The sequence below is a fragment of the Pleurodeles waltl genome, chromosome 4_1 (assembly GCF_031143425.1).
Source record: "Pleurodeles waltl isolate 20211129_DDA chromosome 4_1, aPleWal1.hap1.20221129, whole genome shotgun sequence".
Lineage (NCBI taxonomy): Eukaryota > Metazoa > Chordata > Amphibia > Caudata > Salamandridae > Pleurodeles > Pleurodeles waltl.
The window spans coordinates 558,380,287-558,452,375 of NC_090442.1; positions in this window are offsets into that span (position 1 = coordinate 558,380,287).

The window sequence follows — 72,089 nt, forward strand, 5'->3', positions numbered from 1 at the left end:
GCACTTGATAACGAAGGAGAAGCATGTGAAAGAACCCTGGAAGCCCACATTATTGTCATGTTTTGCATATTCTGGTGGGAGATGAATCACACTTAAAGATTTAACACCCGACATTGGTCCACCACTGCCCCTTTCCCTTTAAAACAAACCAGTAATTAGCAAATTATATTGTCTAGAATGGTTCTCCAGCTTCTCTTGTTTATTATGAAATATTGCAATCTCCTTATGAATCTGAGTTGTTTTTTGTTAAGTAGTAAATTAGGGGTGGGTGAAGAATTCCACTCCGCTGGCCAAGTTTGCAGAGCTTTCCCCACTCAGTGCTCCGCGTGAGTTCCGAAAAGCTCTGCAAAGTGACGCGAAGCAGAGTTTTTTCTCTTGCACGTGCATGCCAATGTTAAGGTGGGGGTAGGCCACGACTGCTCGCAATGAGAAACCTGCTGAATGCTTTAAGGAAGATGCTGCTTGAGTAGAAAAAATACTCAAGCGGCAGAAAGAAGTTACTGCTCTTTGCCATTTGCACTGACTTTACATCACAGGAGAAACTCCTGGTGCTGAAAATCAGCATGGGCAGTGTGGCTTACCCAAATTCCGCATAGTGTGGCAGAGTTTTTTCAGCACTTTGTGGAGTTTCATGTAGCAGAACTCCCCGAATTCTGCCCAGGCCTACCAAAAATGTGGTCATTTATCCCTCTATCTTAGCCAGATGATCTTTAATTTTGTCAAGGTTTTTAATAATGGCATTAAATGGCTGAAGAGGCCTTGGTCAAATTTAGGAAGCATGAGACTCCAGCGTGTTTAGTTGGGCAGGAGCTGGGCTCTGTAATTGTGGTACTTGTGCTGATGCCTTATCTTTTGGAAGTAAGTCCTATATGTGAAATACTCAAAATATGGCCTGAGGGCTGCATGCAGCCCTTCAGACCTCTACATGCAGCCCCAGGTCAACAGTAGCATTGGACTGCGGTTTACTGGTTGTATGAAGTATGTATGCATACCTGAACAACCCACTCTTAAGAAAGACCGCATCCTTACCATGCATGACTTTACCACGCATGCCTTTACAACGAATTCTGTTGTAAAAGCATGTCTGGCAAAGGAAGATGCAAGGTAAATTTCCCCCTGCCCTCAGTCCTAGCACCACGCACTAGCCCTTAAAAGCGCCCCTTTTCCCTCTTGCCCTATGCCCTAAACACCCCAAGCTCTGAAACTGATCCCACTCTGCCCCTGAAACTACCCTGACCCCCTCCTAATGCCTAAAAACTTACCCCCTACATAATACGACCATGCCCCCAGCCCACCCGACCTGAGCCCTAAACTGTCCAAGCCCTGCAAACTGTCCTTTCCCTCACCCTGAACCCTAAAACCCTACCCCAACTCTTACAACTATCCCAATCCCCCAGAACTGAGCCTTAAAACCCTCCCCTACCCAAAAGAACTAACCAGACCACCCTCTCAAAAAAATAACCCCACCTCCCACCTGCCCTGCGTCCTAAAACTGTCCCCACCCCCCAAAGGTACCCCTCAAAGGTACCCCCCAATCCCAGCCCCTAAAAACTTGGTCCTGGGGAGTGATGGGCCACAGTCTCTCAAGTGGGCATCTTTCCCACTAGTTCTGGAGGGGCCAACGTGCCCTGTGCTTGGTTCTGGGAAGTGATGGGACACAGTCTCTCGAGTGGGTGTCTTTCCCACTGGTCCTGGAGGGGGCAACATGCCCTGTGCTTGGTCCTGGGGAGTGATGGGCCACAGTCACTCGAGTGGGTGTCTTGCCCACTGGTTCTGGTGGTGGCAGGCCGCACAGCAGCCCATGGAGGCTGGATCATATGGCGTCCGCCGGCGGTGATGGCTGCACTCTGGTGGTGGTTGTGGGAGGCTCCTGCTCAGCCCCTGCACTCTCTAATGGCTACACAACCACTGCTGGCAGAGTGACAGCTGCTGGGGCAGGCTCCTTTCCGTTCTTGCTGGCTGGTGCAGGTTCCTTACCCTTTTTGCTGGCTGGTGAGGGCTCCTTCCCCTTCAGTATTTGTGGCCTGGAATCCTTTTCACCACGAGTAGGTGCTGCTCAAACTGGGGCCATGGACTGTTTGGCTGAGGTGCTTTGCTGGGTCCTTGATACCCTGGTCATACTTGGAAAGGAAAAGCTTTTAGGGACATTGGGGCGGGAAGAGGGAGAATTAATGGGAGTGGAGGATGAGGGAGTGGTTGTTGGAGATGTTTGCTGGATTTGGGTGCAGGTGCATGGGTGGTATGCTGTTGTGAGGTGGATGGCTGTTGGGTGTCTGAGTTCTTGCGTTTGTGTACTTTAGGAGGGGGGACGTACACGGTGGGAAAGGACACAGGGGACGTGTGCATGGATGTTGTGGAGGTGTCTGCCAGTGATGTGTGTGTTCTGCTTGGTGTGGTGATTATGCAGGTAGTGGATGGTGATGTAGTGCATGCAGGTTTGAGTGTGGATGTTAACTGGGTGGGAGGGGAGGAGAAGGGTGCGGCAGTGGAAATAGTGGATGTTGTTGTGTCTGCAACAGTGCCTCTGGGATAAAGTGTGGTGCTTGTGTTTGCCTGTGACACTCGTGGGTGTTGTCTTGTGTGCATGCTCGTCTGGCTGTATGCTTGGGATGGGTTGGGGTTGAGGAGAATGGGACTGGGAAGAGGAAGTTGGAGGGGGGGCAGTAGAAACAGGGACAATGGCTGCCATGAGAGAAGAGGCCAGAGCCTGAATCGATCTCTGTTGGGCTGCCAATCCACTCTGAATGCCCTCCAGGAATGCATTAGATTGCTGCATCTGGGCTGCCAGCCCCTGGATGCCATTCACAATGGTTGATTGCCCTACAGAGATGGATCTCAGGAGGTCAATAGCCTCCTCACTCAGGGCAGCAGGGCTCACTGGGGCAGGGCCTGAGGTGTCTGGGATGAAGGAGATGTGCACCCTCCTGGGTGAGCAGGCACGGGCAACTCGCTGAGGGGCTGCTGGGAGGGCGGTGCTGGTATGGGGGTAGAGGCTGTAGCTGGGGTGGTTACGGAAGTGTCTGCCACCACTAGGGAGCTCCCATCGGAGGAGGTATCTGAGTCTGTATTGTCCCCTCCAGTCTCTGCCGTGGTTCTCCCCTCACCCGCCGTCCCACTGGACGCAACGGTGGACTCTGCATCCTGGGTCCTGTGGAATGCAGCTCCCTCTGTCACCGGTGCCTCTGCTCCTTCACCAGATGATGCTAATGCACATAAGGACAGGATGACAAAACAAGAAAGGGGGGGAAGAGACAAAGGATACACTGGGTCAATGACTGCACCAACACCACCATTGACATACACAGCACCCTCACACACAGGGAGCAGGCCTACGCACTATGCATTGCATGAGGAGGAGCACACACCGCCAACTGCAGCACAACTGGGACCCACGCAGCCCTGACCAGTAGTGGATGCTAACAAGCTAGGTAGGCAGCATTCCCCTTCACACCCTTAGCCACCAGAAGACCTATGCTGCTATGTCTGGCCTGGCCTAGAGGCACCCACTGACACACACCCACCACCCGGATACCACCCTTCCAGCCCTTTTCTTCAATGATGGCCACTGTACTCACCCCCTTGCGGCTGCCCTCAAGTGCCCATCCAGCTCTGGATAGGCCACCGTCAGTATGCAGGCCATCAGGGGGGTCAGGATCTGACGGGCACCCCTTCCTCGTTGGGAGACCATCCCCAGCTGTACCTCCCAAGTCTTCCGTGCCCAGAGTCTCAGGTCCTCCCACCGTCTGTGACAGTGGGTGCTCCGCCTACCATAGACCCCAGGGTCTGCACCTCCTTGGCGATGGCAAGCCATATACCCTTCTTTCCATGGGCACTGACCTGCAGAGGCAATACAGACAGTAGAACACCATTAGACAAACAGTCCAGCCTGTAACACGAATAACCCACAATACCCGTTTCCATCACTATTGGCACACACATAGCCCAGCACTCAACGTGTACCCAGCCAAGAGGACATCCCTCCCCCTTACACAATGCCTTCACACACACCTCCATGCATTCATGCCACATGGATCATGCCCACTGTGTACTCACCTGTTGGTCTGGAGCAGCCCGTACTGGGGTAGGACCACATCCACCAGTCGCTCCAATTCCTTTGAAGTGAAGGCTGGGGCCCTTTCCCCATCACACGAGCCATGGTAGGTTCCAGACACAGGTCACAGCAGCACATCCAGTGTAGGTCCTCTCCTATGGAAGGTCAGGAAACAAGTGAGGAATCAGATAGAAAATGGCGGTCACGTCCGTGGCGGTACATACTGTCACTGCAGGCGTAGATCACCACTGGCCACTGTACCCCATAGTACCCCATATTAACCAATGAGGAATTGCACGGCGGTTCGTGACTGCCTACCGCCATGGCACACAACGTCAGCGGCATTACCTCATTTCCACCTGTCCCTCCACACAGGACAGGTGGACGCCATTTCAGGGGGGGGCAGGCCTATGCAATCATGCTGCGTCACAGAATAAATAGGCACATACGTGACAAATGACACTGTCCCATAACATGTTTACAGATTGCGAACTACCGTTGTGGCTCCATTGTTCAGTTTGTGACAGCCTCCTCACTCTTGTGTCCCTTAGATTCCTACTGCTGCGGATGAATAGGCGATGGTGACATACCACAGTGTACAGACCCCTGGTGGACTTGGCTACAATGAAGAACAGGCACATTATCCTCACCTATAGACTGGACAGGGCCACAATCACAGAGCTGTATGACCATTTGGAACGTGAGCGGATATCTGCTATCCGTCATCCCACTGGAATCCCCCCTCTTGTGCAAGTACTATCAGTTTTCCATTTCCTGGCAACTGGTTCTTTCCAAGGCTTGGCAGCAGGGATGTCACAGCCAATTTTCTCAATAGTGCTGACAAGAGTGTTGTCTGCCCTGATAAAACACATGTGCAGCTACATTGCATTCCCCCAGGTTTAGGATTTGGCCACTGTGAAGGCCGAGCTTTATGCAATGGGATATATCCCCAATATAATTGGGGCGATTGACGGAACACATATTACATTTGTCCACCCCCCTGTCAGAATGAACAGGTGTTCAGGAATCGTAAGAGTTTCCACTCTATGAGTGTGCAGATGGTGTGCTTGGCGGACAAGTATATCTCCCACGTCAATGCTAAGTACCCTGGGTCGGGGCATGATGCCTTTGTCCTGAGGAATAGCAGCATCCCAAATGTGATGGTCCAACTACAGAGGCACAGGATGTGGCTAATAGGTGAGCCCTGGTTCCCACCCAGTATATGTTGTTGTATGCCTATGGTGTTGGCCATATAGGATAGTGTGTGGCTAAATGTTGTCCCTCAATATTTACAGGTGACTCTGGTTACCCATACCTACCTTGGCTGCTAACCCCTGTGAGGAATGTCAGGACAAGGGCAGAAGAATGTTATAATGAGGCACATGGGTGAACCAGAAGGATCACTGAAAGGACCTTTGGCCTCCTGAAGGCCAGGTTCCGGTGCCTCCATCTGACAGGTGTATCCCTGTGCTATTCACCCAAGAAGGTCTGCCAGATAGTGGTGGCTTGCTGCATGTTGCACAACCTGGCCCTCAGACGCCATGTCCCTATTCTGCAGGAGGAGGAGACTGGAGATGCCCCTGTGGCAGCAGTGGTCCCTGTGGACAGTGAGGATGAGGAGGCAGAGGATGAGGATGTGGACAACAGAACATCTGTAATGCAGCAGTACTTCCAACGACACACAGGTGAGACAGTGCAACTTTACATTTCCAAGACTTTGGTTGTATTCTGTGTGGCATTGGCATGCTGGTATTTCTCACTTCTATGCCCACTTACTGTTAGCTCTGGCTATCCATTTTGTAGATGTTGGTGATTTGACAAATACTCCTGGTGTGATCACAACAGCCAGTTACAGGTGATTGATTCTATGCTGATTCTATGTGCAGTTCATTTGCAATGGTTGTACCTGTTTCCATCAATACATCATACATATTTGGAATACATGACATACTCAAAATTGATTTTTAGCCAAGGGTGTTTATTGTAGTACTAATAAAAAGAGGGGGAAGTGCAAAGGGATGGGGTGATGATAGAGAAAAGTCCAGGGTATTGTTTCAGTCTGTTCGTAGCACAGGAGCATTGTCCAAGGGGACATAGGAAGGGTAGCAATGGCAGTTCAAGGTGGACAGGGTGACTGAGTGGGACACAAGGGGGACAATCAGGAGAGTCTCATTTCCTGGCGGGGTCTTGGCAAGTGTCTCTGGCTTCTGTCTGGATCGCAGGGAACGTTTGCGGGGTGGTTCACCTTCTGCAGGGGGAGGGGTGCTGGTGGCCTGTGGCGGGGGCCTCCTACACTAGAGGCAGCGGAAGTGAAAGGCGGCTGTTCAGATGACTGGCTAGTGGCAGGGGCCTGCTGGTGTGACACTGTCTCCCTCATAATGTTGGTCATGTCTGCCAGCACCCCTACTATGGGGATCAGGGTGTTGTTGACAGCCTGCAAGTCCTCCCTGATCCCCTAGAACTATCCCTCCTGCAGCCGCCTGCTCTCCTGCACATTGTCTAGGATCTGGCACATCATGTCCTGGGAATGTTGACACGCTCCCAGGATCTCAGAGAGCACCTCCTGGAGAGTCGGTTCCCTGGTCCTGTGTTCCCCCTGGTGTACAGCAGTCCTCCCAGTGTCCCTGTTGGCCTGTGCCTCTGTCCCCTGAACCGTGTGCCACTGCCACTGACCCCAGGTCTGTGATTGTCTTGTGTGCAAGGTGTGGCCTGGGGTCCCTGTACAGGTGGCCACACACTGCTGATTGACGTGTCCTGAGGACAGCGGTTTGGGTACGTTGGGTGGGTGCTGTGGTGTTGTTTCCTGATGGGGAGTCTCTGTGGTGGTGTGTGACTGGGCTTGGGTAACCAGCTGTCCAGTGGTCCCTGATGGGCCAGGTAGATCGTCCAGATCCTGAAGAGTTACTGTCATCACTGTGGGCCTCTTCAGTTGGGGGACTGGATAGTGCTGGCACCTCCTCTCCGGTGACATTGGCTGGGGTACCTGTGGGGATGGAAATGATGTGTTATGGTTAATGTGTATGACATATTGTACATCCCTGGCTTCCCCTCTATGGTTGGAATTGCCCTGCCAGCTTTTAATTGTGTATGTTGGTGTGAGGTGGGATTGTTCGTTCTCTATGCTGTGCATGCTTTAGTGATGAGTGTCCATGCAGGGCTGTGAGGGGTGTCCATGCATTGGTACAGCATGCAGGGCTTTGCATTGGGATTAGAGTGATGTGATGGTGGAGTGTGTGGGATGTAGTGGAGTGATGGGAGTGAGGGTGCGGGTATGTGATGGCATGCAGGTAGGGGGGTGATAATTGTTGAAAGTTGACTTACCAGAGTCCAGTCCTCCTCCGACTCTGGCCAGGCCCTCAGGATGCAGTATTGCCAAGACTTGCTCCTCCCATGCTGTGAGTTGTGGGGGAGGAGGTAGGGGTCCACCGCCAGTCCTCTGGATAGCGAACTGGTATCTTGCTGCTATGGAATGTACCTTCCCCCGTAGGTCGTTCCACCTCTTCCTGATGTCGTCCCTTGTTCTGGGGTGCTGTCCCATGGCGTTGACCCTGTCCACGATTCTCTGCCATAGCTCCATCTTCCTGGCTATTGATATCTGCTGAACCTGTGCTCCAAATAACTGTGGCTCTACCCTGACAATTTCCTCCACCATGACCCTTAACTCCTCCTCAGTGAAACGGGGGTGCCTTTGTGGTGCCATGGGTGTTCTGTGATGTGTGTTGGGGTGTGTGAAGTGGGGTGCATGAGGTATGTATGGGTGTATGTAGTTGTGTCAGTGGTCTTGGTGTCAGTCTTGTGCCAATGATTTCTAATCGTAAAGGGTTGTGGGTAATGTGGGTGTGTGTTTTATAGTGGTGTGTGGGTGTGGTGTGTGCATGGGTGGCAGGTGTGTGTTGTTTGAATCATCCAATGTGGTGTTATTTTGTCTGTGGGTGTCCACTGTGAACGCAGTGGTATGTACCGCCAATGGTTTACCACCACTGAATGTCCACCGTGGTGATTCGTGGGTCATAATGTGGTGGCCGATGTTCTGTTGGCGTAAGGGTGTGGGTTTTTATACCTCCACTTTATCACTGACCTTTGGGCTGGCGGATTTGTGTCTGTGGCTGAATTCTGTTGGATTGGTGGGTGTGTGTCATAATATGGTGAACGGATATCCACCACTGCGACGGTAAGTTGGCGGCAGCCATTGTGGCGGTAAGTGGGATTTACCGCCAGGGTCATAATGAGGGCCAAAATCTCGCTGCATCATGGGTTATATTCAGCTATACTGTAAATTGCACCAACAACCAATTCCCCCTACCCGGCTTACGGCTTACACTTTTCGAACTCCGGCTGAAGCCACCAAATCACTAAGAGGTTGCTTTATAACTTTTTATTTTCTATATGTTTTTCATGGTACAAGTGAGAATTAATTCCCAGTCGCCTTCGCTCATCAGAGCAGCCGCTGAGTGGGCAAGGGCTCATGGATGTCATTTAAAGGTCACCAGGGGTCGCAGTTGCGACCCGTGGTTTGCCCTCTGGGACACCTGTCACGGCCTTTGGAACCCCTGGCCTTGAAGAGGGCAATAACCATGCCAGAAACCCAGTAGGAGTTGGTCCTTATGGATGTCAGTTAAACTCTACTCTGTTTTCTGTAACCGTTTTTATTACACTAATAATGTAAATGCTAGCAGGTGAATACATGTTTATGTGAGAGAGAGAGTATGTATGTAAATGTAAATGTGTGTATGTGTAAGAATACTTTTGTGTGAAATTGAAGATCAAAAGTCATGTGATGTCACTTCCGCCACCCTTAGCATTTTGATGAACTGACATTCATGCCACAGCTGTGCTTACAGATTCAGTTGTGGGTAGCCGGAGGGAGTCAAGTGTACTAAAATAAGGGCAGTTGGCCACACTAAAAAAATCATGTGTTGCAGGATGTGCATACTGTAGTATGGGGACAGGGCGCTCTGCAAGAACTGAAAGTGAGAGAATACTACAATGCTACTTTGGAGGCAATGTGTTCTCCATACCCATAAAGTAGAGATTTATAAAAGATAGATATTTATTTTCAGAAGTTCAAAGACATTTCTGAAACATTATACATTGTTGAAGAATGTATAATATATGAGTGACTCACTTATAAACAGTTTACGTCGCAGAATGATTGTAATTTGGCTTGATTCTGCTGCACTGCTGATGGCACTACTATAGTCTGGTAATCATCCATCTGGCGGATGAGTGAGGTGCTCTACTTTTATTCCTTAGCCACCTTAGGGAACTCTTGGCCTTCAGCCCCAGTGGCATGGCCTGCACGAGCTTCTACACTCCCAGGTGGTACACGCAAACCCATGGATGGTCGCCAGATAGACTCAGGAGTGCTGCTCTGGTACTCATGACCCCGTAAACTGCCTATGCAGCAGACTATGACCGAGACCAGTGTTCATGCCCTAGTATGGTATCTCCATTGTTGAACTTGCCCTGCCTCACAGTCCACTTCTAAATTTCAAAGCAGCCATCCCCCACTTTGACCACTGACTGAACGCTTGGGAGGATAACCTTACCATTCTCATGTGGCAATAATGCTGTTGTCCTGGGGCCTGGAACCTGGTCTGCCTTCTTTGTTTGAGCTGCCCTTCTCCTTGGAACATCAGCCATCTTAAGATCTGGTGAGAGCCTTGAAAAGCACTATCATTTACCTCTGGTACCCCTGCACAGCTGCCATCTCTGGGTCAGATGAGCTTCATTGACAATTGTGGCATCCATAACACAGTGTCAGCTGTCCTACCTGCACTTATGGAATCATCTTCTTTTGATGAGTTAAGGAGCTGAAGGATATCAAATCCACTCTGGGATCGCTTGAGTGATCATTTTTGCAAGCAAAGGTAAAGCTAAAATCTTTGAATTCTGAGCTGTCCTGTGCTACATATGACTTGATAGCATGGAGCAATGGCTCATTATGCTAGAACCACACCAGGTTACAGGATCAAACTGAGGATTTGAACTTATGCTGTAAATCTGTGCTCCTGCAAAAATGACTTACAGACCAGAGAGGACAGGAGCAGACAGAACAGGATCCAAATCTATAGTGTGCTGGAATAGGAGGATGGGGACAACCTTAGCCATTTTTTAGAATCCTTTCATCCTCATCTATTGGGCCTCACCTTTCGACCCCAGTTGGATATAGTGTGGACTCACAGAATACGTTGTAGGATGAATGCCCCATTCTCACAACCGAGGCTGATCATAGTATACTTTCTGTGATAGACCCATGTCCATCTCATTTTACAGATGGCCATGACTCATAACACTTATACATATCAAAATGCTCAGGTGGCTTTCTCTGCTGATTTTTCCCTAACCACAAATATCCTTTGGAAGACGTCCTTGGCACTTTGACCAGTGCTCAAGAAAAGAGGCATCCAATATGGGCTGCTCCATCCAGTGGTGCTGCTTCTGTTGTTCAATGGATACACAAGGGAATTCTACTATGGCCCCCAAGAGGCTGAAGACTATGTAGACATTATATGGACTACACCGAAGTGGGCAACTTCTACGTTTTCCAAGGATGTCCTCAACCATGCTATTGACAGGGACAGCGAACCTGCAGGACAGGAACATCAGAACGAACTGTGGCAGTCCATGTGTTTCTAAGGAAAAACAGATTCACTAGCATGGGAGAGAGACAAATCCCATTCACCTTTGAATCTATAATTGTGATGATGCAGATTGCCCTCAACAAGAGAAATGTATTACATATTTTGCAGGGTGGCTGGCACTCTTTTCTCTGAGAGTGCCCCACTGATTTCAAGTACTTGTACAAGTGGTCAATTCAGACTGCAGAGTCCAACATGACATGCTTCAATCTACTGTTTGCTTTAATGAATTTCTGACAGAGATGTTGCAGCCAGACCCCTGACAATATGGTCTTTAAAATTTCAATGGCATGATGAGCTATGTCTGGTGAAAGAAGATACTGTCCTACTTAAAGTCTAAAGAACCTAACATTATACTCATTCAGGAGACCCATCGTTCCCTGCCAGAATCTTCCAAGTTGCATAGGGACTGGGTGGGGCTCTCTTGGTGTCCAGAACTACTTTGGAACCAAACAGCATAGCAAGCGACTCAGCATTTTACAGCAAAAACTGGTGTGCTATTCTGTTGTATTGGAATTTGCCGGCCCAAGTCACCCCTTGTGGGCAGATCCACATGGCCTCTATATTCTCACCACACCTTATATTTACAACTATCTTCTCATAGTGGGCTCGATCTACACTCCTAACTTGGCAAAAACCTTCTTCTACACTTGCTTGCATACAACATTGGTGGATGTACTGGCCTCATTGATGTTTCTTGGGGGTGACTGGAACCTAAAAATGGACCAGTTTTGGACCTCTCATCCTCTCAACAGACCACTCATTTGTTGAACCCTGGCTGCTCCACCATCTGACTAACAGGGATTATAAAGTCCATTTCATGGTCTGACCCCTCAGACTCACATATCAAGTATTTCTTAGTGAAGTGGTCAACTCTCCTCAAGATACTCAACTGCAAAACTGGTGAAAGTGCAATCTCTGATCATGCTCTGACTTCATTTTGGCTGGACTTACAACTTGACTTCAAAATCAACAGATCCTGAAGTATGGACACTCAGTACTATCAGTAACCAGACAAAATGGGGAATTGCAAGAGCACCTCAAAGATTATATCGTTCTCAATGAACACTCCATCACCTTGCAGCAAACCCTTTTTGCTGCAGGTAAAGCCCATCTCTGAGGTCTTCTGGTGCAAGTACAAGCTTAGGCAAGACATAAAAATAATGCTATGCAGTGGCAAAAGGAGAGAGAAGTCAGTGAATTACATGATTGTAACAAATGATCCCTGACTGCCATCCACTTATAGATACTGACTTGCAGAAAATATAATCTAAATTTTCTTCATTCCAAATCTGCAGAAGAAAGAAAACGGCTTTGACAACAGCACTATGGACATGGTGTGAAAGCAGGATGGCTCCTTCTTTATCAATTTACACAACAGGCTTAGATGACCAGTTTGTGGCATACTATGCCCACCTCTACAACCAGAAGCTCCCTCTACCACTCTTACAGAGGATCAGTTTACAATCCTTGCTTCCTGTGAACAGCTGAATTGTAATATTATGAGTGGCAAAATTGCTGAGCCAATCAAAAGCATGCCTATAAGAAAGATACCAAGGCCTCCCACTCAAGTACTACAATATTACTGTGGAACACTCTAGCCCTCCACTTGGCAGAATGTTCTGGAAAGCACAGACAGAAGGTGGCATGAAACTGGAAATCCTTCACACTTATATGTGTGCTGCTGAAACCTGGAAAAGATCCCCTACATTGAATCAGTTACTTATCAATATCACCAATCAACAGTGATAAAATGTTCTCTAAAGTGTTGGCTAACAGGCTGGAAGAAGTAATGGCTTACTTGGTACACAAATAACAGTTGGCCTTTGTCTCTAGACACTCCTCACAGACTACCTCTGCACATTGCTCTACCTGTTATGGGTCTCCGGTCTCACATCAGACAAGAAAGTGTCCCACACCATCGATGCAGAAAAAGAATTTGACCAGGTGTAGAAAGGCTACCTCTTCCCTACATGACCCGCATGGGGATCGGACGAAACTTCATTGCAATGATTATGATCACTAATTCCCATGCCCAAGCATGTACCTTATGTTCTGCAACCCATCTCTTAATAAATTATGGTGCCGCTTCTCAATCTCACACACCTTAGATTAAGTATTTGTGCTAAGTGGGTAGCACTGTTACCTCTACTAACCTTTAAAGTATCTTCATGTTTGCAGTGTTCCGTTTGCTTGTAATCCCTAGGTTCGACTAAAAGGCCTCATATTTTTGTTCCACATGTTTGTACAAGTCTGGCTTCAATGATGACCTTTTTTTCTGTTATTGTAGACATATACTCTCCAATGAGGCACTTTCTAGAGTGATTCATAATTATCCATTTGCCTGCAGACAGGGACTTTCCAGTCGGATACTTTCCAGACTGATTCATGTGCCAACAATATGGAGACTTTCCAGAGTGAAACGTGCCTAGAAAGTACTATCTACCTATAAATACTCAATCAAACCCCAGTTGGGCACTTGGCTTTATTTCCCAAAAAAAGAACTATTATCCTTCCTCCCACACTCTGGATCATCGCACCCCCTACTTCCTGATCCAAGCTTCCTAGCCTGACCTGGTGACATTTGTGCTCTCACATACATCTCTGAGCAGCTCATCGGACTTCTCCAATCCCCGAATTACAGAAAAGACCTACCATGAGCGACAGCGGGGAATCCTCTTTACAACTGTAGCCATTCAGGAACTGGCCCATTGGTCATTCTGACATGTGAGGGTGTGACCTTCAATGAAAGGAAGGACAAAGCAAAAGAAGAGATAACAAGGTTAATGCATGATTCTTTGTTTCTCGTCTGCAACAATTCTACAAAAATAAAAAGACTTGAAGAGTTGTGAATAATCCAGGCATAAGACTCAATAAGACTCCAACGCTATCTGTTAGAAGTTCAATAGACAATTTATGAACTTTTAAAGAGAAAAGTGAATTCGAAATAAAGAACAGTCACATAACAAGAGTATATGACGTAATATGCTGCCAGGGAAACAACTGTGAGCTGTTATCTGAAGCTCACAAAAGGAGTGGGAGTTTCCATCTCTCAAGAACTAAAGGAGTACATATGTTCTGTGTTGTTATAGGACTCTCTGAGTGTATGTACTTTAATTGCTCCAATGCTAGTTGAACTATGTTAGCACATGCCAATGCAAACATAGTGTGTGTTCCTTCACTTAAGTTGACTCTCCTGCACACCCCGAAAGAGGAAGACACTTGGGTTATTCCAGAACAGGATAGCAAGCTAGACACCACTCAGAGGGCACAAGTCTTTGTTTCTTTTATTATTTTATCCTGACCCCCTCCCCTTCTAGGACAGCGCCATATGTGAGGTTATCATTCCTTGGCCGGATGTTGTGTTGGGAGAGAGTAGGGTCCAATACCGGACAACTTCTCTAGGTGAGTGGCCTGACATCAATGACTTAATGGCTCTACACCTCCCTGATGACCACCTTGGTTAGCAATGGTGTTCATTCCCACACTATCTCCACTCATTGCATAAAGTTCCAGGGATGTCCAGAGTCGCCTTGCTTTTCTTGTTAGCATTTGAGCCACTGGCCACCACGATTTGCAGCTGATCAGATATGGAGAATTCCTACTGTTGGTCATTTGAAACCTATGCTATACATGGATGACATCCTGGTTTACGGTCTCTTCTCCTGAATCTTTGGTGCAAGCTCTAATGACAGTCTTGGAAGAATTTCCTTTGAACAGGTTTCCTAGCTGAGGACAGGGTCAATAAGGATGTCATCCTTGTCTTGGTCATCATCAGGAGAGCCTCACTTTTGTCCCAGTTGACATTGTAACTGGCGAATGTTGAGAATTCTTTTTGCAATAACTAGTAAGCCTACTAAGGAGCAGTGTCTTTTCTGTGCAGCGCTCCTGCACCCCTACCGCTCATGGTCCACTTCTGTAAGTACTAGACATCTCCCATACTATTACCAGTAATTGAGACTGTGGTCAGTGGAATTACTTCATAGCTGATAACCTCACCAACCCTTGAGCATGATGATGCTGTGTTTTGGTATCTATTCTATTGTTGAATGGTTTAGCATTGTTTGTATTTTGATGAGTGTTTATATGTTTCTATGCTATTCAGCCCATTGTATGTACAAACGAGTACCAAGGACTGCTGTTATGAATGCCCTGCTTTATGCAAATACACAATCTTGTGTGATTTACAATATGTAATGCCTTTGAATATCTGATAAGATAAAAGAGATGTAGAGGTGTACTAGGATTCTAAAAAAGTGGGGTCACAATATGCGCACTGACTTTTTGCGACTTTTATCCTATGGTATATTGTGAACCGGCCAATGTGGTTAAAAAAGACCATATCACAGTTGGTCGCGATTTGATCTACTTCATGAATATTAATGAGGTAGCTTCCTTCACAAGGAGAATGACCTGCTGTGGCCAGCAGACCACCATGTATATTATTGCTTATAATAAAGCATTTTTGGATTAAATGCAGCCTATTTTCCTTAAGGAAAAGAATATGCGTTTTTTTTTTCTTTTAAAAAAAAAAAAAGGAACATTTGTAATCTTATTTTTTAAGAGTAGGCAGTGGTCCCAGGAACAACCACCTACTCCAAAAAGTGGTTTTAATCATTCACAAAGGTGAAGGAACACCTTGTGCACCACTTCCTATTTGGGAACAGGTTACCACTACCTTTCAGTAGTAAGTAAAATATTAGGGCCTGTAAAACATTAATACGTGCCATAAGGGATTACTATTTGGAAGGGACACCCTAAATACACCCCTTCCAAACTCAATCGCTAAATGGGTTTAGCAAATTTGAGAGTCACATTTTCCTTCTCGCTAACACTGATTTAATGAATCGGAGGGGTTGCAACCAGAAAATGAATTCATACATCTGGACCTTTGTTTCTTATTCACCTGAATACCAGCAACAAATTAAAGCTGGAGTTATATGAGCCAAGAACCCAGTCAAGCACACACAATGTTATAGTAATCATGTTCCAGCAACACCAAGATCCCAGTCATTTCAAGCTGATGCATTTTCAAAAGCAACTGTAGGATCTTGCTCAGGAACATCACAAAACATCCACCTAAAAGTAGTCAGGCAGTGATGGTTTTACCCCATCTTTTTGGCTGGTTAAATAGATGTAAAGTTTGATTTCAAAGTACTGCTGAAAATAACCTGAGGCAGTGGTCCCACGTTGATGCTGAAAGAAGGGAGACATTGGAGCTGCATATCGGATATGGTATTTATTTTTTTACTGTTGAGGAAGAGGAGACAATTCTGATTTGCTTGCTACAATTTTAAAATAGTGCTGGCACCTTAGTGTAGTGAGTCCCTAGCCTGGTACCCACTGAATAACTAGGCCACAAAATGAACTGTAAATCACATATCTTTATTCCCCTGCATGTACCTGTGAACTCGCAACATTCTTAAGTAAACTCTCATACATTCTATTCTAGGACAGCCTTTAGAGTTTTGACCTTCTTCTTAGTTTCCATCAGAGCCCAGTCACTTATGGAGACCTCTCGAATTGTTGTGAGCCGCCACTTAGCAGCTTTGATGGTATTGCTCTTCAGATATTAGACAGCTTGTAAGCACAACACCAGTGCTTCTTCTTGGGTCTTCTCACCCGGTTCTTAGGTCATAATGTTCTACTTATAAAGACTCAGGTAGGAGTAATAGCTGAATGTTTCCTTTTTCCTCACTTTATCAACCAGCGCTTTTGATATCTGGCAACTGTCTTTAACTGTGCTTTGAAAACCTGGTTGAATCTGCCTTTACCATTACCCCTCCGTATAACTTTATTTTGCGTGGCAGCTCAGTACCTTTTTGTAGGATCTTGGTTGTAGTTTCTTGACCAACAAAGCAGAGACTTTTCAGTGAAACTGTTTATCCATTCACATGCTTCGCCCCAGCTGAAGTTGCACTTTGACTCCACATACGCCAACCGTTGACTTCACATTTCACTGAAGGCACATGTGGAACAGACAAGCAGTTTGCTTAGACCACGACAAATTCTCCAGGAGATTTCTAATAGAGGTTTATATAATAATTGTATATGTTTCAATAATCTTTCCTTATTAAAATTATTACCATGAACATCCTTATTACACTATGACTGTTTGAACACTCTTGATATGTTTGGGTGACCCTTCTAGTTTATTTTATCCTCTGTGGCCGTCTTGTGTTTTTTTGGGGCAATTGTGTTAGCCAGCCAGCAACTCTGATGGTGGGGTGGTGAACGTGGTATTCTGTTGTAATTAGCATTGCAGAGTTAAATTAGGATGCTAAATGGCAACATTTTCATTTTTGCTGCAGATAGAGGAAGAAGGTAAATGGAAGTGCTTTAGTTATATGCAGGGCCACTGGAATTATATGGCAGGAAAAGACAAAATTATACGGCAGGGTTGACCAATTTATGTGGAAAAAAAAGTCCAGATTCAAATTTACAAGGACAATAGCTCTAACTCAAGCCAATTCGAGACCTATTGTATTACAAATACTTGTTTTAATGGCAGTTTATCATTGCTTCAGAGGATCAACTTCTGGGGAGGAGATGGCTATATGTCAATGTCCTTCCTGTTTCAGTGGCTTCCTTTGCCTGGCATCTGGATGCCTAACCTATTAAGAGAAATGTGAGAGCATTGAGTATGGGAGAAACACCCTACTGCAGCCCCTTACTGATCTTGAGAATGCAACAACATAGAAATGCATTTGTAGCCTACTCCGATCTACTTTTATATTTATGTTATTCAAAACTAGATCTTGGAATTTCATGTACCTCTGCTGATGCAATACATCATGGGTCCTAAGCGTGTAAAGATACGCGTTCCACCTGTAATGTAAGTAAAAGTGAGGTTCCCATACGAGAATAGTCAGCCAACTGGCAAATTAAAAATGCTTTATCTGACTGGCAGGAGTCACCAGGTTATAAAAAGCCATGCGGTTGGTTCCATTAGAATTGCAATCTAACAGGTTGATAGGACATCCATGGTACTCTGCATTATTCCTATGCAGGACTTTGATCTGTGAAGCTCGACGGGTGCCAAATGGATCCATAGGTATTGCCCTTCAGAAGCAGCAGGGGTGTTGAGCAACGTGTTCGACCAATCAGGTTGAAGTTGGGGGTGTTGGGTCCCTCCTGATCCAACACACACATGCCCGAAGGGAGACCACACAGCACACTGATGGTCAGAGGCAAGCTGTAGTATGATCTGTAAAATAAATAAGTATGATCTTTCTTGCAAATAATATTTGTCAGCTGTGATGTGCTCCCATTTTCCCTTTACTAGTTTCATGATCAACAGAACATTATTAGGGCCCTTGGCTATAATTTCGTCAGGTTCTGGAGGGCCATTTGGGTGTTCCACCCACACTTTAGCACCAGGGTTGTTGTCAGTTGAACCAAAACTTCCCTCTCCACATATTGTCACGAGGCCTGGGGCAGTCCCCTTCATCACCAATCCTCCATACACTGGAATTATGACAAGTTGGGCAATTTTGTCCGATTCTGGTGTGGCTCTGTAAGTTGCTGAAGCTCCATATTTCCAAAGTACATGATGGTGTTGGTTGCCACATGTGGTTGTACCAGGGGTGTTTCAGCATTTTGTGATGGTCTGTTATTCAGAATCTGGAGGGCTTCATTAAAATGCTCTCTCCAGTTTTTCAGAGTGCCATCAGATACTTTTTTAGTCCAGAATTCCAGGCGCATCCTTGTTCTTCCCTGCTTTTGTCACCTGCTCCAAGTTACATATTGTCCCTGGACATTTACATGCAACTCAATGTCTCCTTCCTGCAGTCTCTTGCATAGTGTGAGTGGCGGCACACTGCAAAATCTTTTGTTTCGCCTGTAGTAACACCTCTCTATTTCCTCAATTTCAGTGAATCCCTAGAAACTTCACATTTTTAGAGGATACCTCTGTCTTGTCTGAATTAATCATCCACATTTTACTCTGCAAAAGCTCTGTGAATATATCTTTAACATCCTTCACTTCTTGCTGGGTGTAATCTTTTAAAGAATGCATTTCAACTCCTGCTAAATTCTGTGGGTTACTCTTTTTTATTTCTGTGCATAATGGCTGAGCACAAACTACGTTCTGTTCCTCTGGCTCACCCTGGCCCCCACTTATTTTAAGCTTTTTATTATTAGAGTTTGAAAACTCAGCTGTCCTAGTGACAGCTTGGTAGCCATCAGCCTTATCTTGTAATAACGGATTCTGACAAGATAGCATAGTTACAATATTTTTTGTGTCAGTAAATTGTTTCTCTAATTTCCTTTTTTCATATTCTAACTGCTTACTCCTCTCATTCATTTTTCTGTAAGCAGAGAAGAGTATCCAAACACTTGTGTCAAGAACAAAAGGGACATCATTTCATTCAAAAATCACCTTTTTTAAACATATAAAAACATTTAATAATCCTGTTTTACCCAGGCACCCGTCCCAAAATTCAGAAAGTCCTGATAAACAAGATAACACATTTGCCAAGACATTATAAGGCATTTTAATTTCACATGCATTTTCAGCTGCCCTTGACTTCATGCCAAGCATATTTTCACTTTTAAACATACACTTTCAACTTATAATACCTTTCTCCGGCCGATCTACGCCAAAGTGTTTTGCTTTACTGCTGGCCGAGCCAAAATACACACACTGAAAAGAATAAAAAAATAATCTCTGGAATGCGCTTCTTAGTCTAAAGAAGACATTTATTAAATCACTCCGCAAGGCTCGTAAGGGAAGGTCAATACAACTGAAAGTGCACCTTTAAAATGTGCTCAGCAATAAAGTGAGACCATGCACAAAGAACCTTCAATCTATAAACAGCAAATATATACATACCTATTTACATATATATATTTCATACACAATGCAAAGCAAATAATTAGTAATAATTCATCATCATGGGGCACATCTGCTTTCTCATCTTTCTCTCAGTAGCTTCAAGCCATAGATTCCGAGATCAGCTGCGGAAAAGAAAGAGAGGTCTGCCCTCATGGGGTGTCAGGCATTCGATGTCAAAATCCTGACCAAAGTCTCTGAATCTCCCACTTTCAATCCTGGGTCTCTTATATACCTTAAACAAGCCAGAGGGGAGAGTTCTAGAAAACCTCCCTCCTTGTTATTCAGAAATGCTGGCTACTTTAGGTTAGTTTTGAAAGGAACATGTCTGAATTGGCCAAGATCCCAAGGTGCCCTCTCCCAAAATAAAAACTTTCCCTGCCGTACCATAAACTTCATCCTAGTACATTCTTATCAGCCTAAGCCCTTGGTGAGAAAGAACACGCAGACCTGCAGAATAAAAACATGAGCAAAAAGCACATTGTATAATGTGGACATGGAAAAATATTTGCAGGTTTTAACGTGGCGGTGGTTAATGTTAAAATAAAGTCAATAGGCAAAATGAAGCTGGTGGTCAATATTTGTGATGGTGTGCTGCTAGGCTAAGTGCAACGTGGATTCAGTGGTCAAAACACAAATATCATTATGCATGCAATCAAACAGTTATTATCCCTTTTGCAAAGTCTTAGAAGTCTTTTGGTTTTAATGACATTCTTACTTACCGGCAATCTTTTGTACCCTGATTAGGGGTCCACTCATCCATAACATTCCTAACAACTGGGGGGGGGACACTCTCCCCAGCCTCCGCCTAAGAGGTAGAAACTGCCCTGGTGGACCTGCCTTGAACATCAGAAGGAAGAACCACTCCAACCACCTCATAGGCATGGGGAATGGCCTGAGGGACCCATCAACTAATAATTGAGTGGAGACCTTCTTACCCTTTGCAACAGAGCCGTAAGGAATGAACAAAGATGTAGGCACCCGAAAGGGCTTTGTCTACTCTAAATAAATCAGAAGAGCCCTCCTGACATCAAGAGTGGAAGGAAGGTTAGAAGAGGAATCCAGAGAAAAATGGCAAAATGACCTACTGAGCCAAACAAAAGGAAGGTACCACCTTAGAAGCTAACTTAGGGTCCAGGTGATGCACCAAATGCTCAGAAAAGAACTTCAGACAAGGAAAAACTGCCATGAGACCCCCAATCTCACCAAGGCATCTCACAGAAGTAATGACCACCAATAAAACCACCTTTTCAGAAAGCCACACCAATTCTGCCTCCTCCAAAAGGCTCAAAGGTATCCTCCTGCACCCCCCTGAGAACAAGAGTCAAGTAGCAAGAAGGAAACTCCTTCCAAAGAGATGGATGCTGCAGTTGGGAACTCTGAAGCAATCTGAAAACCAAAGGATAAAGAGCAAATAAATCAGAAGAAAAAGAAAGGAATGCCTTAATTGCAGCCCACTGAGCAGAAAGAGTACCCGGAGTCAGAATCTTGAGAAAACCATCATGCAAGAAGTCAAGAATTTGGAACGAGCCATTAACCATAGGAACTGCAGACCGGGCCAAACACCACCTGGAAAAAGAAGCCCAGTGCTTCTTATAGGGTAGGCTGCCTATGGGGCGATTGGATGTCTGTGCCACCTAAAAAGAACAACTCAGAGAGTCCAACCCTAAATGCTCAGGAGCCAAGTCATCAGATTTAACCGTAGGAGCACATGAAGAGACAGACATGGAAACTTAAGAGGAGAGGGCCGACAAGGGAGATCGAGCACCCAACCCTGGGACAGAGACAAAAGGAGAGGAAACCAAGGGTGTATGGGCCAATAAGGAGCAATAAGGATTATTTGAACCTTATCCTGATGGACCGTCTGGAAAACCCAACTCAAGTGGGGAATCAGATGGAAGGCGTACAACAGCCCCTGAGGCCAAGAAACTAACAGGGCACCCCCTGAGGAGATGGACTCCCTGAGCAAAAAGCTGGGCACTGAGCATTGTCTGGGGAGGCTAATAGGTCGAGCCAAGACACCAGAACTTCTGAAAGATAAGATAGAAGAGAGGAAGAGACAGATGGTATTAAACTGAGAAAGGGATGTTCCTGCTGAGGCTATTGGCCTAAAAATTCAACTCTTTTTTTATGTAAACTGTAGTTAGGCGCAGAGCAAACTTCTCTGCCAATGAAAGATCAGTATACAATCTGATTGAGGTACTCGCACTTTGTACCTCCCTGCCTGTTCAAGCACACCCTTGCCGCTTGATTGTCGGTGCAAACCACCACATTGGTGCTCCATAGACTGTCCAGGAACCACACCAACTTGTTCCGGAGAGCCATCAACTCCCTCCAGTTTGAGGATTGAAGACTCTCCCCTGAGGACCAAAGAGCACTCAGTTCCTGAGAACCCAACACCACCCCCCCCAGCCCCACATGCTGGCATCTGTTGTCACCAGAACCAGAGGCAACAATTGGAACTGGACCCCTTTCATCAGGTTGTCCCGTAATAGCCACCAGGCTAGGCACTACACAACATGAGCTGTCATGGGAATGGACACATTGTAGTGCTGCGAGGTGGGATCCAAATGGCGTAGGATGTGGTTTATTTCAGACTTTAAATGCAAATGTGCCCATGGGACCATTGCTATGGAGGCTGCCAAGAGGCCCTGCACTTGCATCCAACACTGTGCAGAACTTTCTTAACCTGTCAACAAAATCTGAACCCTTGGTTGAAGGGGAAGCAGTCTGGGAGAAAAGCAGCACTCATTTGAGTGTCCAGAAGAGCACTGATGAAAGTCTGTACTTGAGAAGGAGTAAGTTGCGACTAGTCAAATTCACCAAAGACCGAAGTCATGCAGAGTGGACAGGAGCGGAGCCACATCCGGATTTGCCTTGGGAAAAGAAGGAGCAGACATCACCCAGTCATCAAGATAACGATACAAACAACACCCTACAAATGCGAAAAAGCAACAAGTGGAGCCTATACCTTGGTGGCCAATCCGCAGGGCAGAACTTGAAACTTGTAATGAATATCCTCCACCACAAACATCAGGTATTGCTGACTCTCCACATGAACGGGAATGTGAAAATATGCATCCTACAGATCCAGAGTAACCAGAAAATCCCCCTTCTGGAGCAGCGGAATAACGACTTGGAGAGACACCATCCAGAAATGTTCCAACAGAACAAATTTGTTTAGGGCCTTTAGGTTGAGAATGGGACAGAAGGACCCGTCCGGCTTGGGGACCAAAAGTCCCAAACCCTCCAGGCCGATTGGAACTGTAACACTTGTCCCTTTGAGAAGCAGAGACTAGACCCCGACCGGAACCACTGAAGCTTGACAGGGTCCTTTGGAGAAGGCGTAGGTCTTAAGTGAAGAAGAGGGATAGGACCTTTGAATGGAAGCTAATAACTACGTTAGACTATTAAAATGGCCCATGCATCCAACACTTTCTTTTTCCACTGGAGGAGAAACAGCCGAAGACAACCTCCCACCATCATATAGTTACTTCTGCTGTTGCTGGAGGAGGAGGAGGAAGGCCAGGATTTGGCATAAAAGGTGGCTCCTCAAGTACAGGCCTGCCCACAAAAGGGACCCCTGTCAGCCAACTGAAAAGCAGACTGCTTGAATCCAAACTGCTTCTTCTCCTGCACCTGCTTGAAAGGTTGCAAGATTTTCTTCTCTGCCACCTTCTCCACCATGTCAGTCACCACGGGGTCAAACAATTTTGGACCCAAAAAAGCAAGCTTTTGAATCATACACTGCTTGGAAGTCTCCAACTTTCAAGACTTTAACCACAGGGACCAATGATCAGAAATGGAAGCACCTGCTGTGACTGTGGAGCCCAAAGACTCTAAAAAACAGAGTCCGACTAACACTGGGACAGCATCTCCATATTAGAGAGAGGATTGGAGGGATTTTCCTGGTTATGAAAGCAGTCAAAGAGAGCGTGGAAGACTTTAGTAGTGCATGGTTAACATAGGCATTATACATGGGCACCCGAATGCCATAATTGAAGGCAGCATACATCATTTTCAAAGTGCCTATCCATTGGATCAGAGAGGACAGCATCTTCTGAGGCCAAAGAAGGTGAAGAAGGCATGGAGGCCAGAATAATTTTCACCTTAGGTGCCTGAGAGGACTGCTCATCAAACCTTTCCAACAAGTAATGCTTGGCAAGAAATCCTGGAACAGTAGATTTATCAATGACCTTCCATTCTTTTTGCAGCAGGGACTGGATGATGTCATTAAGGGGCAGGACATCTTGAGACACAGAACTGTACTGAGCCAGAACGTCCTCTTCCACCACAGCTGGAGTGGCAAACCCCAAATGGACTTCGGTATGGGCCAAAACTTCTTTGAGCTGTTCACCATGAATATATCTCCCCTTCGAATAATCAGGCTCAGTATATCCTTAAAAAGGTGAGGACGTTTAGAAGAAATCACCTTCTCTTGAATAGCCTTGGCAGTATCTGTAGTGCACAAACAAACAACAGGAAGCAGCAATGCGCTATAGCAGAAGACTGCTGCTTGCTTTATACAGTAACTAGGCAACCAAAATCTCCCAAATGCGACAACAGAAAGTCTGAAAAAAAAGTGCCGCTAACCTCCGTGAGCCGCACTAGGAAAGAACACTTGGTGGGAGCTCTGGAAGCAACCTACGGGTTCCAGAACGGCCCAGCAATCAAGCGTGAACAAAAATGCTCCATACCCCAGCTCAGCACATGGGCAGGGAGTGTGACCAATAGCCAGTGGAGAAAGTGCTCCCCCAGCTCAGCAGGGCGGAAAGTAGCACGGAAATGAAAGTGTACATCGGAACCCCAAAAGAAAAGAAAGAAACTGAGGAACACTCACCCAATGCACTCCAAAGCCAGCGTGCAAGGCAGCGACAGGAACAGAAACAGGAGGAGGCAAGGGGGTGAGGAACATAAATTAAAAATAAATAAACATAGAAACGGGACTAGCGTGCTAAGTCGGTGGCAAGGGCGAAACCCCCCTCAGTTGTTAGGACTGGGACGAAGAGGATACCATAAGGAAATAATAATAGTCTAAGCTCTGGTTTACTATCCAAAAGCCTAATTTATACATTAAGGTACAGGTAGTGCATGTTTAACAATATTTCTGACTGAATCCATGTTTAACCCCTCCCATGCCAGGGACGAGCTGGACTTGTCCAGGCACACGGTTGCCGGGTGCCTGGGAAGAGACCAGCTTGTCCTGCACCCGGCCCACAGGGGGAGCTCTGGCGCCCCCCCTGTGGGCCTCCCTCCCACACACCCCAGTCTGGGATGGAGGGGTAATCGCTTCCCCTTCCACCCCCAACCCCCTCAGTGACGTCTGATGAAGTCAGCGGGCAAATCGCACCCTGAACTCATCAGAGGTCACCTCGGAATGCTCCCAGGGCAATCCCCGACCAGGAGGTGGGAAGGGAGAGACAAGAAAGGAAAGGAAAGACCTTTCCTTTCTTGTCTCTTACAGCATTTCTGCCGCCCGATCGCGATGGGGCCAAATAAATGGGGCCAAAGTTGTTCTTCCCAACAGTGAGCAGATAGGGCAATTACCCATGATCCACACCCTGGGGGCAGAAAGTCTACTAGATGCCATGGAATTACAAAAAGTAGTGGGTGGTAGCTACCAACCACTATGGGCCCGGATATGCCCCCACCCCAACTGAAGGGGGTTACAGTCCTTCAGCTCTCCCCGCACACTAAAACATCTTATCCCACAAAAGCAAGAGGAAGTTTGATTATTTTGGGTTTTGGTTTTACATTTGGGCCATGAGAGCTTTGTAACTCTCCAATCATCCCACTAGGAATGTGGAGGGCTACACTTTTTTGGCTTTGGGACTCTGCCATGTAGAAAAATCCACAAGATCTAGACAGATCTGAAAACTAAACATCTGGTTGATTCCAGGGTGGTGTTCTTCACATGCACCCCACACCATTTTCCTACCCACAGTGCCCTGCAAACCTCCAACTTTGCTGGAAATCACACATTTTTCCCACATTTTTGTGATGGAACCTTCCAGAATCTGCAGAAATCCACAAAATTCCTACCACCCAACATTGTCTCATCTATACCAATAAAAATTCTGCTGCACTTGTCAGCCTAAAAATGTTTTTTTTCAAACTGCCCTTTTGGACCCGCTTTGGTTCTCCCTCAATTTCAACATGTTTTTGGCTCTTCCCTGTCACAGGCACTTGGCCCACCTACACAAGTGAGGTATCATTTTTACTGGGAGACTGAGGGGAATGTTGGCTGGTAGGAAAGTTTTCCCGGTGCTTTGATCCCACACAGAAATGTGGATAAAAAGTGATTTTTTAGCAAAATTTGAGGGTTGCTGAGGATTCTGGGTAAGAAAACATTGGGGGATCCACGCAAGTCACATCTCCCTAGACTCCCTTGGGTGTCTATTTTTCAGAACTGTCTGGGTTTGGTAGGTTTCCCTAGATGGCAGCTGAGCCCAGGACCAAAAACCCAGCCCCCCCCCAAAAAAAAACAGGTAGTTTTGTATTTGATAATTTTGATGTGTCCAGATAGTGTTTTGGGGCATTTCCTTTCGCTAGCACTAGACCTAACCACACAAGTGAGGTACAATTTTTATTGGGAGACTTGGGGGAACGCTGGGTGGAAGGAAATTTGTGGCTCCTCTCAGATTCCAGAACTTTCTGTCATCGAAACCAGAGGAAAAAGTGTTTTTTTGGCCGAACTTTGAGGTTTGCAATGGATTCTGGGTAACAGAACCTGGTGAGAGCCCCACAAGTCACCCCATCTTGGATTCTCCTAGGTTTATAGTTTTAAAAAATGCACAGGTTTGCTAGGTTTACCTAGGTGCCGGCTGAGCTAGAGGTGAAAATCCAAAGCTAGGCACTCTGCAAAAAACAGCTCTGTTTTCTTTGGGAAAATGTGATGTGCCCACATTCTGTTTTGGGGCATTTTCTGTTGCGGGCCCTAGGCGTACCCACACAAGTAAGGTACCATTTTTATAAGGAGACTTGGGGAAATGCTGGTTGGAAGGATATGTATTGCTCCTCTCAGATTCCAGAACTTTCTGTCACCGAAATGAGATGAAAAAGTGTTTTTTGGCAACATTTTGAGGTTTGCAAAGGATTCTCGGTAACAGAACCTGGTCAGAGCCCCAGAAGTCACCCCATATTGGATTCCCCTAGGTGTCTAGTTTTCACAAATGCACAGGTTTAGTAGGTTTCCCTAGGTGCCGGTTAAGCTAGAGGCCAAAATCTACAGTTAGGCACTTTGCAAACGAAAATTTCATTGTAAAAATGTGATGCGTCCATGTTGTGTTTCCTGTCTCGAGCGTTAGACCTACCCACGCAAGTGAGGTACAATTTTTATTGGGAGACCTGGGGGAATACAGAATAGCAAAACAAGTTTTATTGCACCTTGTCTTTCTCTATTTTGTTTCCTTCCAAATGTAAGACAGTGTATAAAAAAGATGTCTATTTGAGAAATGCCCTCCAATTCACATGCTAGTATGGGCTCCCCGGAATTCAGAAATGTGCAAATTACCACTGCTTCTCTACACCTTATGTTGTGCCCATTTTGGAAATACAAAGGTCTTCTTGATACCTATTTTTCACTCTTTATATTTCAGTAAATTTATTGCTGTATACCCAGTATAGAATGAAAACCCACTGCAAGGTGCAGCTCATTTATTGGGTCTGGCTACCTAGGGTTCTTGATGAACCTACAAGCCCTATATATCCCTGCAACCAGAAGAGTCCAGTAGACGTAACAGTATATTGCTTTCAAAAATCTGACATCGCAGGAAAAAGTTACAGAGTAAAACGTGGAGAAAAAATGGCTGTTTTTTTTTTCACCTCAATTTCAATCATTTTTTTAGTTCAGCTGTTATTTTCTGTAAGAAACCTTTGTAGGATCTACACTAATTACCCATTGGTGAATTCTGAATTTTGTCTAGTTTTCAGAAATGTTTAGCTCTCTGGGATCGAACATTCGTTTCACACCTATTTCTGTCACTAACTGGAAGGAGGCTGAAAGCACAAAACAAATCATAAAAATGGGGTATGTCCTAGTAAAATGCCAAAATGTTGTTGAAAAATCGGGTTTTCTAATTCAAGTCTGCCTGATTTTAGCACAGCAAACCCTTTGTTGATGCCATTGTCAGGGGAAAAAACACAAGCCTTCTTCCGCAGCCCTTTTTTCCCATTTTTAAAAAAAAACTAAATGTTTGCTGTATTTTGGCTAATTTCTTGGTCTCCTTCAGGGGAACCCACAAACTCTGGGTACCTCTAGAATCCCTAGGATGTTGGAAAAAAAGGACACAAATTTGGCATGGGTAACTTATGTGGACAAAAAGTTATGAGGGCCTAAGTCTGAGCTGCCCCAAATAGCCAAAAAATGGCCTGGCACCTGAGGGGAAAAGGTCTGGCAGCACAGGGGTTAAATTTGTGACAATCACACACAACAGTCCAATACAGTGCAAAAGACAATTTATTAGGACAGGATTTCAAATAAATTATCATTTGAACAACTTCAGAAATGCACTTGCAACTTCTCAAATCCAAAATTCCCTTGTACCCCCTGCAGTTCACTTTCACTCCCACATTTTACCCCAGTTCCTCTTGTTTCCACCTTCCATTCACCTTTTATCCATAGTCTCCTTCCATAACCCATCTCATTCTCACCTCTTTCACCCAAGCATCCCTTCAATGAAAACTCGTCACCCTGTCCCGAGCATCTAAAACCATGCTATCCTTCACCTATGCTCCCCCACCCCCAGAGGGGTGGACAGGCTTGCATCTGACTCTCCACCCCCCCAACTAATGCCAGACAACACCCCAGAGGATGTTTTCCTGCCCCACCAGTGAACACACAGCAACACTGCAAGCACTTAGTCATTATTTCTGTTCCACACTTTTTCTCTCCACAGTTATCCAAACATGCCCAGCATGGTCCAACATGTAGTATGCATTGCCCATATCCGAAAGATGCATTCTGTCAGAACAGAATAGCCCAATTTCCTCCTCTTTAAGGCCCCCACACACAAGAGTCCTGATTTTGTGCGCTCAGCAAAAGACAATCATTGCACGGTTCAGTTTCCTTCTGGCTCTGTCAATAGCCCCGCACTTTAATGCTCCCCTCCATTTCCTATGGGGCACAAATTCTGTCCACAATATACAGGTCCCGCCAGTCTTTGCTGAAGTAACAAAAGGTCCCTTTGTATGTGTTGCAGTAGGGTGAGCGCAGATAAGTGCACCAAATCATTTTCACCAAAGTGTAGGACCAACACATCTGTACAGCTCCAATTCGGTGTCACTGTCATTAGGAAAGGCAGCAAGTTACCCACCTTATCCCACTTTTCCCTTATCACAAAACCTCATGGCGACTATCAGGCAATTCAAGATTACATCCATAGATCTGTTTCTTTGCATATTTTGCTGGCTAATGGATAAACGAATGTCCCACCAGCCATGTGACATCTTTTGACCCCTCAGGGCCACTCACACAACCTGTGGAAAAAGAAACAAGCATGTGATGCCCCAACATCAATGAGGCCCCCCCAAACCATATCCTGAGAAAATCCCAGTTTCACCTTCACTTGGGCATGTATCACGCTCAGCATCTTGATCACTACTTGCATATCTGCCAAATCTGTGGCCAGTTCCAATCCAAGCGAGCAGTTGCTGCCCCAATTCTGAAAGAGTGAGTCCCAAATTTCTAGGCATCCCTACCCAACTTTCACAAGGCATCCTCAAAACTGGCAATACCCCTTCTTTTCTTCTTTGCCCATTCACTAAATCTACACAACTCTTACACTGGGCACGCCTCCTCATTACCTCCTTCCTGCAGCCATACCCATTTTCCCCTCCCCATCTGATCCACCTTGGATTTCCTCAACAAAGTGACCAACTGACCCACATGCAGCTTCATCTCCCTTTATAGCACACCTACAGCCTTACCTGCACCCAGCAAATTAGACACTCTAAATGCCCCCAAAAATCCATATCATACAAAGCCTACAAACTGCAACTTTGTACTTGTCAGTACAAACAATCAGACAGCACGTGAAAAACTTCCAACAGTAAATCAAACATAATGGCTTCTCTCATGCCCTTGCCATGCCTTGACTTCTCTTTGCCCCACCCTTTTAGTATCCTTCCCAAGATATTATCTCTAGCTGGCTAAAAACCCAAGAGCAACTTCCCATAAAATGATAAACCTGCCAAATTGCCCGCTATCGTTTTGAGTGCCAATTCCTTATAAATCAAAAACAGCACAAACGTATCACTTTCGCTTCTAGTATACTCTGATCTAGGCTCAAACCCTCCCTTCTGCGTCCCTCAAAGGACTGAAATTTACACAATGCCAGACTGAAGCTCCTCCAAGTGGACTCTGCTGAGGACTTCTTGACCAGCCTAATGACAGTCATGCCCCCTACGCCCAAATCTCTGCTGGGACAAGTGTATTGTGTTCTTCCGCTCTAGTTGCCAGGCTGCAGAAAAGTTGCCACTGGGAAAAAGACAATCTGCTATAGAATTGTTGACCCTGGGCGTATGTTTTGCCTTAAAAACTAAAATCAGTCAGAGACAGAGAAGCATGAAATGTCAGAGCAGCTGCAGAACCCTTACATCCTTGGCCTTCTGTCTGTTTACCAGCTCAACTACTGTCATGTTATCCATGTTAAATATCACTATCCTGTTGGCTAACTCATAGCCCCAAACTCCCCGGGCCATCAGCAATGGAAAAAAATCCAAAAAGGCTATAGTTCTATCTTGCTCCAGCCAACGCTTAGGCCAAACTTCTGCACACCGCCTGCTGTCCCAAAACAGACAAAAACTTAGGGTCCCCGCTGCATATGAAACGTTTTGTACCTGCCAAAAAATGTCTTCCTACAGGAAAGCCATGGATATCCCATTTAAATTTTCAAGGAAAGCTTCCCAGACCCTGATGTCCTCCCTCACTCCCATGGAAACTCAGATCCGGTGGTGCATTAAAGACGCACCGGGCATGGCTAAGCCCAGTCTCCTGCAGAAAGTTTGTCCATCTCAAGTACCTCTGCATGTAAAATTCTGAAATCTCAGCAATTGCTGTACTACCTTCAACCCCGCTATACATGCAACCAATATCTGTCACAGAGAAAACAGAATCTCATCAACCTTGTCTCTGGACAGGTGCACTATCAGGGTTTCTGTGTCTAGTTCAATGCCCAAGGAATGTCAAAACCCTCGGACCTTCCATCTTTTCGGGAGCCAACAGGACACCCACATCTCTAGACAAATCCTTAAACTGTCTCAGTGCCCTTTCACATGCACCTTACCCAGCCTGGCCCACAAAAAGAAAGTCATCCAGGTAATGAGATACTTCACGGTGTCCACTTACCTTCGTGAAAATCCACTGCAAAAAGGTGATGAAATCCTCAAACAATGTGCAGGAGATGGCAGAGCCCACTGGTAGGACCCTGTCAAAATAGATTGCGGCGTCTTTCTGCAGGCCTAGTAACGAAAAGTCAGATGGGTGTATGGGCAGCAGCCAAAAGTCTGCTTTGATGTCGCATTTGGCCAATTATGATCACTTATCGTACCTGCTTATCAATCGAATGGCATCATCAACAGAAGCATACACAACTCCTGTGTCCTCGGGTGCAATGAAATCGTTCACTGATGCCCATTCTGGCCAGGACAAATGGTGTATCAGGTGAAATTCCCCTTGCTTTCTCCTAGGAACCACATCAAGAGGTAAGACCATTAAAGTGTCAAATGGCCCACCGTAGAAAGGGCCACAATTCACCCCTCAGTGACCTCCTTGTTCAGTTTCTCTGCCACCACTCCTGGTGCCTCCTTGGCCGACTGCAAATTGTTGGTCCACCTCCACTCTCTCGGCTCTTGAAACCCCACCCTGAAAACCTCCATGAAACCCCATTCCAGCCTCAAAGCCACCCCCCTATCAGGGTATAGTCCCAACCAGGGCAATATCCTGTCAAGCCTGATTGGCATCTGAGTTTTCTTGCACAGTAGTGCCTTGAGAGTCCCTTCCACTAGATGCCTTCCATTATTCCGCCAGACTGGCCAATGAGAAACACTGTGTAACCGTGTGTCTACCACCTCATTTGGAACACCTCTGCTTAACTTGAATGGGTGTCGCAAGCAAAGCCTTTATAGGAAGACATCAACTGCATCCAAAGCTCAGAGTCCACATCCACCCAAGGTTTGTCAGGATTCATGCTCACCCTGGCCTTAAACTCTTCATCATAGCTGAGCTATCCGTAACCCCCAAAGTGCATCTATGCCTTTCTTGATGATGTCCATATTTGAATAGAGCAATAGCCTTATCTAGATATTTTTCACAGTAAATGCTTGCATAAATTAGGAAGGCAGACCATTGTTACGGGCACCCTAGGCCTATGCACTAGCTCCAACTCCTCCTCTTTGGATCCTTCCCTAGCCTGTATGTTCTGATGCAACAACTTGAAAACATCTACATACTCATGCTTCCATACCCTGGCCTTGGTTTTCTTTGAGACATGTGACCTAAAAGCATGGCTAAGCTCATGTAGGGCGGCCTGTTCTTGTACACCCCACCATCTTTACCCTTTATGTCCATGTCTCCCTTGCTCGTTTCTCTGTTGTTGCAGCATCTGTCCCCACATCCACTTTACCCACCTCGGCCTCCATGCCAAGCTCAAAGCTGCTTCAGTGACCTTAGTTGAAACCCCTGTTCGTCAAGTAACCTCTCATCCACTCCCACCTATTTGTAATGTACTTTCCCTGCATCCCGCTTTGGTGCTTCTAACACTGACCACCATTCTCCCTTACCTTTTAGCACCAGTCCGGATTATTGAGCCGACTTGCAACTTCGTCTGAAATATTCCTTGCATTTCCAGTTGTGTCTCCAGTATCTGCACTGGACATCTGCAAAAAATCAGCTGAAGAGACTTGCACTGCTGGTGTGCCCCTTTTGTCTCTTCAACACACTGTTCCCTTTATTGTCACACACTTCATCATCCTCCCATTACTCACGATTATCATCATAATCCAGTTCCACTTCATCTTCACCTATGTCCACCCCATGCATCACATGCGCATTCACACCGACAAGCTCTGCATGATGTGCGTGTCTCTCATCCACGTTGTGTTGGATGACATCTGGGGCCTCATTATGAGTTTGGCGGGTGTCCTCTGCCGCCCGCCAAACTCTTCCCACCATAAGGCCGCCTGTGTGGCCTGAACCCCGCCAGCCCTATTGGGAGTTCACCGCAAGGCCGGCGGGGAGAAAAAGATTTTCCGCCCGCCGCCCCTGCAGTGAACAGTGTCTTGACATTGCAGCTGGCTCCTAATGGAGCCGGTTGCAATGTGGCGGTGCGGCAGGTGCAGCAGCACCGGTCACGCATTAAACTGCCCCTAATTTGGGCAGTGGAATGAGCGATGGGCCTGTGTATGGGAGCCCCTGCACTGCCCATGCCAAGTGCATGGGCAGTGCAGGGGCCCCAAGGAGCCCCCGAGTCCCCCATTCCGCCAGCTTTTCCATGCAGCGCTGCCCTGGTGGATTAGAAGCGCCGGGACCGCCAGGTTGCAGGCTGACGGCAGCCTGGCGGTTGAACAGTGGCGGCTCCACCACGGTCATAATGTAGCGGTCGGACCGCCACTTTGATGGCTGCCCGACCGTGACTGTGATCGTGACCCTGGCGGTCTGGTGAATGCCTGGGTTATAATGAAGCCCCTGGTGCCTGTGTACGATTCCTCATGATAGGGTAGGCCGCCACCGACCCCCCTGGTTCTTCTGACCAAGGTTTAGAAGACGTCTTGTGCCCCGTTGGAGTCACCTTTTATCTTCCAGCCTCCATTGCTTGCCTCGTCGCTCCTCTCGCCACAAGGCTGCTCAGACCCAGTCTGCTTCTCACACTGCCGGCAGGCCGCACTGGTCTCCTTATCGCCTCCATCTCTATCTTGAGGTACCCAGACCAGCCACACCCTTTCTCCTTCTTGATAGACCTTCAGGGCCTGTGGCATCATGCCCTTCTAAGGCAAAGTTTTTCCCATCTTCCCTCACTTTCTTCTACCATCCTGCGCTGTTCCTGTATTCTAGTCTCTATATCCACACTGGACCATCCCATTTCCCTCGAGAAGTGACTTTGCCCTGACAGTGCAATGAGGCCCTAAATCACCTCACTGGAAGTGCCACCAGAATGTGAAGGGGCGCTGGTCCTGCCTGCCTCTGCCTGTCTCCAGGCCTGTCACCTTTGTTTTTCTTCTTTCCCCCTTGTGCCTGTCCTACATTGTGTTCAGCCCCTGCAACAGTCTTAGCTGGCAGGTCAGGGGGCTCATCAACCATCTGGGGTCCTCTCAGCCCCTGGCCCTCAACATTCATTGCCACAGTGTCCCTGTGTAGTTCCCCCTCTCAAGCTCACCCCATGTTGTGCCCCAGTCACTCGCTGGCCGCCCTGCCCTGTAGACTGCCTCAACAATGCTGTGAGGCTCCGACACCTCCCTGGGGATGTTAAGTCAGCTGGTGGTGGGGCGCGCTGCGGCCCCACCTGCCCCCCATTTCTATGCTGCGCCTTTTCCCTTGGGGAATTTCCATTAAGCCACGGCAGCTGAAACAGCACATGATGCTGCCCTTGTAGGGCGGGCCATCTCTACCCAGGCCCGGTCAAGGACACCAGGCCTGGGTAGGTCTGTCCTCCCTGCCTCACTCAAGGTGCTGAGTGTTGTGTGCGCCGCCTCCACTCGGTCCTAGTCCGACATACTATGCAAGCACACACGTTGCGGGACAAAAGAAAATCACAGCCGCTGCAAACGTTTTCCCTCCCAAGCTTTCCCACAGTGTGAAACGCAAGCCGAAGGACGAGGACGACCCTTCCTCTAGGGCTAATTTATACTCTAGCCCTAAACCTTGCTTAAATCTCCTCCCACCTATCCTGTATTTTAACATCTTTCCTGAGTCCTGCGCCTGTCGCTTCCCACGGGACCCTTCATTGACAACTCCCTTCTAATGCATCTGGTCAGAGAGCACTCCATTTTCCGAGGTACATACGTGAGTTACATATCCAATTCAGGTTTTCAGATTTGCCTTCTGGGAGTTGCAGCCCTGGCTTTCTAATGTGAGAAATAAGACTGCACATCCCATAATGCAACAGCAAACACTTGTTCTTGATGAGCTACACACGCATTGAAGCTCTGACCTGGGTATTTCTTGAACTACTCCCTCTACCTGTGCTACGGCCGTGAGGAATGCAATGCACCTGTCGTCTTTCTTCTCTACTTCGGCACCTGGAACAGGCATAGTCAGGAACAGGCAATAAGTGGGAGGTTAGTGACAGCTAATGTATTCGGGTTTGTTTTTGGACGGCAAAATCAATTCAAAACTACTGTTATTCTAAATTTTATACATAGTTAATATGTGCCAAAAAATAGGTCCTTGACAGATTTGTCAAAAAAAATAAAAGTGCATTCCATACTAATGAAGTGTCCCCCTAATATTAAATAAACAAACCAGAAAGAAATATCACTAGCATAAATTCTTCTGAACGCTTCTTTGAAGCTATATTCATATCTTTGTTTTAACAATAAGTGACAGGTAGAAAGAAGAATTCACTTTGTGAAACTGTCTTTCTTCCCGTATTGTTAGTAACATTTCTAAATCAGTGAGCAGCTTGTGCTTCAGATGTCCTTTGTTGGTATTAGGGACCTTAACTTTTGCACACAAAAAAATAAGTTTTGTATTGTTTAAAGCTAACTCTTAGTTAAGACCTCACAAATGAGCTTGGTGTGCCAGATCTGACGGAAACAAATGTTTTCAAGTCGTTGGATCTCCTTTAACCAGTCATTGCTTTCACCTGGCTTTGAAACAAGCGCATGTGCTATGGGGCATCTGCAACCATCGACGCAGACTACTCCTGATCTGACTATCACGATCAATAGGATCCAAGAAGCAAAACGCATTTATTGTTCTTGTAAAAGGCTCGTACCAAGTGGCGCCTAGAATCACTAAGAACCCTGCCAACCCACCTTTAAAACATTCAATGTGGCTAAAAACACTTTTAAACCGTACCCAAAAACGAAAATAAAATAACACTGTTGTGTCAAGTTCTGCTTTAAAAATAGTCGGTTTCTATGACACTGACTGAAGCACAAGTTATTAAGGGTTAATCATTGTACATGACCTTGTGACATATAATTATACACCGTAATCAAATCGCATTTCACTCTCAGTCTCATTTTCTTTAAGGTAATGAACTCAAAATTGGCTTGTTTTCCTCATGATGTATATGTATTCCATCATTTTTTTTAACAAGCTTCCCACCTTGATGATCTTTTAAAATTATCTATAATTTTACCAGATGTAGTTTTTTCCTAGTTTTGGAGTTTCAAGAACACGGTGCATTTTGGAAGTTGCAGTCCTGCTTTACCTTTATTACACGAATAGGTTTAAAGTGCTGAACTAAAATAGTTTGTACTGCTGACCCAAAAGTCAGAGAGATTTTATAGAATAAGACTCTGACAGGGCTCAACAGTGTCAAACGAGATAAACATTTCTGGAATCTGTAAAACAAAGTGTACAAATACATGAAACAATTAAAACAATTTCAGAAAAGATTTAAAAAAAATTGAATACATTATAACACAAATTGAGTTGGCGGAGACCTCATAAAATTTAACATTTCATCTGTACTTGTTATCGCTAAATTAAAACATAATAAAGTTATAAAATGAACCTGCGCTGCTGATACTTCAGGGCAAATATCAATTATGGCCCTCATTACAACCCTGGTGGTCGGTGATAAAGTGGTGGTAATACCGCCAACAGGCAGGCGGTAAAAAAAATGGAATTACGACCATGGCGGAAACTGGCAACACAGAGAGCAACTTTAACACTCCGACCGCCACAGCGATAGAAACAAACATCGCAGCAGTAACCGCCAACAGACAGGCGGAACACAACGTACCGCCCACACTATCACAAGGCACCAATCCACCAGCTTTTCCTGTTGGGGTACCAATGCCATTAAAAGCATGGCGGAAACAGTACACAGAAGTGAAACCAGTCACCTCTGGACACTCAACGAACAACCAGGACACCATGAAGCCCGAGTTACAGGTCCTGCCGATGCTGGTCTGCCTCCTCATCTACCAGGAACATCAAAGACGGCAGCGACGACAACAGTGAGTACTACACCTAGCACACCGGGGAGGGGAGGAGGGAAAAGAGAGTGACCCACGCACGCAACACCCGCACCCCCAGCCCCATCCACAACAACTCACACACATACACACACATATCCAATCACAACACAGATACACCCCGTCACCCCCTGGAAGAACGCAAGGACCAAACGAAATGAGTTTAACCAGTGTAATATTCAAATAATCAGATAGCCCAAGATAACTTTAAATCATCAGTATATACAAATATTTACAGCAAGTACACAAGTGAGTACACTGTCCCATTAAATGTCCGTGGACCATTGGTCCCAAAAAGCATTGGCGAAGCCCACACATGACACCTGCCTCAAAACGGAGAGAACACTGCAGGGGCATCAGGTCGAAAAAAAAAACAGGCACCTCAAGGGGAAGGGGAGGGGGGGCACCTCAGCCAGATGATGGGACAATGTCACTGCTCCTCGAGGGGGCTCCATGCCCACTGCTTGATCCTGGAGAGTGCAACGCCACAGTCTCTCAAGTCTCCCAAGTGGGTGGTTTGCCCACTGCTTGGTTCTAGGGAGTGCAACGCCACAGTCTCTCAAGTCTCCCAAGTGGGTGGTTTGCCCACTGCTTGGTTCTGGGGAGTGCAACGCCACAGTCTCTCAAGTCTCCCAAGTGGGTGGTTTGACTACTGCTTGGTCCTGGGGAGTGCAAAGCCACAGTCTCTCAAGTCTCCCAAGTGGGTGGTTTGCCAACTGCTTGGTCCTGAGGAGTGCAAAGCCACAGTCTCTCAAGTGGGTGGCATCTTCCACTGGTTCTGGAGAGGGCTTGGTGCCCAGAGTGCTTCATCCTTGCAAGGACTGTGTTAGTGGATGCTTTTTTCAACTGGTTCTGGAGGGGGCTTGGTGCCCAGGGTGCTTCATCCTGCCAAGGACTGTGTTAGTGGATGCTTTTCTGGAGGGGGCTTGGTGCCCAGTGATGCTGCACCAGCGGTGTGGGAGTACTCATTCCCTCACCTGGGTGTCTGAGCCACGAGATGTTCCGGTAACAGATAGCATGATACTTCATGGAGGCAGAGCCACACTCCACCTTGCGACGACTTAGGCTGCAAGATGCTGGTAGTGTGTGCAGGGTCCAGGACGTCTCTTGCAGCCTCCGACAGCTGCCCACTGGGGATGCTGCTGATGTCCGCTGTAGTGGCACTGGCTGGGCAAGTAGTGGGGAAGGTGGCGGTGTCTACGGCGGTGTCTGCAGCGAAGATGCTGCCGGTGCTGCCCGTGGTGCAGGTGTCTGTAGTAGTGGAGCGAGACACCAGGCCGTCTCCTGCAGCCTCAGAAGGATGTCCACTGGGGATGATGCTGGTGACTGCAGTAGTGGCAGCTGCGGTGCTGGTGCTGGTGCAGGTGGCGGTGCAAGTGGCGGTGCAGGTGGCGGTGCAGGTGGCGGTCGTTGCGGCGGTGCTCACCGCAGTACAGGTTGCTGGCCTGTCTTGAGAAATGGGGGTCACCAGTCCCTCACCCATAGGCTCCGTGCCCTGAGGTGACTTTCCTTCGCTCTTGTGTCCCTTCCCCACCTTGGAAGTCGCTGCTGGGACCTTGGCACTGTCCACTTTGGTTCTGGATGAGGCCATGCTGGGTGGGTGGTGCAACTTTTCTCTTCTGCATGCTGGCCCCTTCTTTACCTTGGCAGGTGGCGGAATAGGGTGGTCCTTGGCTTCAATAGGTGACACACTGGCAGCCCTGATGGGTGCCCCCTTCAAACCTCCCGGACTTGCAGGGAACACAGTGGTCGACGATTTGGTGGCTGAGGTGCTGGTCTGGGCTCTAGACAACCTGAGATGCCCACCACCGCACGGGAGCTCCCATCAGAGGAGGAGTCGCTGTTGCTGGTGTCCCCTCCTGTCCCCGTCATGGAGCTCCCCTCTGGTGCCTTCATACTGCGTACATTCACCCTCCTGGTCCATGTAGGATGCAGCTCCCTCCTGCTCCGGTGCCACTGCTCCTCCGCCAGATGATGCTAATGCACACAAGGACAGGGTGACAAAACAAGAAAGGGGGGAAAGACAGAGGAGACACATGGTCAATGCCAGCAACACCACTACCGTTGGCGGACACAACACACAGGAAGCAGCCCTGTTAGAAATGGGTTTTTTGGTTGGCAGTCAGGTTGCCCTCTGTCCAAGCAAGAACCCTCACTCTAGTCAGGGTACGTCACACACAATCCAAAATCAGCCTGTGCCCTCCCTCTGGTAGCTTGGCACGAGCAGTCAGGCTTAACTTAGAAGGCAATGTGTAAAGCATTTGTGCAATAAATCATACAACACCATAGTATCACACCACAAAAATACACCACACAGTGTTTAGAAAAATATATAATATTTATCTGGGTATTTTCAGGTCAAAACGATCAAAGTTGCAATATGAATTTGTAAAGATATCACTGAAAAGTGATATAAAGTGTCTTAAGTCTTTAGAAAGCAAACAAAGTCTCTTTCAAACACAAAGTACCTGGTTTCTGGTGGAAAATCTCCTCAGAGGGCCACAGAAGAAGAGATACGTGGAAAACTGGTGTGTGCGTCGATTTCTCCTCAGCACACACGGACTTGCATCGTTATTTTCCATGCGGGGAGTCGTGCGTCGTTTTCCGGCGCCCGGACAGTCTCTTTCTGTGGATCGCAGGGAGTACCATATGTCCCGGGTCTGTGCGTGGATTTTCCTGCTTGTTTTCCGGCTGCACGTCGTTCTGGGGGGCTGCGCGTCGAAGTTTTGATCTCACGGCAGGCGTCGCGTCAATTTCTCCTTGGAAGTCGGGCGGCGTTGTCCTTGCGAGGCCGTGCGTCAAAGTTTTGATCTCACGGCAGGCGTTGCGTCGATTTCTCTGGGGAAGTCGGGCGGCGTTGACCTTGCGAGGCCGTGTGTCAAAGTTTTGGTCGTCCCGAAGGCGTTGCGTCGATCAACGTCAGTGTGCAGCGTTTTTCTTGCCGCGGAACAAGCTGTGCGTCGAAAATTTCGGCGCACGGAGCGTCCAAGTGGAAGAGAGAAGTCTTTTTGGTCCTGAGACTTCAGGGAACAGGAGGCAAGCTCTATCCAAGCCCTTGGAGAGCACTTTTACAGCCAGACAAGAGTTCAGCAAGGCAGCAGGCCAACAGCAAGGCAGCAGTCCTTTGTAGAAAAGCAGACAGGTGAGTCCTTTGAGCAGCCAGGCAGTTCTTCTTGGCAGGATGTAGTTTCTGGTTCAGGTTTGCAAGTGTCTGATGAGGTAGGGCAGAGGCCCTGTTTTATACTAAGTTGTGCCTTTGAAGTGGGGGTGACTTCAAAGAGTGTCTAAGAAATGCACCAAGCCCCCTTTCAGTTCAATCCTGTCTGCCAGAGTCCCAGTAGGGGGTGTGGCAGTCCATTGTGTGAGGGCAGGCCCTCCACCCTCCCAGCCCAGGAAGACCCATTCAAAATGCAGATGTATGCAAGTGAGGCTGAGTACCCTGTGTTTGGGGTGTGTCTGAGTGAATGCACAAGGAGCTGTCAACTAAACCTAGCCAGACGTGGATTGAAGGGCACAACAAGATTTTAGTGCAAAGAAATGCTCACTTTCTAAAAGTGGCATTTCTAGAATAGTAATATTAAATCCGACTTCACCAGTCAGCAGGACTTTATATTACCATTCTGGCCATACTAAATATGACCTTCCTGCTCCTTTCAGATCAGCAGCTGCCACTTCAACAGTGTATGAGGGCAGCCCCAATGTTAGCCTATGAAGGGAGCAGGCCTCACAGTAGTGTAAAAACAAATTTAGGAGTTTTACACTACCAGGACATATAACTACACAGGTACATGTCCTGCCTTTTACCTACACAGCACCCTGCTCTAGGGGTTACCTAGGGCACACATTAGGGATGACTTATATGTAGAAAAAGGGGAGTTCTAGGCTTGGCAAGTACTTTTAAATGCCAAGTCGAAGTGGCAGTGAAACTGCACACACAGGCCTGAGACAGGGTTAAGGGGCTACTGAAGTGGGTGGCACAACCAGTGCTGCAGGCCCACTAGCAGCATTTAATCTACAGGCCCTAGGCACATATAGTGCACTCTACTAGGGACTTATAAGTAAATTAAATAGCCAATCATGGATAAACCAATCAATAGTGCCATTTACACAGAGAGCATATGCACTTTAGCACTGGTTAGCAGTGGTAAAGTTCCCAGAGGTCAAAAGCCAACAACAACAGGTCAGAAAAAATAGGAGGAAGGAGGCAAAAAGTTTGGGGATGACCCTGTCAAAAAGCCAGGTCCAACAAGCCCTATGAACTATGCACGATTTTGTAGGAAAATCACCTGCCCATGGGGGACTATGCCTAACCCCATTTGCTGCACACCTGGAACCCACAGGAGCCTGAATAGTTGTAGATGGCCACTACCACTATTGGGGTTGGAGTGCCACAGAGCCTGCGTAACAAGGGACCTACCCTACCAAGTTCGCCCTGGCCTAGGGGAACCCACAGCCCACATCCCCCACCCAGACACCTCATAAAGCACGCAGAGTCAGTTGAATGAGACTGTACTCACCCCCTTGTGGCTGCTGTGATGCCCTCAAGTGCCCATCCAACTCCGGATATGCCACCGCCAGGATCTGGAACATCAGTGGGGTCATGGTGCGAAGGGCACCCCTTCCACGTTGGGAGGCCATCCCCAGCTGGGCCTCCGCCATCTTCTTGCTCCAGCTGCGCAGGTCCTCCCATCTCTTGCGGCAGTGGGTTCTCCATCTATGATAGACCCACAGGGTCCGCACTTCCTTGGTGATGGCACGCCAAATACCCTTCTTCTGGTGGGCGCTGACCTAGAGGAAAAGTAAAGTATGAAAGGAACTTACTCCCCCGTCTGGTTCATAATACTCATTGGCCACCACTTCCCACCCATGCCCTGACACCCATACACTCACCATCCTCACATGCAGTCCTCGGCCCCCCCCAACATGTATCTTCTATCCACACCACTCCATACATTCATGACCCACGCATCATGCTCACAGTTTACTCAACTGTTTGTCTAGAGGACCGTAGAGTAGTATGTACTCATCCACTAGTCTCTCCAACTCCTCCACAGTGAAGGCAGGGGTCATTTCCCCAGACACTCCAGCCATTGTCGCTTGCAGACTGAGGTCACAGCAGCACTTGCAGTGTAGATCCTCTCCTGTTGAAGGTCAGGTATCAAGTGAGTGAACAGTTAGAAAATGTCAGTCACATCCGGGGGGTGCGTACCGGCGTACATCGTCATTGGCTCCTGGAACCCATAGGGCCCAATGATAACCAATGCTGAATTGCGCAGAGGTCTTTGACCACCTACCGCGATGCTGCACAACGCCAGTGGACTTACCTCATTTCCCCTTGTCCCTCCTTACAGGTCAGGCAGCTGCTACTTCAGGGTGGCACATGGCAGGGCACTTAACTGTGTCACAGCACATTTAGGCCCAAATAAGGACAGACAACGCCACACACGGATTTAATCACAATAGTGCAAAAACCCTTGTGCAACCTATGTGGTACATGACCCTCTGCTCACCATTCTCCTCCAAAGGGCACATCGGCTAGAGCAGTTGATGAGATGGCGTCATCCTCCGGTGTACAGACCCCTGGTAGTCCTGTCGACAATGGAAGACAGACACATCATTATCACCTACAGACTTGATCGTGCCACAATCCAAGAACTGTGTGCCCAGTTGGAGCCAGACCTGATGTCAGCTATCCGCCATCCCACAGGTATTCCTCCTTTAATGCAGGTACTGTCAGTGCTCCATTTCCTGGCCAGTGGTTACTTTCAAACAACAGTGGCCATGGCATCAGGGATGTCTCAGCCAATGTTCTCTAACGTGTTGTCCAGCGTGTTATCTGCCCTGCTGAAACACATGCACAGCTACATCGTTTTCCCCCAGGTGGAGGATTTGGCCACAGTGAAAGCTGACTTCTATGCCCTGGGACATATCCCCAACATCATTGGTGCCATTGATGGTACACATGTGGCATTTGTCCCCCCCGCAAGAATGAACAGGTGTACAGGAATCGTAAAAGCTACCATTCAGTGAATGTGCAGATGGTGTGTTTGGCAGATCAGTACATCTCTCATGTGAATGCCAAGTATCCTGGCTCTGTGCATGATGCTTACATTTTGAGGAATAGCAGCATCCCTTATGTGATGGGCCAACTCCAGATGCACCATGTGTGCCTAATAGGTGAACCCAAGGTCCCCACACAGTATGATTAGGTGTCTGGGCATGGGGTAGTCCCTAAGGGTTGGTGTATGTCTAACGGATATCCCTCGACATTTACAAGTGACTTTACAGGTGACTCTGGTTACCCCAACCTCTCATGGCTACTGACCCCAGTGAGGAATGCCAGGACAAAGGCAGAGGAACGCTACAATGAGGCACATGGGTGAACTAGGAGGATTTTTGAGTGGGCTTTTGGCCTTCTGATGGCCAGATTCCAGTGCCTCCATCTAACAGGTGGATCCCTATACTACTCACCAAAGAAGGTGTGCCAGATAATCGTGGCATGCTGTATGTTGCACAACCTAGCTTAGCAATGCCAGATGCAGGAGGATGGCCCTGATGTTGGTCTTATTGCAGCTGTTGAGCCTGTGGACAGTTAGGAAGAGGAAGCAGAGGAAGGAGATATTGACAACCAAAACAACATCATCATGCAGTACTTCCAGTGAGACACAGGTAAGAGACTGTCATCGCTCATCTCATATCTGACTGCTGTAGGACATTGTATAAGTCAGCCTTTTTACCTCTGTGTATGGACCCTGACAGTTCACTTTGGCTTTCCTTTTCACAGATCTGGGTACCACATTCTGCCTTCTGCTATGTTTACTGCTGCCCAACAACTGTCATACTGTGGTATGTGCAAATGAACATTTACATTGATATTTGTCTAAGAGGTTGTACTAATACATTTGTGAAAGTACAGACTGACTCCAGATTGTTTTGTGATTCAAGGGTATTTATTTAAGTGCTAATAAGTTAAGGGGGATGTGCAATGGGCTGGGGTGATGGTGGAAGAATATCCATGGTAGAGTCCAGTCTCTTTTTATCACAGGTGCATTGTCCAATGGGGCATAGGAAGTGGAGCAATGGCAGTTCAAGGTGGTCAGGGTGACATAGTGGGACAGAAAGGTGACAATCAGGAGAGTCCTATTTCGTGGTGGGGGTCTTGGCAATGTTCTCTGTCTTGTGCCTGGATCGCAGGGACCACTTGCGGGCTAGTTCTCCTTCTGCAGGGGTGTGGGATGCTGGCGACCTGTTGTTCCTGTGGCAGGACCTCCTGTCCACTACCGCCGGCGGAAGTGGAGGGCTGTTCTTCGGCTTGGCTAGTGTCAGGGGCCCTTTGTTGTGCCACTGCCTCCCTCATGGTGTTAGTCATGTCTGCCAGCACCCCTGCAATGGTGACCAGGGTGGTGTGGATGTTTCTCAGGTCCTCCCTGATCCCCAGGTACTGTCCCTCCTGCAGCCGCTGGGTCTCCTGCAGCTTGGCCAGTATCTGGTCCATGGTCTCCTTGGAATGGTGGTATGCTCCCAGGATGTTGGTGAGTGCCTCGTGGAGAGTCGGTTCCCTGGGCCTGTCCTCCCCCTGTCGCACAGCAGTCCTCCCAGCTTCCCTCTTGTCCTGTGCCTCTGTCCCCTGAACCATGTGCCCACTGTGACTGACCCCAGGTCCCTGATCATCCTGTGTTAGTGGGTTTGCCTGGTGATTGACGTGTCCTGGGGACAGTGGCATGGGCCCGCTGGGTGGGTGCTGTGGTGTTGTTTCCTGAGGGGGAGGTTCTGTGGTGGTTTGGGACTGTGGCAGGGGAACCAACTGTCCAGAGGACCCTGATGGGCCGGGCTGGTCATCTTGATCCAGGCTTGCAGAGCTGCTGTCGTCACAGTGGGCCTCTTCTGTGGGGGGACTGGCTATGGCTGGCACCTACTGTCCGGTGACGTTGTGTAGGGGTCCTGTTGGGGTGTAAATGCATTGTTATTGTATCTGTGTGTGCCATCTTGTGCAATGGGTGTGTTTCCCTCTACTCCTGTGCTCGCATTATTGCCTTGGCCCTTTGTGTGAGTGGTGATTGTGTGCCCTGGGTGAGTCTTTCCCTTGGACATGCTGTGGTGATGGGTGTCCATACAGGTCTGTGATGGGTGTCCATGCATTGTTGTCACATGCAGGGCTTAGTATTGGGATGTGTGGGTTGTGATAGTGGGCTATCTGTGAGGTGTTGGGGTGATGGGTGTGAGGGTAGGTGTAGGAGTTTGTGATTGCATGCAGGTAGGGTGGGGGATATAGTAGTAAAGATTTGCCTTACCAGAGTCCAGTCCTCTTGCTACTCCTGCGAGGCCCTCAGGATGCATGATCGCCAAGACTTGCTCTTCCCATGTTGTTAGTTGTGGGGGAGGAGGTGGGGGTCCACCGCCAGCCCTCTGTACGGCTACCTGGTGTCTGGATACCACGGAACGTCCCTTCCCCCATAGGTCGTTCCACCTATTCCTGATGTCATCCCATGTTCTTGGATACTGTCCCACTGCGTTGACCCTGTCGACAATTCTCCACCATAGCTCCATCTTCCTTGCAATGAACGTCTGCTGCACCTGTGATCCGAATAGCTGTGGCTCTACCCAGATGATTTCCTCCACCATGACCCTGAGCTCCTCCTCAGAAAACCTGGGGTGTCCTTGAGGTGCCATGATGTGGTGTGGGTGATGTGTGAGGTGATGGTTGATGTGGTGTGTTGGGTGATGTGTTGGGGTGTGTTCTATGAGTGTTGTGTTGTGTGCCTCTGGATGCTGGTATTGTCGTAGCTTTTCTGTCTCTCTGCTTCTTCCAAAAATGGTGTTGTAAGGGGTTGTGTGTAATGTGGGTGTGTGTTTTATAGTGATGTGAGTATGTGTATCAGGTGTGTGTATTTTGGATTGTCCAATGTGGTTGTGTTTTGTAAATGTGTGTGTATTTTGAGCACGGCGGTGTGTACCACCAATAGATCACCGCGGTTGAATGACCGCTGCGTTGATTCGTGGGTCATAATAGTGTGGGCATATTCCTGTTGGCATAACGGTGTGGGTTTTGGTACCACCAGTTTATCACTGACCTTTGGTGTGGCGGACTTGTGTGGGTGTCTGTCTTGTGGAGGATTTCTAAGTGTGGCATAATATCCGTAGCAGATTTCCACCGCGGACACGGTATGTTGGCGGCCGTCAGCACGGCGGTCAGCAGACTTTACCACCAGGGTTGTAATGAGGGCCTATATGTCTTGAATCCTGGATTCCTCCCTGATACAAATCTCACAATCCTGTGGAATAGTCCCAGTGTTTCTGGCAGCCAAAGGAGGCTTAGATTGTTTTACTTTAATGCAATGAATGATGTCATGTGACTTAATCTCGGGGTAGAGTTTTTTAAAAAGAGTATAATTTGTGCTGGCGACTAGGTGGATAGATGCTCCACTTTGCACTCCAATTTATTTAAGATCAGTTTAACATTTTTATAGGACATATTATTATCTTTTTCCAGTTTTATAAAAAATGTCTGCCTCAAGATGTCCTTGATTGTGCCTTGTGTTGCTTGGCATAGGCTATAGGCCCAGGGCACTATACTTGTCATTGCTGAGGCGAAGGAACTCATAAGGTCAAATTCAAGTAGCAATGCCTGGACAGGACTGATTCGCTCACTAAGGCCAATTTGCAGAGAATTTTCCCTTTATAGTAGTCCAAAACATGACCATTGCTTTATAGGTGTACACATGAGGGTTGGAAGGATTTTGAGTTATATATTTTTAGTAAATGTTTAAAATGTCTCTTACAGGGGTATTTATAAAATGGATTTAAAACAGCAGCGTGCTCCATGGCCTTATTTATCAAGTGTGTAAAATTAGATTTACTTTTGAGATTTTGACTAAATACTTTTCCTAAATATGTATATTATTAAAAGATTTCCAAGGGTGTTCCGCCTATATATGCTAGCTAAATGCCAGGTAGTGTTTTCTCCTTTTAAAAGGTATTATTTTAGACTTTGTGATATTAATTTATAAGTAATTGTTTTCCTGCGTACTCATTAAAAATTTCCAAATTTCATTGTAGACCTAGGGGAGTAAAGTCAAATAAAACCACATCATCTGCATACATAAAAATTTGTAAATTATAATATACGACAAATAGACACATTTACAAAGTGGGTTTGCAAGACACTGAGATAAAGAGAGAAAAGTAATGGGGCCAAAGGGCATGCTTGTTTCAGGTCATGCTTCATTTTAAGGGTTGATCGCGCACAAGTGCTCTGGCCCCTGTTGTAATCTCTCTGTAGGCTTTTAACTATGTCCATCAGTTTGGTTGGTTCCTGGGATTGCCTTTTAAAATAAGCTTTATTTCATTAGTGAAAGGCATGCATACATCATGCCTTTTCCGGTGTTTAGCCCTCCTCTGCAGCACCGGTAAACAACTGAAAACATACGAGGCTCTGTGTTTTCCGAAAGGCTTCTGTACTAGTAGTCAAGTACATTGCATGACATCGACCCTGTTACATAGATAATTCTACTTTTGCTGATTACATGGATAATTCTACTTTTGCCGGTTACATGGATAATTGCACTTTTGCTGGTATGTTTTACTGTGAGCGAACGTCTGTTTCCTTCTCTGTGTCCCCTTTACACTTATGGCAAGCGTCGGCTCGCTTATGTGAAACTGTTTTTCTTTTCATTATCAGTTTATGTGGCAAGAAAAGTCAGGTTAGGAGTTTACAAAGCTAATAGCTCTAACTCGAGCAAATGAGAGACCCAGTGCTCTTTCTGTATTCTGTGACTGTCAGTTTCTCTTTTTGTCTCACCGTGTATGTTGCTCTCACTCTCTCTTCTAGCAAACCTCTTTCTCTCACTTGTCCATACCATTGTCTTTTATGTCAGCGACCTTTCTCGTCACTGACTCCTTCATTCATCAGTGTTGCAGAAAACTAATCTGAAAATGTTCTTACGTTCGTGGTACTTAGCCATTTCAAACTGTATTTTGCTAAACAGGCCATATGTTTTGTGGTCACAGGCAATACAGAAAGCTTCATTTAGAGGACTAGATGCAGTCTATCTTTGTCCTTCAAACACCAGATGCAATAGGGGGCATACTGTGAAACTTCTAGTTCTATGCTGCGTTGATGATTTTTGTTTTAATGTGTTGTAGCTGAGACATTTAACAGAACAACCCACCCTGCTTGTTACACAAGGTAACTATTGTCTGTGTACACTTCACATCTTTTTTCCATCCGTGTAGCCAAAGAAGTGTGACTGTATGTAACAGTGAGTGCATTATGTTTTTAAAGTATTTCGTAAGAACACCTTAGTTTGTCAATTTGGCTTTAAATGGGCTATAAAGAGTTTTGATAGTGCAGTCCTTGACGTTATTGGTGAATTCTTTAATAGCCATGCAGCTGTTTACAAAATACATAATTCAAATGGAAACTTGGGTTCTTGTTTTACTTGTTTTTCGGGAACTACAATTCCTCCATACTTCCTGGTGTTTTAGAGAATTACAAGGGCAACATTGGCCCGTTTGTACAGTCATTTAAGACATTTGCTACAGTGCTACGAAGTTGACATTGTGGGTATTAAAGCACATACCTTAGGCAAATTTTTGTTGTTTAACTCCTATTTTACAGATGAACGTTGGTTGGCTGATGGTCAGGGATCTTGCTAGCTGCACATTATTATTGTCTTCAGTTTTCTCATCCCTCTAGATGTAACTGGGCTTTACAACATGTTTGTTACTTTATATTTATGTATGTCTATGCAAGTATATTTTTTAAATATATGTGTGTGTGTGAGTATATTAGTATTTTATTTGTTTCAGCATCCATGCCATTACAATCATAACAACAGTACAACAGTTGACACTGACATTAAAAACTAATAGCAACATCGTAAAAAAAAGGTTTGACACCTTTGCTTTCACAATACTAATTTCACCCAAAAATTCCCATTAAAACATCAAATGTTGAAAGAGCTAATTTTCTTCAAGAGGCTTGGCTTGTCCACTTTGTCGAAAGCTGTTGAGAAATCCATGAAAGTAATGTACAGGATTTGTGCTTTTCCCACTACATGTTTATCTTCTAGAGTATGGACCATTGCAATGTTATTCATTACTGAGTGGTTAGATAGGGAGCCTGCCTGTTCTCTTGGGATGATTCCTTTCATATATGCCCAAACCTGAAGATGTTCGAATATGCTAGCTGCAAATATCTGCTGACCAGAAATATGCATCCCTGAGGATACAGTTATTTAGCAACTTCAGTTATCTCAAATTTAATGCCACTGTCTGATTTCCAATGTATTTTCCACGCATGATAAAACACATAACCTTTCATGTTGCACTGTGATATTGTGTGCTGAGGCATAAAGTTATACAGTCTTGTTATAATTTCAGTGGCAAGGTTTGTAATATAAAGAGTGCTGTAGCATCCCTACTTTCTTAGGATACCAGATACCTTTATGTCTCAATGTTGGAATACTCGAGTCCTAGGCATTTCCTTTACAGTCCGTTCTCTTACACTATGTTAGTTAAATTAGATTACCTGTGGTGACCTGTACAGCAACTCCTAAAGTTCTTATGGTCTGGTAACAAAACTCAGGCCCTCATCATATCTTCGGCGGTCTTTTTTAAAGAGCACCGAAGCCACTGCAGCCAGCATACCACCAGTGATGGCGGTATGCTGGCCACCTTATTAGGAGTTTTCCGCTGGGTCAGTGGACAAAAACAGCGTTTCTACCCGGTGGCACAGAAGAAAACTCACCACAACATTAATGCCTGCTCGTAATCTAGCCGGCGGGAATTTTGTGGTGCATCAGGTGCAACAGCACATGTCGCACATTATAATGCCCGTAATTCGAGTGAAGTTGCGTACAATGGATAGATTAGGCAGTAGGGTTCACTGTAGTGGCATACAGAGGAATGGCATTGAGTGGAATAGTGTAAACTTGAGTGATGTGGGGTAGAGTGGAGTGGCATGTCATGGAATACCTTACAGTGGATTGGCATACAGGGGAGTGGTGTAGGGTGGCATTTAGTGCAATAGTGTAGAGTGAAACAGCATAGATTGGAGAAGCATACAGTGGAGTGGCATACAGAGAAATAGCTTGCAGTGGATTGGGGTAAAGTGGAGTGGCATGGAGTAGAATAACATAGAGTGCAGTGGCATATAGTGTAGTCGCTTAGTGTAGAATAGCTTGAAGTGGAATGGGTACAGTGGAGTGGTTTGGAGTGGCGTACAGTGGAGTGGCATAGAGTGTCAAAGCATAGGTTGGAGTGGGATAGAGTGGAGTGCCATACAGTGGATTGGGGTACATAATAATGGCATACAGCTGAGTAGCAGAGAGTGAAGTGGTGTAGAGTGGAATAGTATAGAGCAGAGTGGCATAGAGTGGAATAGTAGCTAGTGGGATGGTGTAGAGCAGATTGTTATAGAGTGGAGGGTAGTGGAGTGGCATAGAGTAGAATAGCATAGACTTGTGTGCTGTAGAGTGGAGAACAGTGGATTAGCATATAGTAGAGCAGCATAGAGTAGTGTGGCATAGAGTGGAGTGCGTTATCAGATGTAGAGATAAAGTGAATGAACAGATGTGGATGAAATGTGTCAGGAATGTAGAGTATGGGGTTTAAATTGTAATGTTTCCATTGTAGGTGTACATAGTTTAACTAGTGTTTTAAGTTATGTGTTTAAATACTTAGTTATATAATGTATTGGTATACCACTGTAACTTTTCAGTATACCCGGTACATACCAATGATAAGGCAGCATATGATCAGCTAATGGCTGTCTTTATAAAATGTAAAAGGCAGCCATTTATTTTTCAGCACACGTTGGCTGCATTCTGGGTTAGGTCCTTAGATCTGGGTAAGTAGTAGCTTTTATTGTTGTTTTATACCTCTTATCACTTTAATAAAGTGGTATTAGGTTGTGTAATTTATTTATATTTTTTAAGCACTTTACAGAGAACCACACTAGTAGCTACAAAGTACTGCGGTAGCTACAAAAAATAAGGAAAACTACAAATAATAAAAAATAAACGGTAGTATGCTTTATTTGTAAAATATAGCATAGGGATATTACAGTGTATTAATAATTTTTTTAAAATTTTTAAATATTTATTTTAGTAGTGCAATAATGTGTAAGTTTACCTCAGTACTGCAGACTTTTTTGTAAAGAATTAAATATGTACAAAATTAAAAATAAACTGTAGTACACTATATATTAGTAAAATATAATATTTTACAGTGTATTTTAAATGTGCTATAGTCTTTTTAAGTACCACATTACTTTTGAGGAAGGACCACTGTACTCTGTACATTTCTTTTCAAATATATAGAATATAGAAACTAATAAATAATGTTCCTTTCTTATTGCCACTTTAATAAAGTGGTAATTGATAGAGAAAAATATAAAACCTTATACTAACCTTTAACTAAGGCCCTAATCCACAATTCAGCCAAAGTACTTCAAATAGCATGACAGCCTTTACGTTTTGTAAAGGCAGTCAATAGCCAATAGCATAATGCCTTGCACTTGCTGTACTTTCAGGAAATACTGCTAAATTTTGCAAAACTATTGTTGCTACAGATATCACTAAGTTAAAATGACTAATAACCTAAAAATCCTTTCTCTACTTACCTGCTATCCCAGAAGGATCATCTACACAACATAATCTATGTTCCTGCTAAATTTCATTCAAATCCATTCACCCCTTTTTGAGCTATGTAAGATTAAAAAAAAGTCTGTGGAAAATACATTGGTGGAAAATGTTTTTTAGGACTTTCATTTTTCTTTATACCTCCTTGACCAATCACCATAACACTTTCCATCATCCACCAATGTAGACAAAGCTATAGATCTGGAAAGTATTGTGGAGATTCATCAAAGGGGGGCAAAGTTATTAGACAGCAAACATCTGGGGAATTCCTATATCTGGGAATCGTAACTATAACTACAGAGTAGCTACAGCCACTCTGTAATGTATTCTCAAGCATAGAATGGGATGAGTAATGCTGAAGTATTAATCTGCCTACATTTCAAATCATTATGACAAGAACATGAATTGGCCTGAGCTGTTTCCAAGATCTATTCCAGTATTTCTATACCTGAGTTACAGGTCTGCTAAAGATTAGCATTATAAAGGTTAATCCTATGTAAGGAACTTATGTTTGCGTTGAAAACATCATATGTTAATACCTTGCAATCAAATCGAACTTGGTTAACTTTTTCGCCCCTTGAACAGCCCGCAGAATATAAAAAATGGCCACTATTATCAAGGCAACCTAAAGTTTAAAAGTAACCTAGTTCAGTAAAAAAAGTAAAGCGTTTCTGGGGTGGGATTTAGAATGAGTAATCAGACTGAACTCTTGGTCAGTGTCAAGGTACTCCCCTGGGACTTGTTGTGTAGGAGAAAAGGAAAGCATAAGCAGATTTGGACCTATAGCTTCAATCAAAGGAGTGGTAAGAAGGCAATTGCTTGGTGGTAGTCTCTTGGAACACAGTAAATTATTAATGATAGAAGCCCATACTTTCAGATAGTTGTGCAAATGACTGTTATGAAGAACCTTTGAGTTTCTAATAGAAGAAATGTGATCAGCTGTACAATGAGATACATGGCACTCTAAGTACAACAACAAGGTTTTTGCAGACCAATTTATATAAGGAATGGGTCTAGCTAGCAGTTTGATACCTAAAATAATAGGATAATGAGGGGAGGAAATCCAGTCAAAGGTCAGTTTCTCATAATGGGCAGCAATCGGTGAGGCAAGGGATGAGTTTCTTCATTGACTAGGCCAAAAGCCACAAAAGTTCCATCATCAGCTTCCACTGCAACTGAAATGTCATTACTTTGAACTGTAATCAGGTAGTCTGAATCCCATTGTTTATACACATAGGCATTCAATGCTTCACAATCTACGAGAACAGGCACTAGAAGATGTTAAGACTAAATTAGAAGTTTCTCTTGCAGCAGGACAAAGCAAGAATACATTGGAGGAAAAGGCAAGGGTATCTGATCGATACTTACCTCTATTCTCTGCACTACACATGATAGTTCTCGTTTTCTGACTCATTAGGAAGACTATCAGGCTGTACATAGCAAGGACTCAGAAGATTACCCTTTTTTGTGCTGTATAAACATAGCCTTTGTTTATACCACCTGGATCTTTCTATGTCAGTCTATGGACCTTTAGCAATACCCAATTGCATGGGCTCCTCTTCATAGTCAACCATCTTGGATGGTGTCCTGATTGCAGATGGGGAAAGGGGCTTAGAATGGGATTGTTTACAATGCTACATCTGTCTTTCTTGAAGAAGTCTGTTGATCATGAAGGAGATTTGAATGAGGATGCTGGCCTAGCAACTATAGTGAGTTTATCCTTCAACTCATCGTTCATACCTCTAAAAAGAAGGTAAATAGAGCTGAGTCAGGCAAGTTGACCTCCTTAGCTAAGCTCTTGAATTTGGAGATGAAGGTGAGCAGGTCTATGGCCCCTGGGCTGAGTTTCAAAACTTCTCTTGGACAGTATATTTAAGATCTAAATGGTCAAACATCTTCTTAAATGCTATTAGGAAAGAAGGACAATTGTCCAGAAAAGGACTGGCTTTTGAAACTAAAGGCCTAATCCCATCCAAGGCATTGCTGCTGACAATAAAGCCCTCCTTGGATCAGTGGCATAGATATCGGCATAAAGGTGTGATGCACCCACCATGTGTCTAGAAAGGCCTTTAGTTTCAGGGGTTTCCCATCAAATGTTTACTCTCCGAAACCACCCAGAGGAGGCTCCACAGAACCATGAAGAGATTGACACAAGAAGGCATTTTCTATGGTCAGATTTTGGACTTGGAGAGTCAGATTTGTTGATTGCTGTCTATAGTTTCTGGACTTAATCCATCTTTTCTTTCCATTGGCATGACAACCTGTTCAAAGGAAGTTGTTTTGTCACCAGATACAGGTTCTTATTTGTGCATAGAAATGGCCTTCGATCTTCAGAAAGAAACTCAGATGTCTGAATGTAACTTAGAAGTCTAGAGATTGTTCCAGAAAAATGTGGAAGTCTAGTGTTTGCTCCAGGAAATAATATCCAGCAGGGAGGAGAACACAGGAGTCTAAGAAGTCCTTCAAACTGACCAGCAGGAACTCAAGAAAGCAGCAAATCCATGAAGTCCAGTGAGCGAGCAATTAAACAGAAACAATTGCAAGGTAACTGTACTCAATCTGGACTCTCTTTTCATAGTGAAGGTACTAATCCTAAGTAGTTCATCCATCCTGGACTGAGATGTACTAAAATATCTTTAACCTCAATAAATCATTATTAAACAATATTCCCTAACTCAGAATAATCATGGTGAATAAAATGCCAAGATGTAGCAATACAAGATGTTTGCGTGCCACAAAAATGGTGAATAACTAATAATTCTCCAGCATGCAGCATTTCTTCAGCATGCAAAATAACTAAATCACCAGCATGCTAAAGAAAGCTGTTCTATAATGTTTTTCACAGCTCAACAGAGCTGGGAAGTGGGAGATGTGAAAAAAATTCCTAGGAGGACAACCACGAGTCCCAGGGGCTAAGAGACACCGAGGAATAGTGGGGTGCTATCACCACCGAAGAGCCATGCTGAAGCAGCTGACCCACTCTTGTCCTTGGTATGGAAGCAAGATCAAGGTGGAGATCTTTGAAGTCGTGCCACACCGGGACGCAAAAAGGTAAGGTTAAAACATTTAGAAAGGTAGGGGTAAAACCTTTGTATCTTCTTGGCACTAGGAGCAACTTATAGTTCATGCTATCCCTTGATTGTTAGAGAGAGATATATAGATTTACCCCTTGAAAAGTGTGACTACCAAATCAAATATCAGTTAAGGAAGGCCACAAATGGTGTTTGCTCTAGTCAGATAAAGGGGGTGATTCTGACCTCGGCGGTAAAATGGCCTTACCGCCGGTCAGAAGACCGCCATAACACCGCCGCGGCCGCGGTCAACTGCCACGGTCATTCTGACCCACAACGGCCAAACCTCCAAAAATCCGTCCTCCACTGCAGCCCGCCACATCGGCGGGCAGCGATAAACTGGAGATGACCAAACATCCACCGTCACGCCAACAGAAATTCGCCCATGCCATTACGACCCACGAATCCACACGGCGGTCATTCAAACGCGGTATTCCATTGGCGCTACACACCGCCGCGGTCAGAATACACACACATCACCAAAACACAGCCACATTGGCCAATTTGAAAAACACACACCTGATACACATACACACACCACTCCCACACAATCAACCAACTATAAAACACACACCCACATCACCCACAAACCCCTGCGACCCCAATTACTGAGAGAAGGAGAGAGAGACACAGCAGACAATCCAAAGCAAGACACACTGAGGCACACTACACCATCACACACACCACATAGTAGCACAAAGCACCACTCACCAACACACTCCTCATCACATACACCACCCCACACCTCACCCACACCACCCCATGGCACCCCAAAGGCATCCACGATTTTCGGACCAAGAACTCCGGGTCATGGTGGAGGAAATCCTAAGAGTGGAACCCCAGCTCTTCGGCTCGCAGGTGCAGCACACCAGTATAGCCAGGAAGGCGGAGCTATGGCAGCGGATCGTGGACAGGGTCAACGCGGTGGGACAGCATCCCAGGAATAGGGAGGACATCCGCAAAAGATGGAACGACCTACGGGGGAAGGTCCGGTCGATGGTCTCCAGGCACAACATCGCGGTCCAGAAGACTGGCGGCGGACCCCCACCCACCCCTCCCGAATTTACATCGTGGGAGCAAGAGGTCTTGACCATCCTGCATCCTCAGGGCCTCGCAGGAGTAGCCGGAGGAATGGACTCTGGTAAGTCCCATCTCAACTACTATATCCCCCACACCCCACCAGCATGCCAACCCACACCCCCACCCTCACCCCCAACCCCCCAGCACACATCCTTCCTGACAATGTCTCACCAGCACAACCCACCCATCCCAACACCAACTCCTGCATGCCAACACAAACCATGGGCACCCATCACCTAAGCATGACCACTGCACTAACCCCTCCCCCCCACTAAATACCCTCACAACACCTCCCTCCAGGGAATGCCTGCACTGGGGGACAAGGGCACCCACAACACGCATGCTATTGCACACACAGAAACAATAACCAAACTCTCTTACCCCATGCAGGACCCGAACAACAACACACCAGCCAGGAGGGTCCAGAAGTGTCCATCCCACCACCGGAACAGGCCCACACTGAGGATAGCAGCTCTGTCGACAGTGAACCTGATGACCAGCCCGGACCATCGGGGACCTCTGGGCAGTCGGTTCCCCTCACCCAGACACAGGCCACACCAGACCCGACCCCCTCTGCCGACACCAGCACAGCTCCCACCCAGCGGGCCCATGCCTCTGTCTCTAGGACAGCTCAATCAGCGGTGTGTCTGCCACTACAGGGCACCCAGGCTAACCCGACACCCCAACAACAACAGGGACCTGGGGGCAGTGGGAGCGGGCACACCGGCCAGGGGACAGAGGCCGTCGGAAACCGGGCAGCTCGGAGGGCTGCTGTGCGACAGGGGGGGGAGGAGAGGCCCAGGGAACCCACTCTCCAAGAGGCCCTCACCACCCTCATGGGGGCCTACCACCACTCCCAAGAAACGATGGCGACGGTACTGGCCAGGTTCACTGAGATCCAGGCACAGCAGGAGGAACGCTACATGGGCTTCAGGGAGGAGCTGAGAATCATCGGGACCGCAATGGGGACCATCGTCCTGGCCCTCCACAGGATAGAGGACGCGTTGCGGGACCATGGTGCACCACACAGGGCCCCTGTAACTAGGCCGGACCAGGAACAGCCTACCACCTCCGCCGGCGCTAGTGGACAGGAGGTCCCAACACCTCGACAGCCCCCCAGAACCCCACCTCCTGCTGAAGAACAACCACCCCGTAAGAGGAGCCTGAGACCAAAGAAAAAGACAGAGTAGGATGTCAAGACCCCCGCCAGCAGGACATACCCCCTCAAGTCTTCCCACTGTCCCACATTGCCACCCTGTCCAACCATGAACTGCCTATGCTCCATCCTTCCACAGGCAAAAGAACAATGCACCTGTGAGACTGAGAACTGGACTCTGCCATGGATATTCCTCCACCCCCACCCATCACCCTTAGAATCACATGTACCGGTATCTAGCACTGTAAATAAATCACATTTTGCACACAAACCTGTTTTGAGTCATGCTGTATTATTAACAAAGGGATAACATATTACTGTTCAATTTCTGTTCTGTCAATTAGTCATAACAACATACCAATGTCAATACGCTGTATTTCATGGGCGAACCAAGCAGAAGTCAGGTACTGAGTCAGACAGCACTGAGAAGGGAAGGGAAAGGCATAAATTAATAAAAAACATCTGTGGGGAACTACAGAAAGTACAGATGCAGGAGGCTAGAAGCAATTGTGAAATGGCGTGGGTGATTCTTACCTGGGTGTTACTGGAAATACTGTTGTATCACTCTGTCCCTATTGTCTGTGTCGTCCTCAGAGTCTTCCTCCTCTTCACTCTCCACAGGCTCCACGGCTTCTACAACACCACCATCTGGACCATCCTCCTGCAGGAAAGGCACCTGGCGTCGCAAAGCCAGGTTGTGAAGCATACAGCACGCCACGATGATATGGCACACCTTCTTTGGTGAGTACATTAGGGATCCACCAGTCATATGCAGGCACCTAAACCTGGCCTTCAGGAGGCCAAAGGTTCGCTCAATCACCCTCCTTGTACGCCCATGGGCCTCATTGTAGCGTTCCTCTGCCCTTGTCCGGGGATTCCTTACTGGGGTCAGTAGCCACGGCAGGTTGGGGTAACCAGAGTCACCTATTAGCCACACACGTTGTCTCTGTAGCTGCTCCATCACATAGGGGATGCTGCTATTTCGCATCACATACGCGTCATGCACTGACCCTGGGAACTTGGCATTTACATGGGAGATGTACTGGTCAGCCAAACAGACCACCTGGACATTCATCGAATGATAATTCTTTCTGTTTCGGTACACCTGCTCATCGTCTTTTGGGGGTACCAAAGCCACATGGGTCCCATCAATGGCACCAATGATGTTGGGGATATGTCCAAGGGCATAGAAATCACCCTTCACTGTGGGCAAGTCACCCTCCTCGGGGAAAATGATGTAGCTCCGCATGAGTTTCATCAGGGCAGACAACACTCTGCTCAAAATCTTTGAAAACATAGGCTGAGACATTCCAGATGACATGGCCACTGTGGTCTGGAATGACCCACTGGCCAAAAAATGGAGGACTGACAAAACCTGCACCAGAGGGGGAATCCCTGTGGGTTGGCGGATGGGGGACATCAGGGCTGGCTCCAGCTGGGCACACAGTTCATGGATAGTGGCACGGTCAAGTCGGTATCGAAGGATTATATGGCGTTCTTCCATTGTCGACAGGTCCACCAGCGGTCGGTACACGCGAGGATTCCTCCTTCTCATCCCAAGTCCCAGCGGACGGTGCCTAGGAAGGACAACATGGAGCACAGAGTCAGCCAAACCACAGGTACGTACAGACAGCTTGCACAGTTAAAGAATGGCAATGGGTTGAAAGGCGTGTATGTGTGGCAATGCAAGGCCTAGGCCTGTGTGTCGCAGTCAAAATTAAGCCATGTGGGCCCTTGAAATGGCGGCTGCCTGACCTGTGAAGTGGGACAATGGGATGTGAGGTCACTGCGCTGGCGGGGCACACCGTGGCGGTAGGCGGTCGAAGACCGCGGCGCAAAGCCGCATTGGTTAACATTGAAGCCTATGGGTTTCAGGAGCCAATAACGAAGTGCGCCGGCGGTCGCGGTACGCACCGCCGCGGTACGCACCGCCGCGGACGTGACCGCCATTTTCTATCTGCTTAATCACTCGAGACCTGATCATCCACAGGAGAGGACCTATACTGCAAGTGCTGCTGTGACCTCGGTCTGGAAGATACAATGGCTGCTGTGACTGGGGAAAGGGCCCCTGCCTTCACGTCTGAAGAATTGGACAAGCTCGTGGATGGGGTCCTCCCCCAGTATGCGCTACTCTACGGTCCTCCAGACCAACAAGTGAGTACCCCGGGTGCTAATGGAATGGGCTATGCCTGTGTGGATTGGGGTGGATGTAAGTTGGTGGGGTGGGGGGCGAATGAGGAGTGCAACGCCCGACAGATGAGAGCATGTGCCATATGGCAAAGTGGGCGGGGGGGGGCAATTACATCTAACATGCAGGCCATTGATGATTTCCTCCTTTCCACCCTGTACATGTCTAATAGGTCAGCGCCCATCAGAAGATCGAGATTTGGCGTGCCATCGCCAAGGAAGTCCGGACCTTGGGGGTCCACAACAGACGGGGCACCCACTGCCGCAAGAGGTGGGAGGACATCCGCCGCGGAACAAGGAAGACCGCAGAAACACTGCTGGGGATGGCCTCCCAACCTAGGAGGGGTGCCAGTCGCACCATGACCCCCCTGATGTCCCGGATCCTGGCGGTGGCCTACCCTGAATTGGATGGGCGCTTTAAGACATCACAGCAGACACAAGGGGGTGAGTATCAGCACATTCTCCTATCTTTCTGCGCAGTGGAGGCGTCTGGGTGGGGGAGGAGGGCTGTGGGTGACATTAGGCCAGGGCGCTTTCTGTAGTGTAGTCCTCTCCCTTAGGCATGGCCCTGTGCCCCCGGCCCCCACCTCTGTAGGGTGACAAGTACAGCCATTGAAGGTCCAGCATCTCCCATGTGCGCGTTTGACGTCTCTTGGCCTGTTGTCTTAGTCAGTAGTACTGAGTAGTGTACCCCGAATGCGCGGCTTAGTGCATTAGGCACCTGTGTCTGTCCTCTCCGCCAACAGTGTTGACATTGCATGCACTCAACCTGGTCTTCTTTTTTCTCCCCCCACCCTTTCTCTTCATCTTCTTGTGCATGTGTGCATTAGCATCATCAGGCGGAGGAGATATGGCATCGGAGCACAAGGGAGCTGCAGGACACAAGGCCCCGGTGGGCCCAGGAACAGACACCGAGGGCACCAGTGATCCGGAGGGCGAGGGGAGCACCACGACGGGGACCGCTGGTGAGAGCAGCGAAAGCGACACATCCTCGGATGGGAGCTCCTAGGGGTGGCGGCAACATCCGTGCCCCCTGCCTCTACAGGTACAGCCGCCACCCAGCGCACCAGCCCCCCCCTCCCAGCAGCCCCTCAGTCTTCGCTCCGTGCCGGTTCACCCAGGAAGGCGCGCGTCTCCTTCGCCCCAGGCACCTCTGCCCCTGCCCCTGTTGCCCCTGCTGCCCTCAGTGCGGAGCTCATTGACCTGGTAAGGACGCTCATTGTTGGGCAGACGACCCTTCTGAATGCCATCCAGGGTGTGCAAAGGGAGGTGCAACAGAGCAATGCGTACCTGGAGGGCATTAATTCGGGTCAGGCTGCCCATCAACGAGCGTTCACTGCTCTGGCCTCAGCACTGACGGCAGCCATTGTCCCTGTTTCCAGCCTCCCTCTTCTGACTGCCTCCAGCCTGTCTCTGTCTCCTGTTCCTCAGCCTATCCCATCCACACCATCAGACCAGCCTGCACACACCTCAACACCCAAGAGCAGCTCATCCAAACACAAGCACCACAGATCCCGCAAACACTCACCCGAGCAACACCCAGATGCAGACATGCCAACAGCCACTGCCACCCCTGTGTCCCCCTCCTCCTCGTCTCCCTCCTCCCTCCCTGTGACGTCTACACTCACACCTGCATGCACCCCAACATCAGCCAGTGCTTCCATCACCACCTCACCCTCCAGTACAGTCCACACTCGTGCAGTCACCACCCCCACTGCCATGTACACGTCCCCTGTGTCCTCTCCCACTGTGTCTGTCACCCCCTCTTCCAAGACACACAAACGCAGGCAGCCACCCACCCAACAGCCATCCACCTCACGACAGCCTACAGCACCAGCACCTTCACCCAATGACAGCACACCTGACTCTCCTACAACCACCTCCTCTACCTCCACTTCCATCTCCACTTCTCCTACCCTTTACCTTGGCCCTAAAAAACTTTTCCTGGCTAACCTTAACCTCTTTCCCCCCGATGTCCTCCCCCCTCCATCTTCAAAGAGTCCCAAGAGCACCGCAGCCACCACCAGCCCAGCTTTGGGTGTCACTGTTGTGCCTGGGTTCTGGAGCCCACCCTTTGGCAGCAGTGACACATCGATCAGCAGCAAGGACACGTCCAGCCCCCCCCCCGGCAAGAGGACCCGCAAAACCAAGGACCGCCGTGCGAGGACCGACAGGGCTACCCCCAAGGAGCAATGTGCGGCCACTTCACCACCCACACCATCTGGGGGAGGCAAGGGCCCGAGAGCCCCATCAAAGGAGCGGAAGGGCAGCAGGAGCACGGAGAAGGTGGACCCCACATGCCACATCCCAGCTGGGAAGGAGGACACTAAGGAGGCCAGGAGTCCGTCCCCGAAGGGTCCAGAAACGTCACGGTCCGAGGGCGACTGAACAGGGAGTCCAGGCCAGGGCTGGCTCCCTTGACCTGCTGGATGGGCACCGCTGAACAGGGCCCGCGGTGCAGAAGAGCACTGCTGAACAGGGCCCCGCCGTGGAGATAGGCACCGCTGAACAGGGCCCGCGGGGCAGAAGAGTACCGCTGAACAGGGCCCCGCCGTGGAGATAGGCACCGCTGAACAGGGCCCGCGGGGCAGAAGAGTACCGCTGAACAGGGCCCCGCCGTGGAGATAGGCACCGCTGAACAGGGCCCGCGGGGCAGAAGAGCACCGCTGAACAGGGCCCCGCCGTGGAGATAGGCACCGCTGAACAGGGCCCGCGGGGCAGAAGAGCACCGCTGAACAGGGCCCCGCCGTGGAGATAGGCACCGCTGAACAGGGCCCGCGGGGCAGAAGAGCACCGCTGAACAGGGCCCCGCCGTGGAGATAGGCACCGCTGAACAGGGCCCGCGGTGCAAAAGAGCACCGCTGAACAGGGCCCCGCCGTGGAGATAGGCACCGCTGAACAGGGCCCGCGGGGCAGAAGAGCACCGCTGAACAGGGCCCCGCCGTGGAGATAGGCACCGCTGAACAGGGCCCGCGGGGCAGAAGAGCACCGCTGAACAGGGCCCCGCCGTGGAGATAGGCACCGCTGAACAGGGCCCGCGGTGCAGAAGAGTACCGCTGAACAGGGCCCCGCCGTCTCAAGCACCGCTCCGCTGGGCCCCGCCGTCTCAAGCACCGCTCCGCTGGGCCCTTCCTGTCAAGCACCGCTCCGCTGGGCCCCGCCGTCTCAAGCACCGCTCCGCTGGGCCCTTCCTCTCAAGCACCGCTCCGCTTGGCCCTTCCTCTCAAGCACCGCTCCGCTGGGCCCCGCCGTCTCAAGCACCGCTCCGCTGGGCCCTTCCTGTCAAGCACCGCTCCGCTGGGCCCCGCCGTCTCAAGCACCGCTCCGCTGGGCCCCGCCGTCTCAAGCACCGCTCCGCTGGGCCCTTACTGTCAAGCACCGCTCCGCTGGGCCCCGCCGTCTCAAGCACCGCTCCGCTGGGCCCCGCCGTCTCAAGCACCGCTCCGCTGGGCCCTTCCTGTCAAGCACCGCTCCGCTGGGCCCCGCCGTCTCAAGCACCGATCCGCTGGGCCCTTCCTCTCAAGCACCGCTCCGCTGGGCCCTTCCTCTCAAGCACCGCTCCGCTGGGCCCTTCCTCTCAAGCACCGCTCCGCTGGGCCCCGCCGTCTCAAGCACCGCTGAACAGGGCACCGCCGTCTCAAGCACCGTTGATGGTTCATTGTGCCCACCATGCCTCCTCCTTGACCAGTGGAGGCTGTCATCCACCTGATGGACTGTGGCTTTGCACTCCCCAGGATGGTCCAGTGGGCAATCCACCCACTGCAGAGACTTGAGAGACTGTGGCTTTGCACTCCCCAGGATGGCACAGTGGGCAGGCCACCCACTGTAGAGACATTGAGAGACTGTGGCTTTGCACTCCCCAGGTTGGTCCAGTGGGCAGCCCACCCACTGTAGAGACATTGAGAGACTGTGGCTTTGCACTCCCCAGGATTGAACAGTGGGCATGGTGGCTCCTCGTGGATCTGGCGTCGTGGACTCATGTGGCTGTGGTGCCCCCCCCCTTCCCTTCCCCCTGAGGTGCCTGTAGTTTTTACTTCTGATGCCCCTGCAGTGTTCTCTCCAAAGGACTCAGGTCTCCTGTGTGGGCTTTGCCCTTGTTTCTCAAGACTTTGGCCCACGGACATGCTGAATTCGTAGGATGTGCAGGACTTGGTACTTCAGTTATACACTGATGTGTATGTCATTTGTTTTGTTGTGGATATCTTTCATGGTTGTACGCTAATTTTCGGGAGCTTTTTGGTACATAAATATTTATTCCAAATATGATTATGTCCTAGCATTTTTCAGGGGTGTTTGGGTGGTGTCACTGTGACTTGGTGCTCTGCATTGGTGAGTACATGATTGGGGGGGGGGGTCGCATATGTGTGTGCCCGTAACCTTTCGTCCTCCCCCTCCCGTGTGTCGTAGGTGCAGTACTCACCGTTGTCGTCTGCGCCGGACTTCGTACTCGTGGTAGATGAGAAGGTAGACGAGAGCAGGTAGGATGTTTAATTCGGGTTCCATGCTGTCCTCCGTACTCGTGGAGTGTGTTTTGGTGAGCGTTTTCCCGTTCGTAGTCTGTTTCCGCCGTGTTTTTATCGGCGGTGCTCCCGCCCCGGAAAAGGTGGCGGATTGGTGAGTTATGATAGTGTGGGCGGTACATTGTCTGCCGCCTGCCTGTTGGCGGTGACCGCCGCGCTGTTTGTCTGTACCGCCGCGGCGGTCGGAGTGTTAAGTTGGCGGGCTGTGTTGGCGGTTCCCGCCAGGGTCAGAATTCCATTTTTTGGACCGCCAGCCTGTTGGCGGGTTGGCCGCCACTTTAACACCGACCGCCAGGGTTAGAATCACCCCCAAAGTGTCCTTTCAATTCCGGTATATTTTAAAATATAAAAATGCAAAATCCTGCTGTAATAGTTGCTCACATGCCTAAAATAAGAATATATTTTTCAAAAGCATCCTCTACATAAGTAATTTAACACTGCAGGAGTTCCATTTTCAAGTGATCATGGCAAATTTGCTAATGACTTTCTGCATCACGATTACTGATAGTTTTTCAATACTGTGGCAGCCATGGAGTCAGTTGTAAAATTTTGGATGTGACCCTGTCATCTCCCTCTGTCATACCCCTATTTCCCTTAGGTCTTCATTGGCTTGATGGTAGTGGTGCTATGCCACCTTCCAGCGTCCTCCCTGCAACTCATAAGTCTGAAGTTACGAGGCCTGGGCAGAGTGTGCATAGTCGTCCTATGTGGAACTCCGCAAAGTGAGGAAAAAAACAGTGCTGCACTAAGCGGAAATCCGCTAGCGGGTGGAGTTCTCCATTGCACCCGTTCATATTGCATTTGATCTCAAACGCAATGCGAAGTACGTACTTGCAAGAACGGCACTAGGCGGTTCGCATGGGCGCGGCCATCTTGTTTTTCTCCCTATTCATGGTGCTGAGACTGTTTATTTCATCCCACTTCAGTCTTTGCACTCCTCCACCATTATACTCAATCTACCCCTTTTTTTATTTATTGTATTAGTGTCTTTTTGTGTCCAACTATTTTTATGTTTTTTTGTGTTTTTTTTGTCTTTTTGTTTATTTTTCCTTTATTTCTTCCTTCCTTCCTTCTCCTCCTGTTTATTTTATTCTCCCAACTCCACCCAGCACCATTGCAGAGCAGGACAGAAGTGGCCACCTTTCTTTTAGGTGGCAGCACCATCAAGGGGTGCAGCCTCGGTCGATCTTTAGGGAGGAGGAGGTGACAGCACTGATTGTTTTTATGTGCAGCCCCACCTCCCCTCCATGCTGGCAGCAGGCCTGTGAGCAGTTACCCCCTGCAGGAGTGTCAACTGCATTGGGCTAGGGTGCGCCATTGTGTCAGGGACACCACCCAGGTCCAGCGCACCACCCAGCATCTGACACACCGCTGGTTGGATATAATCAACCATGAGCAGGACCTGATTGACTTGCTAGGCGTCGAGATTCCTAGGCTTAGTGAGTATCATATTTTTATTGTGTTTTCTTCAATGCTAACTTTTTTTTTCTGAATAGCATGCTGCTTCCACTCAGAGGTAAGTTATGTTTAGTTTATGTGATCCAGTTAGAGCTGGGCAGGTGCTCAGTGCTACATCATCATACTCGTAGGCACTCGCTTTGGCTGATTATTTAAGAAGCCTTTGCAACACAGACTTCTCTGTCCTCCTGTCTCCACAGTGAATTAGTGATGTCATTGAGTTAGCGCTGTCTGTGACTTTATGTAGCTCATACAAGCAATTTCACATTGATACGAGTTTGCATGCAATGCAAAAAAGGGAGTCTGAGTTGGTCCATCAAGGGGATTGAGAAATTAGAATAGAGTGAAATAACATTATTTGCAATGTATTAGTTTCAAATGTAGTATGGATAGTTGATCATAATAGTACCATTCAATCTGAATTAAGTACAATGTTATTGCATTTGCCTATATACATATATATATATATATATATATATATATATATATATATATATATAATTATTATTTGTATTTTTTTTTATTTTCTTTATTCCTTACATTAGCATCCAAGGATAAGAAGAGGAGCACTACAGGTAGAAGCTGGGGAGGCGCTGACCACCAGCGTCGATGCTTATGGCTATGCTCATCCCAGTAAGTCTATATTTTACTATTAAAATTATTATTTCCCTAGCTCTTACCTCAATTCACTTTTATACCACTTTTAAATTTGCCTTGTTTACTTTTTTAATAATGTCTCCCTTTTTTCCAACTCGCCTGTCCAAGTTTTGTTCGGTTCCTGCTATCCCTGCATTATCCTTTTTTTCTGTTTTTCATTGACCAATTTATATTCCACCTCTTCATTGCTCTTCAATGATTCAGTGTCATTGTCAATCATAGGCTATAGCTCTGCCCCTCTATTGTGCAAAGCTTTTGGCTTACTTGATTACCGGGCTTTTCTAACATTCCAACAAAATGCCCAGAATTATATTTTTGATAGAAGATACTGCAGTGTTAACCGAACTGTAACAATGTATTGCGGTTGCATTTGTTTCATTAAAAAATCAAGAAGGAGGAGGTGTACCTGGCATCTAAGAACTTTGTACACTTTTTTACTAGCTCTAGCCACACCAACCAGTGGAGCTGGCTCAAGTTCTACTGCTGCAGGAGAAGTAGGAGGAGACACAGCAACAGGGACAGGCAATGGTAAGTCACATTGCTTGCTTATTGACAATTACTATTAACCACTAGCTACAAGGACGTTGTCGTGATCAGATTTGTGAACCCCCCCACATTACAACTACAGCAGTGGTTGGGGTGCTTATGGCCTCTTCTATCCGCAACTCAGGAAAAGCACACATAATGTACGCTAAGAATGATTGCTGGATGGAAAAGCGAAAGAAGGGAAGGTTAAAATAAAGGAAAGGTGAAAGGAAAGGATGAGTGGGTGGGTGAAAATGGATGCGTGGGCGAGTATTGGGTAAATGGATGGATGGGTGAAATGATGATTGAAAGAAAGGGTGATTAGGGGATACTGAATAAATGGATAAAGGATTCTGAAAACTGGAGAAAATAAAGTTTAAATCATGGTGGCTATGGGTCAATATTTTATAATTGCTTCGATGAATAAAGAAGGGAGCTCTTCTGAAGAGGGGCATGTTTAGTTCTCACCTACTTTGCTTACTTTTAATGTTTTTTATCATTTATGGTTATCAAAGCTATGGTTAAAAGTGGGGTTATTTTAATTTATGTTCTAATCCCTTAACTCACTGTATTTGTTAAATTGGGCAGATATGTTTCCCATCATCATTCATCAACACCCTCCCTGCCCAATGCCTTTTGCAAGCAATGACTGATTTATTTTAGGCCTGTTCATATTTTCCCATTTAAACTTTTGCTATATAGTGACTGAATAAGCCAGAGCATAGGCACAATGATCAATACATGATCAGAGACACCCCTCTATTATTCTGTAGCAAAAGCTCTACCTACCAGCCTAATTCCTCTGCCTTACTTTGAAGTAGAGTAAGTTATTTCTTTCCTTCCTTATTGCCCAGCAAATACATTTATTGTAAAGAATATGTGATGGTGGGTGAGGACAGTGAGTGAATTGAGACTAGTAAGTGTGCAATTTGAATTCAAGTTTGGCCTAGGTGATACTCTGTGATGAAAGTGCCAAATACAATCTATATAGCCCATCCCTTTCCCTGTAGTACAGTGCATCATTTTCCCCACCGTCTACTTACAGCAGACAAGATAAATACATCCGCATTTTATATATGACATGTGTGACATATCTTATTTATCTATCTGCCTCATTGCAGTCAGGGTAAAAACTAATTCTAAGGCATTTGGGGAAGAGCAGGGCCATTGGAATTAAAGATAGATAACTGACAACTACAGCTGATCGAGCTGTAAACAGTAGCAAAGTTCTGAAAGCGCTGGCTAGCATGCCTCCAACGTTATAACACAACAACGTGCACTCCATAGTACATAGGCTCTCATTACAACCCTGGCGTTAAAGGCCGCTGACCACCGTGCTGACGGCCGCCAACATACTGTGGTCGCGGTGGAAATCCACTACAGGTATTATGACCCACATCTAGAAATCCGCCACAATACAGACACCCACACAAGTCTGCCACACCAATGGTCAGTGATAAACTGGCGATAGCAAAACCCACACCGTTACGCCAACAGGAATACGCCCACACCATCATGACCCATGAATCAACGCGGTGGTCTTTCAACCGCGGTAATCCATTGGCGGTACACACCGCCACGCTCAAAATACACACACACTTACAAAACACAACCACATTGGACAATTCAAAATACACACACCTGACACCCATACACACACCACACCCACACACTCACACCACTATAAGACACACACCCACATTACACACAACCCCTTACAACGACATTTTTGGAAGAAGCAGAGAGAGAGGGAATACCAAAGACTACACCAGCATCCAGAGGCACATAACACCATAACTCATACCCCATCCACGCACTTCAAAGAACACACCCCAACACATCACAACACACATCACATCAACCATCACCTCACACATCACCCACACCACATCATGGCACCTCAAAGACAACCCAGGTTTTCCGAGGAGGAAATCTTCCGGGCAGAGCAAGTTATTCGGATCACAGGTGCAGCAGACATCCATTGCAAGGAAGATGGAGCTATGGCAGAGAATTGTCGACAGGGTCAACGCAGTGGGACAGCATCCAAGAACACAGGATGACATCAGGAAGAGGTGGAACAACCTACAGGGGAAGGTGCATTCCGTGGTATCCAGACACCAGGTAGCAGTACAGAGGACTGGCGGTGGACCTCCACCTCCTCCCCCACAGCTAACAACATGGGAGGAGCAAGTCTTGGCGATCATGCATCCTGAGGGCCTCGCAGGAGTAGCAGGAGGACTGGACTCTGGTAAGTCAAATCTTTACTAATATATCCCACACCCTACCTGCATGCCATCACAAACACCTACCACTACCCTCACACCCATCATCCCAACACCTCACAGATACCCCACTATCACAACCCACACCTTCAAGTACCAAGCCCTGCATGTCACAACAATGCATGGACACCCATCACTGACCTGCATGGACACTCATCACCAAAACATGTCCAGTAGAGAGACTCAGCCATGACACACAATCACCACTCACACAAGGGCCAAGGCGATAATGCAAGCACAGGAGTAGAGGGAAACTCACCCATTGCACAAGATGGCACACACAGGTACAATAAGTATGCATTTACACCCCAACAAGACCCCTACCCAATGTCACCGGACAGGAGGTGCCAGCCCTATCTAGTCCCCCCACAGAAAAGGTCCACAGTGACGACAGCAGCCTTGCACGCCTGGATCAAATGACCAGCCCGGCCCATCAGGGACCTCTGGACAGTCGGTTTCCCTGCCACAGTCCCAAACCAACACTGAACCTCCCCCCTCAGGAAAGACCACCACAGCACCCACCCATTGGGCCCATGCCACTGTCCCCAGGACATGTCAATCAGCAGTGTGTCCACCACTACAGGGACCCCAGGCAAACCCACTAACCTAGGATGATCAGGGACCTGGGGTCAGTGGCAGTGGGCACACGGTTCAGGGGACAGAAGCACAGGACAACAGGGAAGCTGGGAGGACTCCTGTGTGACAATGGAAGGACAGGCCCAGGGAACCCACTCTCCACGAGGCACTCTCCAACATCATGGGAGCATACCACCATTCGCAGGAGACCATGGGCACGGTACTGGCCAAGTTTCAGGTGACCCAGCGGCTGAAGGAGGAACAGTACCTGGGGATCAGGGAGGACTTGAAGTCCATTAACACCACCCTGGTCACCATAGCAGGGGTGCTGGCAGACATGGCCAACACCATGAGGGAGACAGTGGCATACCACCGGGCCACTGACACCAGCCCGAACGATGAACAGCCCTCCATGTCCTCCGGCGCTAGTGGACAGGAGGTCCCGCCACAGGACCAACAGGCCACCAGCACCTTACCCCCTGCAGAAGGAGAACCACCCCGCAAACAGTTCCTGCGATCCAGGCACAAGACAGAGAACACTGCCAAGACCCCCGCCAGGAAATAAGACTCTCCTGATTGTCACCCTTCTGTACCACTATGTCACCCTGACCACCTTGAACTGCCATTGCTCCACTTCCTATGTCCCCTTGGATAATGCACCTGTGATACAAAGAGACTGGACTCTGCCATGGATATTCCTCCACCATCACCCCAGCCCATTGCACATCCCCCTCTACTTATTAGTACTTAAATAAACACCCTTGAATCACAAAACAATCTGGAGTCAGTCTGTACTTTCACAAATGTGTTATTACAACCTCTTTGACAAATATCAATGTTAATGTTCATTTGCACATACAAAAGTATGACAGTTGTTGGGAGTGAACATAGCAAAAGGCAGAATGTGGTACCCAGATCTGTGAAAAGGAAAGCCAAGGTGAACTGTCAGGGTCCATACACAGAGGTAAGAAGGCAGACTTACACAATGTCCTACAGTAGTCTGATATGAGAGGAGCAGTGCCAGTCTCTTACCTGTGTCTCACTGGAAGTACTGCATGATGATGTTGTTTCGGTTGTCGATATCTTCTTCTTCTGCCTCCTCTTCTTCACTATCCACAGGCTCCACAGCAGACACAAGACCAACATCAGGCCCATCCTCCTGCAGAAAAGGCACCTGGCGTTGCAAAGCCAGGTTGTGCAAGATACAGCATGCCACGATTATCTGGCACACCTTCTTCGGTGGGTAGTATAGGGAGCCACCTGTTAAATGGAGGCACCGGAATCTGGCCTTCAGAAGGCCGAAAGTCCGCTCTATAATCCCCCTAGTTCGCCTATGTGCCTTATTGTAGCGTTCCTCTGCCCTTGTCCTGGGATTCCTCACTGGGGTCAATAGCCATGACAGGTTGGTGTAACCACAGGCACCTGCAAATGTAGAGGGATATCTGTTAGACATACACCAACCCTTAGGGACTAGCCCATACACATACTGTGTGGGGACCTTGGGCTCACCTATTAGCCAAACACGGTGCCTCTGGAGTTGGCCCATCAAATAAGGCATGCTGCTATTCCTCAAAATGTAAGCGTCATGCACAGAGCCAGGGAACTTGGTATTCACATGAGAGATGTACTGGTCTGCCAAACACACCATCTGCACATTCATGGAGTGGTAGCTTTTATGATTTCTGTACACCTTTAACTGTGGCCAAATCCTCCACCTGGGGAAAACGATGTAGCTGCACATGTGTTTCAGCAGGGCAGACAACACTCTGATCAACACGTTAGAGAACATTGGCTGTGACATACCTGATGCCATGGCCACTGTTGTTTGAAAGGAACCACTGGCCAAGAAATGGAGCACTGACAGGACCTGCACTAGAGGGGGGATACCTGTGGGATGGCGGATAGAGGACATCAGGTCAGGCTCCAATTGGGCACACAGTTCTTGGATTGTGGTATGATCAAGTCTGTAGGTGATAATGATGTGTGTGTCTTCCATTGTTGACAGGTCCACCAGGGGTCTGTACACCGGAGGATGACGCCATCTCATCATCTGCCCCAGTGGATGTGCCCTATAGAGGAGAATGGTGAGCAGAGGGTCATGTACCACATAGGTTGCACAAGAGTGTTTTGCACTAATGTGATTTAATCGGTGTGTGGTGCTGTCTGTGCGGATTCCTGCCCAAATGTGCTGTGATGCAGTTAGGTGCTCTTCCATGTGCGCCCCTGAAATGGCGGCTGCCTGACCAGTAAGGACTGACAAGGGGAAATGAGGTAACTGCGCTGGCGTTGTGTAGCGTTGCCGTAGGCAGTCGAAGACCACCGCGCAATTCAGCATTTGTTATCATTGGGCCCTATGGGTTCCAGGAGCCAATGACGATGTATGCCGGCAGTGACGGCACGCACCGCCGCGGACGTGACCGCCATTTTCTATCTGTGCACTCACTTGATACCTGACCTTCAACAGGAGAGGACCTACACTGCAGGTGCTGCTGTGACCTGAGTCTGGAAGCGACAATGGCTACAGTGTCTGGGGAAAGGGCCCCTGCCTTCACCGCAGAGAAGCTGGACAAACTGGTGGATGGAGTGCTCCCCCAGTACACGCTACTCTACGGTCCTCCAGAAAAAAAGGTGAGTACACTGTGAGCATGATGGATGGGACAAGAATGTATGGAGTGGTCTGGATGGAAGATACATGTTGTGGGGGGGCTGTAGCATGTATGTGAGGATGGTCAGTGTATGTATTTCAGGGCATGGATGGGAACTGGTGGGCAATGAGTAAGAAGAACCGGACAGGGGAATACGTTTAATTCTTCCTTTACCTTTCCTCTAGGTCAGCACCCACCAGAAGAAGGGTATTTGACGTGCCATCACCAAGGAAGTGCGGACCCTGGGGGTCTATCATAGACGGAGCACCCACTGCCGCAAGAGATGGGAGGACCTACGCCGCTGGAGCAAGAAGACGGCGGAGGCCCAGCTGGGGATGGCTTCCCAACGTGGAAGGGGTGGCCGGCGCACCATGACCCCCCTGATGTGCCGGATCCTGGCGGTGGCATATCCAGAGTTGGATGGGCACTTGAGGGCATCACAGCAGCCACAAGGGGGTGAGTACAGTCTCATTCAGCTGACTCTGCGTGCTTTATGAGGTGTCTGGGTGGGGGATGTGTGCTGTGGGTTCCCCTAGGGCAGGGCGAACGTGGTAGGGTAGGTCCCTTGTTAGGCAGGCTCTGTGCCACTCCAACCCCAATAGTGTTAGTGGCCATCTACA